Source organism: Malaclemys terrapin, chromosome 2 (genome assembly GCF_027887155.1).
Source record: "Malaclemys terrapin pileata isolate rMalTer1 chromosome 2, rMalTer1.hap1, whole genome shotgun sequence".
Classification (NCBI taxonomy): domain Eukaryota; kingdom Metazoa; phylum Chordata; order Testudines; family Emydidae; genus Malaclemys; species Malaclemys terrapin.
In genome coordinates, this window is record NC_071506.1 from 85,208,684 (window position 1) to 85,261,325 (window position 52,642).

The 52,642-nt window shown below is 44.3% G+C and overlaps 1 protein-coding gene across 1 annotated transcript; it reads right to left on the reverse strand.

The window, feature by feature from the left end:
• Positions 1-4,290: 4,290 nt before the first annotated feature.
• Positions 4,291-37,990, reverse strand: AKAIN1 (A-kinase anchor inhibitor 1). Its single transcript, XM_054019183.1, has 2 exons — positions 37,763-37,990; positions 4,291-5,183 (listed from the first exon to the last, which is right to left on the reverse strand). The coding sequence occupies exons 1-2, from the start codon at positions 37,776-37,778 to the stop codon at positions 4,993-4,995; spliced, it is 207 nt and encodes a 68-aa protein (XP_053875158.1). The 5' UTR covers positions 37,779-37,990; the 3' UTR covers positions 4,291-4,992.
• Between the last annotated feature and the right edge of the window lie 14,652 nt (positions 37,991-52,642).

Below are 52,642 nucleotides of genomic sequence, written 5' to 3' on the forward strand. Positions count from 1 at the left end.
GGAAATTGACATGGCCATAGACCTCTCACAAGGCACAGGCCCCAGCAATGTGGAAATCATGGTGTCACTGGGGCAGGTTGATACCGTGGAACGCCGATTCTGGGCCCGGGAAACAAGCACAGACTGGTGGGACCGCATCGTGCTGCAGGTATGGGACGATTCCCAGTGGCTGCGAAACTTTCGCATGCGTAAGGGCACTTTCATGGAACTTTGTGACTTGCTTTCCCCTGCCCTGAAACGCCAGGATACCAAGATGAGAGCAGCCCTCACAGTTGAGAAGCGAGTGGCGATAGCCCTGTGGAAGCTTGCAACGCCAGACAGCTACCGGTCAGTCGGGAATCAATTTGGAGTGGGCAAATCTACTGTGGGGGCTGCTGTGATCCAATTTGCCAGGGCAATGAAAGACCTGGTGATAGCAAGGGTAGTGACTCTGGGCAACGTGCAGTCAATAGTGGATGGTTTTGCTGAAATGGGATTCCCAAACTGTGGCGGGGCCATAGACGGAACCCATATCCCTATCTTGTCACCGGAGCACCAAGCCACCGACTACGTAAACCGCAAGGGGTACTTTTCAATGCTGCTGCAAGCCCTGGTGGATCACAAGGGACGTTTCACCAACATCAACGTGGGATGGCCGGGAAAGGTACATGATGCTCGCGTCTTCAGGAACTCTGCTCTGTTTCGAAAGCTGGAGGAAGGGACTTTCTTCCCGGACCAGAAAGTGACCATTGGGGATGTTGAAATGCCTATCGTGATCCTTGGGGACCCAGCCTACCCCTTAATGCCATGGCTCATGAAGCCGTACACAGGCAGCCTGGACAGGAGTCAGGACCTGTTCAACTACAGGCTGAGCAAGTGCCGAATGGTGGTGGAATGTGCATTTGGACGTTTAAAAGCGCGCTGGTGCAGCTTACTGACTCGCTCAGACCTCAGCGAAAAGAATATCCCCATTGTTATTGCTGCTTGCTGTGCACTCCACAATATCTGTGAGAGTAAGGGGGAGACCTTTATGGCGGGGTGGGAGGTTGAGGCAACTCGCCTGGCCGCTGATTACGCGCAGCCAGACACCAGGGCGGTTAGAGGAGCACAGCAGGGCGCGGTGCGCATCAGAGAAGCTTTGAAAACGAGTTTTGTGACTGGCCAGGCTACTGTGTGAAACTTCTGTTTGTTTCTCCTTGATGAACCCTCCAACCCCCCCCCCCGACCCGGTTCACTCTACTTCCCTGTAAACCAACCACCCCACCCCACCCTCACCTCCCCCTTGCAGAGGCAATAAAGTCATTGTTTTTTCACATTCATGCATTCTTTATTAGTTCCTTACAGAGGTAGGGGGATAATTGCCAAGGTAGCTGGGATGGGTGGGGGAGGAGGGATGGAAAAGGACACACTGCATTTTAAAACTTTAACTCTTATTGAAGCCCAGCCTTCTGATGCTTGGGCGATCATCTGGGGTGGAGTGACTGGGTGGACGGAGGCCCCCCCACCGTGTTCTTGGGCGTCTGGGTGAGGAGGCTATGGAACTTGGGGAGGAGGGCTGTTGGTTACACAGGGGCTGTAGCGGCGGTCTCTGCTCCTGCTGCCTTTCCTGCAACTCAACCATACGCTCGAGCATATCACTTTGATGCTCCAGCAGACGGAGCATTGCCTCTTGCCGTCTGTCTGCAAGCTGACGCCACCTATCGTCTTCAGCCCGCCACCTCTCCTCTCGTTCATGTTGGGCTTTTCTCATCTCCGACATTGACTGCCTCCACGCATTCTGCTGTGCTCTATCAGCCTGGGCGGACATCTGCAGCTCCGTGAACATCTCGTCCCTCGTCTTACGTTTTCTCTTTCTAATGTTCACGAGCCTCTGCGAAGGAGAAACATTTGCAGCTGGTGGAGGAGAAGGGAGAGGTGGTTAAAAAAGACACATTTTAGGGAACAATGGGTACACTCTTTCATTACAAGGTCGCATATTTCGGCTTGCAGGCAGCCATCGTAGGCCACAGTGTTTTGGCTTTTTTAACCTTCTTAACATGCGGGAAAGGTTGCAAACAGCAGCACATTTCCCATATCAAGGATGAATTGGGTTGTCCATTTAAAATGGGGTTTCAATGTAAAAGGAGGGGGCTGCGGTTTCCCGGTTAACATGCGGCACAAACACAAGTAAACCACCCCCCCCCCACACACACACACACGATTCTCTGGGATGATCACTTCACCCCTCCCCCCCACCACGTGGTTAACAGCGGGGAACATTTCTGGTCAGAAGAGCAGGAACGGGCGCCTCTGAATGTCCCCCTTAATAAAATCACCCCATTTCAACCAGGAGAGCTTTCTGGAGATGTCCCTGGAGGATTTCCGCTCCATCCCCATACACGTTAACAGACTTGCTTGCTTTTTTTTGTAATGTTTACAAATATTTACAAAGTTACACTCACCAGAGGTCTCCTGTGTGCCCTGAGGGTCTTGGGTGAGTTCGGGGGTTACTGGTTCCAGGTCCAGTGTCACAAACATATCCTGGCTGTTGGGGAAACCGGTTTCTCCGCTTCCTTGCTGCTGTGAGCTACCTACAGTACCTCCATCGTCATCTTCCTCGTTCCCCGAACCGTCTTCCCTGTGTGTTTCTCCAGTGAGAGAGTCATAGCACACGGTTGGGGTAGTGGTGGCTGCACCCCCTAGGATCGCATGCAGCTCCGCGTAGTAGCGGCAAGTTTGCGGCTCTGCCCCGGACCTTCCGTTTGCTTCTCTGGCTTTGTGGTAGGCTTGCCGTAGCTCCTTAATTTTCACGCGGCACTGCTGTGTGTCCCTGTTATGGCCTCGGTCCTTCATGGCCTTGGAGATCTTTTCTAATACTTTTCCATTTCTTTTACTGCTACGGAGTTCAGCTATCACTGCTTCATCTCCCCATATGGCGAGCAGATCTCGTACCTCCCGTTCGGTCCATGCTGGAGCTCTTTTGCGATCCTGGGAGGACTCCATGACGGTTACCTGTGCTGATGAGCTCTGCGTGGTCACCTGTGCTCTCCACGCTGGGCAAACAGGAAATGAAATTCAAACCTTCGCGGGTCTTTTCCTGTCTACCTGGTCAGTGCATCTGAGTTGAGAGCGCTGTCCAGAGCGGTCACAATGAAGCACTGTGGGATAGCTCCCGGAGGCCAATAACATCGAATTCCGTCCACACTACCCCAATTCCGACCCGCAAAGGCCGGTTTTATCGCTAATCCCCTCGTCGGAGGTGGTGTAAAGAAACCGGTTTAAAGGGCCCTTTAAGTCGAAAGAAAGGGCCTCGTTGTGTGGACGTGTCCAGGCTTAATTCGGTTTAATGCTGCTAAAGTCGACCTAAACCCGTAGTGTAGACCAGGCCTTAGTTTTTGTCTGTCCTTGATTTATTTAATGAATTTCACTAAAACTAAGAACTATGTGAGTAAACGGAGGATGTTTCATTGCAGTTCAGCTTTCCATCATTTAAGGGTTAAGAAAAACTGGTTTTATTATTTGGATTTGGACTGGGCCAAATCATTATCTGGTGTAAATCAGCATTGATCAATGGGAGCTAATAGAACAAAGCAGAACATTAGAGGATGGGTAGTTATTACAGAGTTTAACCTCAGCCCATGAGAAAGAACCCTGAAGTTTAGCACTGGCGGTAGTTTAGTACTAGCAATAGGATGCACCAAGTAATAGCCAATTAATCTATAAACCAAAAGAATACTCTGAGAAATGTCTCATTGAGAAGCAAATGCATTTAGGAAAGTTTGTCTCCCTCTTCACAGACTCCTGATGCTGCATCTGCTTTCCCCTAGTGAAATATTTCTAGATGTGCTACAGCTTGTGCTCATTGTGGCCAGTATTACAGAAATTCATTTGAGGCAAAGGCAAGATCATTTCTTGCCTGGTGTACATGGATCTTCACTCCACTGGTATTAGAATGTAACCTACAATTCAACTGCTGAACATAAAGTGAAAAAGTTCACATTGAATTAGTTTGGCTTTCATGTAGACATCATGCACCTTCTATTATTAGCATTTAAGGGCATTTTTAAGTGTTACTTTAGTGTACATGTATATAATGTCAATCTATATTAGAATTGCAAATAGTTGAAGTAATTTTAGACCCAGCAATTGGGAAACAAATGTCTTCTATCCCAAAATTAATTCATAGTGTATTTTCAACCTCCTGAATTTTCATAAATTCAAAAGCTTTACATATTTTAGCTATTTGAATTCTATTAGTTATTATAAATCTAAGCATACATGAATTTGCAGAACTGGAGGAAGAATTAGGCAGCAGTATAATACCCTGGGTTCTTTTCTTTTATTATTGGCAAAATTAAAGGAATCTTTGAGGCTCACAAATAATTTTTGTGCAAAAGATTAGAAATGTACCGGACATTTACATCATCTGCAGCATAAGGAGTGAACTATATAGTCATAGATAATGTACTTTGTAAAGAGACTGTAAAAGAATGAAAAGAGATTTGTGCATGAAACTTTCCAAATCCATTTTACAGCTGCTATTTTGTACATCCCACATTCTATCCAAATAAAACACAAACTCGTGTTTCAAGGAGCCTGAAAGCGCATCTCCTACACGCTACAATATATTGTTTCATTGACATAGCCAATCCCTAGTAAAATCTGTAACTCAGTGGAGATATCTGCCAATTGAACAGACACAAATGATGCACATAACATTCATACAGAAGTGCACTAGCAATAAGCTTTTGCATATAAAACCATCCCTTAAGAAGAGATTGTGCTTGAAACTATTTTATAGCTATAGTATTTTTGTTCATTATGTTTAAGAGGCACTGCATAAATATGAAGTTAGTCACCTAATGCACTTAATATTTCTCAATTGAGGACTATTGCAGCTTTACTCTATGTCTAGGTGCTGATTATACTTTGGTTTGCTTTACAGTAGTAACATTGCACTGGCAACACAGCTGATACTAAGAGGAAAGCTGGAGATACTGCCAACTGGAGGACCAAAACAAGTAGTTCACTCTTTTACTTCTTTTCATGCTTCTTGGTTAATTCCCCTCTTTCTAACTGCAGACTCACACTGCTGTTTACTCTCTTCTCCTTTTGTTGGCTCTCCTGAGAGACTTGCTGAACGGCCTGCAGGATGGCAGTTTGCACAATCTGTTTGCTGGCATTCTGCAGCGCAACTTCTTCTTGTTCATTTCCAGATTTCTCACCTACAAAAAAAAAAGTTTGTAAAAAAGGAATTTAAGTATTTTTGCTACTTAAAATACATTAAATGTAATACAGAAAAATTCTGTTAGTAAATTGTAAAGGTAAAGATTAAATAAGACACATGCTATAACAGGAGGTGATCTAGAAAGGTGGATCTGTCTACAACATTATCAGAGTCAACACAGCCTTCGGCAAGAATGAAGAGGGATGGCTTGTTCCTGCATAGATCCACCACCTGAATGGAGGAGGGGGTGTGGGTCAGATAGAAGCGCTACTCAGATGTGGAATGGCTACCTGTTTACTTGGTAGGTTGAGAGGAGAGAAGCCTTCCACCAACCCTCCTGGGCAACAATTTACTTGGGCTATGCTCTTGGATGAGGATATATAGCATATCTGACACTTTCTCCTTTACTGCTATATAAAGAAAGACTATGCGTCTAACAGTTTGTTTACCTTTAATAATAATAATAAAAAGCATCAAACCCAAGTCCTGCTGACATCTGTGTCAAAATTTCCATTGGCTTCAGAATCTGAATTATTTTAAGTGTAAATTGATTAATCTGTAACACTCTACACCTGCAAATATATTTGCATAAAAAAGTTACTTACCTGTTCTGTAAGTGCTGCTCATGAGGGTGCAGATGTGTATTCCACTCAGGTGTGTTTGTGGCCAGTGCACCAAGAGTTGGAGACTTTTTTCCCCTGCAGCAGTACCTGTCACTGTCGGGACAGTGTATACACCCTGGGTCTCCACGTGGCCCCTTCTGAGTCTATGTAAGGGTGCTGCTACCCTAATCCCCACTCCAGGGAACAGGGGATGGAGGGTGGGTCATGGAATACACATCTGCACCCACATCTAAAAAGAACAACAGTTACAGAATGGGCAAGTAATTATTTTTTCTTCGAATGTTTGCAGATGTTCATTCCACTCAGGTGACTCCCCCCCCCCCCCAGTACACGCTTGGAGTCTAGTTAAACAATGACTATAATATTAATTTGCCAAAATTTTCATCTGGTCCTGATGCAGCTATGACAGCATAGTGATGCATGAATGTGTATAGTGAGGACCACATGGTAGTCCTACAAATGTCCAATATAGGAACAGCTCTTAGGAAATCAACTGATGAAGGTGGAGCCCCTGTAGAATGGGCTGAGAGTTTGGAGAAGGAGTGTCAGCTATCCAATATGCTGTCATGATCCAAGAGGTGATCTATCTTGAAATCATCTGCATTGAGACTACTTGCCCTTTCATACAATCTGGAGAGGACACAAAAAGACAAGGTGATTGTCTGAAAGTTTTGGTCCTGTCCAATTAGAAGGCAAACACTCACCTAACATCTAAGATATTTGGAAATTCCTCATCATTATTAGAATGTGGCTTAGGAAAGAAAACCAGAAGTTCTAATGTCTGATTTAAATAAAAAATGGACATGAGTTTGGTTAAAAACTTTGGATGTGGCCTCAAGACTATCTTGTCCTTGAAAAATATTGTGTAAGCATGGCTCATTGTCAAAGCTTGCAGTTCAGATACTCATTTGGCTGATGTAATGGCTATGAGGAATATGGTCTTCTGTTTGGGCCAAAAGTAAGCAAATACTCAAAAGCAGGCTCCTAAGAGCTGCCAACACAAAGTTAAGGTCCCAGGTCAGCAACACACTCCTAATAGGTGGAAAAAGGCACATCACTCCCTTGTGAAATCTAGTCCTGGCAACCTGGAGAATACCAAGCCCCTGGGACAGGGGGATAGATAGCTAAGATTGCTGCAAGGTGAACTCTCAGGGAATTCATGGAAAGGGCTGAAGATTTCAAATTAAGATGGTACTCTAAGATGTTCTGGATCCTTGCCTCTGAAGGTTGTAGCTCATAACTAGGGGCCATATGGAAGACCTTTTCTACTTAGCCATGTAAGTTGTCCTTGTTGACTGCTTTCTGCTGTTAAGCAGGACCTCTTGAACTGCCAAGGAACATGACTTCTCCTCTTTGTCTAGTCACTCACAAGCCATGCAGTGAGGTGAAGGCTCTTGAGGTCTGGATGCAGTTTGTGATCGTATTGCTGTGGCACTAGGTCCTGGAAGAGAGGCCGAGGGTGAGGAAATTAAATGGAGAGACCGAAGTCTGAGAATCAGCATGGCCTGAGCCATGCCAAGTCTATGAGGATTAACCTGACTTGTTTCTTTGTGAATGACTGGAGGATCAGGGAAAAGTATACATTAGATCCAGTTTCCATACCAACAAGAAGGCTTCGGTGAGAAAGTCTGGACTGTGGCCCACTTGAGAACAAAATGGATGATTCTTCCTATTGTCTTTTGCAGTGAACAGATTGACTAAGGGAACACCCCATGTTCAGAAGATGGACTTCAGCATGCTGTTCTTGAGAGACTACTTGTAGTTGTGGGAGAATAGTCTGTGGAGGAAATCAGCCAACTGATTCTGAATGTCAGGTAAATATGCCACTACAGGAGTGATGTCCTCTGTGTTGCAAAACTCCCAAAAGACTTCTTGACAAAGCTGAGTGGAGCAAGCCCTACCCCCTCTTGTTCAGATAGTACAATGCAAAGGTATTGTTGGTCCAAGTTTGGCCCAACAAGCCCCCTGATATGAGAAAGGCAGACTCAAGATGCTCTGCGAATAACTCAGAGCCCAAGGACAATCTGATATGCAGATTGGACTCTTCCTCCAACCAAAGCACTTGAGTTTGTGAGCACCCCAGCCTATTAGAGAGGTATTGATTACAGTTGTCACATCTGAAGTTGGGTGAGAAAAGGGAATGCCTACACATGCATTGTCTGGGGTCATTCACCACTCCAGGGAACATATTAACACAGGCGGGAGCTTTTTAAGCCAGAAGAACATATTATTTAAGACAGAAGGCGGCACAGGAAGTAGTCTGAGCAACTAGGTAAATCCATGGCTGACTGCTATGTTGGATTCTCTCACTTCACTCCTGAGTCCTACCTTATTCCTGATTTCTGCCTTCCTGTCCTATTCCCCTGGTTCCTGCCTTGTTCCAGATCCCTACTTCTCTGCCCTACCTATTGACTTTGGCTCTGACCCTTGGCTTGATTCCTGACTCCAGCTCTGACCCTTGGTTTGACCTCTGGCTCTGACCCACACCTCTGATTCCTGGCTCCTGACTCTTGCAGCAATCATTAGGCCTGACCACCACTGGTCTGACCACCTACATCCCAGCCTATGACACCGACCTGTTCAGGTTGTGTCTGGGTAATAGCCTCATGGTTGAAATCTGTCTACGTGGCCAAGCAATCTCAGGCAAGTCCGAGCTGTGGTGGACAGATGAGATCTGAGGGACTTGCACAAGTCATGAATCATTTAAAACCTGTGAGGAAGAAAAGTAGTCAAATTCATAGAATTCAGTAGGGTCCCAATGAACTTGAGCCTCTGAGTTGGAATAAATATAGACTTTTCCTTGTTCAGAAGGAGTCCTAGATGACTGAAAAAAGCAGATGATTAACCTGATGTGGCCCCAAACCTGATCCTGTGAAGAACCTTGTACCAGCCAATCATCCAGGTAAGGGAAGATGTGCATACCGTTCTTCCTTAAGAAGGCCACCACTACCACCGAACATGTGGTGAATACACGAGAAACCGAAGACAGGCAAAATGGAATTACCATGTCCTGGCAATGGCGGTTCCCCCAACCCCTCACCAGAAAGCTGAGAAATCTCCAATGATTGGGTAAGACCACCACAGAGAAAATATGTATTTCAAAGATCAAAAGCAGCAAACCAACTGTTGCTATCTAGCGAGGGGAGTATAAAAGCAAGGGTAAACATGTGGTATCTCAGTTGCTTGAGGAACTTGTTGAGAATCTTAAGGTCCAAAATAGGTCTCAGTCCTCTTTTGGACTTGGCAATAAGGAAATAATGGGAATAGAAGCCCTGTCCTTGAAACTGCAGGGAAACTTTCTCTATAGCCCTTAGAGTGAGTGGAGACTGAACTTCTTGAAGGAGCACAGACTTGTGAAATTGGTCCCTGAAAGGGGATTGGGGAAGGGGGATGAATAAGAACTGGATCAAATATCCCAGTCCCTTAGTACTTAGGATCCACTTGTCCAAGATTATGGTCTCCAAAGTGAGGAAAATCTGTTCCAAATGGGTGGTTGGGGGCAGGGGGAAGGGATGGGTAGATCACTGGTGGTTGCATTGCTGGTCTTGAAGAATTCATGAAAAAAGTTGTTTCCCTACAGCAGGTTGAGGGCAATATGATTGGTTAGACTGGAACTTGATGTTCTCCTCTTCTGAGGCGTCTGTCTCTTCCTAGGAGAGTCATAATGCCTTGGGGGATAAAAGGGTTGCCTCTGATATCATTGAGAATATTATTGAGGAGGCTTATACTGGCATTTCTTGGTGGCCAGGTGTAGGACACACACTGCTTCCCACCCCCAGAATGTGTGAGTCTTAAGAGTGCAACACCTCATTTGTGTTGTCTGAAAACAAATATTGACAGTCAAAATGTAAGCCCTCAATAGACTGCTGAATGTCCAGCACTATCCAGGATTTACATAACCTTTCTCATTATAATTGCAGAGGCCACAGCCCTGGAGGAAGCATCTGAAATGTCTAGGGCAGACTAGAGTGAAGTCTTTGCCATCATTAAGACGGCCCTGAACTCTTCCTTTGTATTGTCAAAGTTCCTGGACAAATTGCTGGACATCACCTGCTAATTAGAAAATCATGTTTCACCAGGAGGGCTTGCTGGTTTACTATTCTCATCTGGAGGGAGGCAGTAGTATAAATCTCTCCTCCTAATGCATATAGTCTCTTAGACTCTTTATTTGGGCAGGAGGAGAGGGGGGCAATTGCAATTTCCCCTGCAGCGATCTCTTATTAACAACTGTGACAACTAGGGAGTTCAATGCTGGGTGGGAGTAAAAACACAAGAACCCCTGAGAAGGGACATCACTGTCAGAGTTAGAGATGCTGATGTGAGTCACAAGGTTTTTTCCAGATGCAGAAGGGCATCATTAATCAGGAGAACTACCTTTCCAGTGTAAATGCTTGGAGGATGTCCAATAACTTGTGGGTATTTTTCCTATATCAGTTCAGGTTCAATGCCTAGGGCTATAGCTATTCTCCTAAGTAAGTCTTGGTAGAATTTAAAATTCTCTGGGACTGGAGAAGAGGAAGTCAGTACCACTGAGTCATTCAGAGAGGGCAAAGCCAGAATTGCGGGGGTCAATGTTGCCTCTTGAGGCAAAGGTTGATCATCTGGCAAGGGCTCACCCACAAGAAGTGGATCAGGAGGATGGGTATCCTTCTGTATCTGCATCAAAGGTGGCTCAGGAGATTGGTCTGCCTCACAACTGGACGGGAGGGGGAAATCTATCCTTGGACAAGTGCTGAGGTCCTGATCTGAGGTAGAGAGTCCACCCCATCAGTCCCCTGAAGGCCACTGTGGGAAGGGCTATAGCACAGTAGGCCCGTACATATTGGACCAGGATGGTCTGTCCTTGCTATAAGAGTGGCTGTGCTCTCGGTACCAATTTTTGTCCCCTACCTGGTGCTTGGATGATTTGCCTGACCCCTTTCATTGAGACTGAGATGAATGAGAGCTGGACTCTGACTCAGAATTTGATGAGTCCTCAGAGTAGTTCATGGGCATTGGTGGAGCCCGCCTCAGTGGGACCACTGGATATCCCAATTTGTGTATTGACCAATGAAGGGGAGGTACCATCAGTTACTGTAAGGGTGTCCTGGGATGGCTGTATGAATGGGTCCAGGACCAGGAAGGAGCATACTGCTGGTACTGATGAGCCTGATGGAGCCAGTCCCCACTCCAAAAAGCAACTAGGTACCAAGCAAGTAAGCAAATAGGTATCAAGGTCAGAAGTGTAGCAGGCACCGAGGACAGAGGGGGCAATTGTACCAGCTCCACAGGCACAAAGACCATGGATAGTGCCTGTTTCTTCATCAGTACTGGGGCCATAAGCATTTGTAAACTAGGTCCCGAAGTCAAAGGATGTGATGGACATAGAATCACTGTGGGTACCAGTGTAGAACTCACCTCTTGTGTAAACAGAGATGCAGGCACAGAGAGACATAGCAGATCTGCTGCTGCCATAAAGGATTGCAGGGCAAAAGGTTACTGAAAGGGATGGCACTGCCACAGTGTTCCTAGGTACCGAACTCAATGGCTGTCTCTCGGATGGTTCTGGAGTCAGTAGTATAGTACCAGGATCCTCCAGCCTCACTACCGGGGAGACACAAGTTGATGGCCCTGGGTACCTGGGTCTTGATGTCGCATAGTGCCTGTTATGGATGAAAAGGATGATGAATTTCTCTTCAAGGTCTACTGACTCTGATCTATTTTATGGGTCCTCTTATGGGGAACCCCAGGAGAAGGTGAACGACCCCTTTCCCTTCTAGGGGTCTTCCAGAATTACCGCAGAGGTAGAGGATGCCTGAGGATGGCTGGCCAAATGATCTGACAAAGGCCCTGGTGCTGAGGCAGGCCTCATAGTTAGGGCCCTACCAAATTCACAGCTGAAAAATGTGTCACGGACCTGTGAAATCTGGTCTCCCACTGTAAAATCTGGTCTTTTGTGTGCTTTTACCCTATACCAGGGATCGGCAACCTTTGGCGGGCCGGGCTGGCTTGTTTACCTTCCACGTCGGCAGGTTTGGCCGATCACAGCTCCCACTGGCCACGGTTCGCCGCTTCAGGCCAATGGGGGCTGCGGGAAGCAGCGCGAGACGAGGGATGTGTTCCCTCTAATTTTTCCCACACATGTGTGGAATGAATTTTGTTATGTGCACCAATATTGGTGCATATAAAAAAATTCATGTGGCGGGGGTGGGGCCAAGGGGTTCGGAGTGTGGTTGGGGGCTCAGGGCTGGGGCAGAGGGTTGGGTTGTGAAGACTCTGGCTGGGGGTGAGGGCTCGGGGGTGGGGCTGGGGATGAGGGGTTTGGGGTGCAGGAGGGTGCTCCAGGGCTACAGTGGGGAGAGAGGACTCCCCCCCCCCCCAGCTCTCGCTCCCCACAGCAGCACCTGGGCTGGGGGGAAAGAGGCACCTCTCCCACTGTGTCAGCTCTGGGGCTGGGGCTGCGGGATAGGCGCCCCTCCCCTGGCCGTGGCAGGTCTGGGCTGGGGCTGGGTTCGAGCCAGGCGAGGGGTGCCCTGGCCGCAGCAGGTCCATGGCTGAGTTGTGGCCAGGGGCCAGGCGCCACGGCCACAGCAGGTCCAGCCATGACTGCGTTTGGGCCACCCCTCCCCCAGCTGCGCAGCTTACAGGAACTTAGGTCATGGTATTGCCACCCTTACTTCTGCACTGACTTGGGAGCTGGGTGGCCAGAGAGCAGCGGCTGTTGGCCGGGCATCCGGCTCTGAAGGCAGCACTGCACCAGCAGTAGCACAGTAGTAAGGGTGGGAATACCATACCATGCCACTCTTATTTCTGCGCAGCTGCCTTCAGAGCAGGGTGGCCGGAGAGCGGTGGCTGCTGACTGAGGGCCCTGCCCTTATATGCCCTTGGGAAAGTTCATGGAGAGGAACAGGGTGTGCGCCATGCCCCGACGAGTAATGCTGTGGGGGGAAAGTCTCTGGCTCTCAGTGCACCAGGCATGAACACATCTGAGTGGAATACCACTTGAAGAACTACCCAGATACTGAAAAAACAACAACTAGAGGTGCATATTGCTTACTTAAGAAAAGTTGTCTTATTGATTCTTGTTTCAACAGTGTTACAATCAAGAGAAGAATTGGAGTAATGTAGCAACAGAGGGTCAGGATCCTCAACTGGTGTAAACTTGGTGCAGCTCCACTGAAGTCAATGGAACTACAAGGATTTACATGAGCAGAGAAGCTGGCCAAAAGTTTGCAGTGAAGTAAATGTAGATGGGCTACAGTCAGGAATAATCATTCAACAGGAAAAACATTGTATTATGTTAAGGATTTGTCTTGATCCAAGGAAAGAAATTTCAGAGTTAAGGACACAGGGCCAGATATTTTTAGGCATGTAGAAATGCAGATGGGGTTTTCAACAGCAAGAGATAGATGCTTGGACCCAGATACTTGATTTCAATGGGAGTTAGGTGCCTAAATACCTTTTGAGGATTGGGGCCCTAGGCAATTTTGAAAATCCCATTAGCCACCTATCTGCACCTTTAGGCACCTAAATGCTTTTGAAAATCTGTCTGAGAGTGCTCATAAGGCTGAGAGTTTGCCACGGAAGTCACAGATTCCATGACCTCCGTGACTTCTGCAGCGGTCATCGCCCCTCCCCCCAGCAGCTGCAGGAGCTTGGGTGGGGCGCTGGTGGTTGGGGTGCGGGAGGGGGTGAGGGCTCTGGGCGGCGCTAACCTTGGGGGGGAGGCTCCCCAGAAGCAGCAACATCCCTCGTCTCCTCGGGGAAGATGTGACCGGGGACCTTCCACGCTGCCTCTGCCTGCAGGCACCGCCCTCGCAGCTCCCATTGGCCACAGTTCCTGGCCAATGGGAGCTGCGGAGCCAGCGCTCAGGGAGGCGGTGCACAGAGCTGCATGGCCACACCTCTGCCTAGGAATGTTGCCACTTCCAGGGAGGCACAGAGCTGGGTAAGGAGCCTGCCAGCCCAACCAATGCCCACCCCTCAAGTACCAGTGCAAGTTCCGGGCCACGTCCCTCCCATCCCCAGCACCTGCAGCACCCCCCCCCCCCCGGGCCACCCCTCTCCCCAAGATGTAGTCAGGAGTATATAGTACAAGTCATGGACAGGTCACGGGCTATGAATGTTTGTTTACTGCCGTGACCTGTCCATGACTTTTACTAAAAATACCTGGGACTAAAACGTAGCCTTACTCATAATGCAAACTCTGCATAATGAGTGAGCTCATTTCATTCTTAATTGGCCCTGTTGTGCCTCGGTATCAGGATATGTAATTGGCTTTCTGTTCTGAAGCCACATGAGAGGAGCTCTTTACAAAATAACTAGGGTAAATCAGAGTCCATTGAAGATTAAGTTCTGTGTGAAGCATTCTGAGCTGTGAGAAATTCCCAGTCTTTACTTTACAAATCTTTCAAGATAAAATTTAAGATTCTTATGACAGGGTAAATAGCAAAATGTTGTTCTCACCTGATGGAAAACAATGCAAAGTCTGGGTGTTATATGTCCAAATCAAAAGCACGACACCACCCAAACTACTAACCTTATGAGAAAGAGGGAATTTGTGAACTCTAATACTTTGTAAGGACAGATGTTGTTTAGTTTTAGCAAGGTCATTTTGAAATGTAATGATTAACTTAATGTAATTTTATTTTTAAATTACCATACTTTAAGATAGATTTTAGCCAAAATATAAAATAGGAATGTGGTTTACAGTTTTGAAAGAATTTATACCTAGTATCGGAGCTGACAACATTTGGTCCCATGTTAAAGAAGCTAAATCAAACTCCTAGAAAGCCAGATTTTAGATGAAAACATTGACACAATGGAACCACTTAAATTCTTGGCACTATCCGTTCCCTTCTATTCAGTTTCTTCCATTCCCAAGCATTTGAAACAGTGTTTTCTGGATGCAGTTCAATGTCATTTAACAATAAAATGCAAAATATTTCTCTATTATCCAAGAACTAATGTATCACAGAGCGAATTTGTTCTCCTGTAAGGCAGTCAGAGGTCATCCAACTTCAGCTGGTGTCCTAAAGGTGATATTTTATCAAGAAGAATGAATAAATATAAGATTGAAAACAAAGCAACATGTATTAAAGTAGGGTTTATGCAATCTCATATAAATTTCTAGAAGCTTGATGTATGTCCAAAAACTTCGCTTCATCCACCAAATCAGTTTTTATTCCTAACAAAACATACTGTTACCATGCATGATGCTGTTGACTGTTGTTCCTGCCCCCTCCCCCCTTTATCTAGGGGTACTTCCATGTTTATTTCACAAGTTCTTTCTGATTTTCTGCATTTAGATTATATTATATAAATCTAAACTTGAATTTATTTCTGAAGATGATGCATCAGGGTCTCGTCCACAATAATACCAGAGCTTCACAGACATTTTTCACACTGTGAATAGCCACATGTGAATTAATTTTCTTCCTGTGAAGTTTGTTCTCCCCACCCCCATGAACAATGGGCAAACAATTAAGTGTGGTATGTCTCCCACATCCATGAAAATGTGACTTTTTTTTTTTTTGCCTGTGATGATAGAATTTTTGCAGAACTCCGGACTGCAGCATGAATAATGCAACGTGATTAATTTGCTGTTTAGTGTTTTTAAAGTGTCCAGTAAATCACTGATTTACTATGCTGACATTACATAATGGATCAGCCTATGAAGTTTGGAAATGTGTAACAGTAAGCAGTTGACTAAAACCCCACACGCTATTGCTGTGTGAGTATTTGCATGAATGTTTGATCTAATTATTTTACAAAGGGAAAATCCTGTCCCCTGCCACGTGTGTGTAGGGGGGCTGGGGGGAAGGCTACATTCTTAGAGTGAAAAGAAGAACAGGAGTACTTGTGGCACCTTAGAGACTAACAAATTTATTAGAGCATAAGCTTTCGTGGACTACAGCCCACTTCTTCGGATGCATATAGAATGGAACATATATTGAGGAGATATATATACACACATACAGAGAGCATAAACAGGTGGGAGTTGTCTTACCAACTCTGAGAGGCCAATTAATTAAGAGAAAAAAAACTTTTGAAGTGATAATCAAGCTAGCCCAGTACAGACAGTTAAGAAGTGTGAGAATACTTACAAGGGGAGATAGATTCAATGTTTGTAATGGCTCAGCCATTCCCAGTCCTTATTCAAACCGGAGTTGATTGTGTCTAGTTTGCATATCAATTCTAGCTCAGCAGTCTCTCGTTGGAGTCTGTTTTTGAAGTTTTTCTGTTGTAATATAGCCACCCGCAGGTCTGTCACTGAATGACCAGACAGGTTAAAGTGTTCTCCCACTGGTTTTTGAGTATTTTGATTCCTGATGTCAGATTTGTGTCCATTAATTCTTTTGCGTAGAGACTGTCCGGTTTGGCCAATGTACATGGCAGAGGGGCATTGCTGGCACATGATGGCATATATCACATTGGTAGATGTGCAGGTGAACGAGCCCCCTCCCCTTGTAAGTATTCTCACACTTCTTAACTGTCTGTACTGGGCTAGCTTGATTATCACTTCAAAAGTTTTTTTTCTCTTAATTAATTGGCCTCTCAGAGTTGGTAAGACAACTCCCACCTGTTTATGCTCTCTGTATGTGTGTATATATATATCTCCTCAATATATGTTCCATTCTATATGCATCCGAAGAAGTGGGCTGTAGTCCACGAAAGCTTATGCTCTAATAAATTTGTTAGTCTCTAAGGTGCCACAAGTACTCCTGTTCTTCTTTTTGCGGATACAGACTAACACGGCTGCTACTCTGAAACCATTCTTAGAGTGGTGCTTTTTAAAGCTTGGTTCATGGCACCAGGCAGGGTGCTTTGAGGGCAGGAAAAGGCTGTGGCTGTGTGACATTATTAACATAATCGGGGACCATATAGAACATGGTTGCCACCAAAGTCCTATAGTGGCACCAAATCTTGTATAAAGGGGGTCAAATGAGGTGTCCGAGACAAGGTTATGGTTTGCTGGTTATGATTATGCTGTCTATATGTGTGTATCAATTTTGTAGTTGAAGTTATGAATATTGGCTCTATACTGTCTGTATTTCAAACTTATGCTATGCTTCTGGGAGACATCCCAGACAAGTTGGTGTTAGCTCTGCCTAGCCTGCTTGATGGCCCATTAAGGACCATCAGCTATACAACTGACCCACTGAGAGAAGGCAAATACGCCTTGCAACTCAGCAAAGTATGCAGGGGCTGGCCCATGTGACCCCAGACTCCATTTTGCTGTAATTTTCCACAGTAAGGACAAAGAGGTGTTCTTACACCTGGAAAAGACTATTAGGGTACGTCTACACTTACCTCCGGGTCCGGCAGCAGGCAATCGATGTTCTGGGATCGATTTATCGCGTCTGGTTTAGACGCAATAAATTGATCCCGGATCGATCCTGGAAGTGCTTGCCGTCGACGCCGGTACTCCAGCTCGGCGAGAGGAGTACGCGGCATCGACGGGGGAGCCTCCCTGCCGCGTCTGGACCCGCGGTAAGTTCGGACTAAGGTACTTCGAATTCAGCTACGTTATTAACGTAGCTGAATTTGCGTACCTTAGTCCAAAGTGGGGGGGTTAGTGTGAACCAGGCCTAAAAGGCTGATGCCTTTCCTCCATCTGGTCTTAAATCCTGCTTCATACCTCTGGAGGAACTTTGCTACAAACTGAAGCTCAGAACAAAGGACTGATGACCCATCCCAGCTGGGGACGTATTCCAGAGACTTGATTTTGAACCTGCAGTTTATTTCATCACTGCTACAAGCCTGAACCAAGAACTTTGCCATTACTGTATGTAATTGATTCCATTTAACCAATTCTAGCTCTCATCTATATCTTTTTCCTTTTATGAATAAACCTTTAGATTTTAGATTCTAAAGGATTGGCAACAGCATGATTTGTGGGTAAGATCTGATTTGTATATTGACCTGAGTCTGGGGCTTGATCCTTTGGGATCAGGAGAACCTTTTTTTAATCTTTTAATGGGGTATTGGTTTTCATAACCATTTGTCCCCATAACGAGTGGTGCTGGTGGTGATACTGAGAAACTGGAGTGTCTAAGGGAATTGCCTGTGTGACTTGTGGTTAGCCAGTGGGGTGAGACCAAAGTCCTCTTTGGCTGGCTGGCTTGGTTTGCCTTAGAGGTGGAAAAACCCCAGCCTTGGGCTGTAACTGCCCTGTTTTAAGCGATTTGTCCTGAATTGGCACTCTCAGTTGGGTCCCGCCAGAACCACATCGTTATAGGCTGGTGCTGAGTTTTGTTTTGCAGCAGGTCCACTTCCAAAAAACTAACTCTAATGCATTTTTCAGCAGAGGGACTATAGTAAGGTAACAGCATTGTGTCCAGAAACTAGCCTTGTTTAATTACTAAGATCCTGATCTGGGTATCAAAGAGTAGGAAGGGATGATTTGGTATCCATACATTTTAATCTAGGTTCTTATACTGGCACCCATCACTATAGTTCCTCTATCTGCGTAATAGAAATTTCTAAGTTATCTGACTATTAAGTAAAAAAAACAACAAAAAAACTTAGTGTTTGCAGAGCAGGGAGTGGTTATATTATCACTAATAAATAGCACAGGCTTCCCTTTAGCTAGTTGTTCAATTCCTGATACTGCATTTAACTTAACTTTTACTCCAGCAAACACAATACTTTGAAAATGGTTTGCAGAGTGAGTAGTTTTGTACCCCACCCCCCCAAAATAATTTGAGAGGTTCACAAAACCTCAAACTCTAAGGGTACATCTACATTGCTGCTGGGACCGTGCTTCCCATCTGAAATAGACATATGCTAGCTCCATTTGAGTAGTGTGGCTCAGGCTAGCCACCTGAGTACAGACACAGGGGGTCTGGATGGGTTTGTAGTCAGACAGCTGGCCAAGCTGCCAGTTGTTCTATCCCTGCTACACTGCTATTTTTAGCACACTATCTCAAGCAGACCTAGCCTGTCTTTCTACACAAGCTGTGAAGCATGTTTCCAACTGCAGTGCAAACGTACCCAAAGAGTCACCAATCTCAAACTTAGAGTTCCAGTTTCACCGAAAACTGGCACCGCACACCAGCAGCTAAGCTTTTGAAGTACTCTTGGCTGGGATCAAAGCTGCTCTCCATGAAAGAAAAACTATTAATAATTTTGGGAAAATATAGTATTATAAATAGATTCCACGGCTTTTTTTCCACAAATCAATGGAATGGCTGTTATTTAAAATCAAGAACCTCTTGTGTGGAAGATCTCACATGCTCTGTGGTGTTTCCTGGCTTCAGAGTACACATAGGAACTGCTTTCAGAGAAACTGAGTTATAAACTAGGATTATAAAAACAGATTAAGATTTGCAGAAAGGTGTCAACCCAGTGTGCATATAGTCACCTTCACACACACACTCCTCTGCACCTGCTCCACCCCCTCACAAGCATCATGAGTCTTCTTGCATGACTGTAGCGAGGCGGTGGGATACCCCACAGCCCTTCTGAGGGCCGAACCTCCGCTAATACCAACGTGGGCGGAGCCACCGGGTCCAGCGCCCGCCCCTCCGAAGTCACGGCCCCGACCCGGAAGTATAAAAGCCCGCCTGCAGAGCTCAGTGGAGCCCAGGCTGGCGGAGAGAGCAGATGTCCGTGGCCGAGCTCCCGCTTGGGAAACAGCCGCAGGCTGCGACCGACCTGCTGACTCACCGGGCTGGTCGAGCCTACCTCTCGCCCGGAACCCTGAGGAGGATTGGCCAAGCCTGCCCCATGCCGGTTACCCCGAGGAGGAGCCAAGCCTACCCCGTGCCAGCTACCCCAAGGAGGAACCGAGCCTGCCCTTCGCTACCTACCCAGAGGAGCCAATGCTGGTGGACAGCACCGACGACACTAAGATGGCCCAGGTACCATATGAGGGGGAGTGTGGAAGTAGCCTGGGGGCAGCCGACCCCAGTCTGGCTGCTGCACTGCCAGAGCCGATGTCAGTGTGTTGCGGCCAAGATCCCCACTGACAGCAGCGAGTTTCTGCCGCTGCTAGGGCCCCGGGCTGGGACGCAGAGGAGTGGGAGGGCCTGCGTCCCCCCTGCCACCCACTCCTTGGGTGGCAAACTCCCCCATTTTCCCCTGGCCTAGAGAGGCTGGGTACCTGCTTGACTATTGGCTTGCTGCCCCACCCTGACCTAGGGCCTGGGCTGCTATAGACTTTGCCTCAGCCCTTGCTTAAGGGCCTGGGTTCCGACCTCTTGGCTCAGCCCCTGCTTACGGGCCTGAGCCCTAACTGTGTGTCTGTTGTCCCAGACTACCGCCGGACCCGGACGGACGGCGGATTGTAGCGAGGCGATGGGATAACCCACAGCCCCGCTGAGGGCCGAACCTCGGCCAACACTACTACAATGAACTTGAAATCCAATCCCTCTTCCACCCCCTATACTGTGGGCCTGCATTCAGACTTTCTGCCTTCAGCTTGCTACAGACCAGCTTTAATAATGTGTGTATGCCACAGGAAGTGAGTTTGCAACAGACAGTCATGCTACAGTAAGTCTCTGAATCACTCATTTCCTCTCCACATATCCATGCGCAAAGTTGTGGGATATTATTGTGAAGTTAACCCATTAAAGACACGAGCCTGCTATTACTCGGGGTAAATCAGAAGTAGCTCCATTAAGGTCAATGAAATTTCAAAGTTATAAAATTGGTTTAAGTGGCAGCCGAATCAGGTATTTAGCAGGAAACAGAAGCAGCATTTCTGGTGAATTAAAAGAGAGCAGTGGCAGGATGGTAAATGAGGAGTGATTGTGAGGGATCTTAGACTAGGAAAAATTGAGTAGACATCACTCCTCACTGCCAAGCAATGGGGTGTGTATTCACCCCATCATATCTTCTTACAGTATAGGGCTGCACTGAAGGCTCATAAAATGAATGGCACCTTTTCCTTTTCACCAAAACAGTTGTGACTGCTCACTAACTTTGAGGATCCCTAAAAGCAGCTGTAATAAGTAGAGCCAGGGGCTTCATCTTTAGTAGCACATATTATGCATGAACACACATGCATGTGAGGAGAATGGCTGAGCACATATAGCAGGTTACATAAATCCCAAGCGTTCAAAGAAGAAAGGAAGTTGGAGGCAAAAGCTTAAGTTCTGCTTTGTAGCAGCGATGAGTGTAGTTTCATTTCAGCAAACATATACACTAGAAACTGTTCTTTATTCAAGATTCTTTTTGTGTAAACAGCTTTCAAGTTACCCATATTTAAAGCTAAAAATCACATTCTTTTTGGCAACTTTCTTGGTAGTAGTTTAGAACTGTTAATTGAAGGAATGGGGATTAATTTCTCTGACTTGGCTACAATTGTAATTTATGTAAATACGTCTAAGTCTGAGTGAATCTTGATCCAGATCTGCATTTTGAAACCGCCTATGAGTAGTACTTGCGTATATTCACCATCCTTAAAAATGTACCATTTAATTTATAACTATGCAGTTCTGGATTGGAAGACTAATGATTTACATAAACCTGTTTACGCATCTCCATTTTCATTGGTGTTATATAATGTATTGTGCTATTTATTTGCAATATAGCAACACATTTTATTTACACAATTACTCCGATAAAGTCTGGATACAGCAAATTGATTTTCTAGATAGCAATATTTTTCCAATCTCAATCATATATTAAGTTACTAAAATTAGATTTATAAGTTCACAACTAAAAAGCCCTAATGAAATTTCAAATTAGGATGGAAGTGTGAGAAAAGGAGACTATGATTAGCTAAGAACTACGACAACCTCTTTTTAGGCATACTTTTAATTGAGGCAGAGAGGAGAGAATACAGTTGAAGATAGATATAAGTGGAGTAGATGTATTTCTTCTCTATGGAAGAAGTTACAGGATGTTGCTTCTAATATAAAGTAATTGTTAACAGTCACAATAGTAATTTAAGCTGTGTGCAGGTGGATCCCTGCATCTATATGGAGTTCACTGCAGAATTAGGACCTTAGTTTACAACTCATACATTTTCCTCTTGGTTTGTGCCAGTGGAAAAATTCTTCAGGGACATATTGTCTTCATTTTTGCTATATTAACACACTGTAGGCAGCTGGCGTTCTGAGACCACTGCCTATCATGCTGACCAATATTATTTTATTGTTTCCTTATACTCCTCTGTCCATCCGCTGTCTCTTGTCTTATACTCAGGCTATATCTACACTGTGAACTAGGAGTGTAATTCCCCTGCTTCCATACATGGAGCTCACACACAACTATAAATAGCAGTGTAGCCATAGTAGCATGGGAAGTGGCAGCAGAGGCACAGCTTAGAGGTGCCAAGTACATCTGAAACTCCCCGGTTTCAGGCAGGTTTGTACTTGGCCTGGCTATCCAGGCCTCCACTGCCACTGTCTGTGCTACTACAGTGGCACTGGTATTTATAGTTGTGCTAGCTCAACGAGAACTAGCACAAGTATGTGTACTTGAGCAGGGGGATGACATCCTAACTCGTAAAATGAGAATGTAAAGTCTCTAGGGCAGGAACAGTCTTTTTGTTCTTTGTAGTGCCTAGCACAATGGGGCTTGGTCCATGAATGGGGTTATGACAGGGTAGCTGGTCTCTAGGGATAGACTGAGCCCAGCACTCCTGGACTGGAGTAGGTGAGCCTAATCCAGCTAATTAGAGAGGTCAGGGCTACCCCTGGGCCTATAAAGGGTTGCTAGTAGGCAACTGGGGATGAAAGACTGAGACAGGCTGAATTCTGGGCAGCAAAGGCCATACTAGAGTAGTGCTAACTTGTGTGGTGAGTCCCTGGAACAAGGTGGATCCAGAGTATCAGGGAAGCAAGCCTGTGGCTGCTGCTCCAAGCTGAAAGCAGATCTGGCTGAGGATAGGAAGCTGCTAGGAGGTGGAGTGGTAGAGATCCCTGGGGGGGGGGGTGTGGCCCTGAAGCCTGAGGGCTAGGTATTGACTTAAGATTGTGTTCTGTTTGTTTAACCTTTGTTATAAAAGAATAAATGTCCTTGACTGGGAGTGGCAGCGCATGCTTGGAGATGGGGTGCAGCAGCAATGGCACCCCAGGACAGGGTTTCTGAGCACTATAATAATACAAATAATTAGAGTGGGTGGTATGTGGCAGTATAGTATATCAAAGTGGGAAGCTGAGGTCAGTTCCTCATGCTTAGGTTGGCAGTAGGAGTTGGGTGAGAGATCTTCTTCCATCTGATGATTCTTCTTTGGTTACATATTTTTGTGTATGTAATGTGTGTAGCATGATTTGTTTTTAGCATATAATTTAATATAAGATGATAAGCTTATTTTCTAATTACTTTTATAAACTGGTTGAAGAGTTTCAGCCCTGGAAGCCCAACCAAAATAAGGAGGATTTCACAGAGAGATTTAAAGGGAGAGGTTGTTTGGTGTCCAAGATCAGGGAGTTAATTGGTCACATTGCTTGTATATTAAGAATGAATGAGGCAGTCACCAGGACCCCAACCCTGCAAACACTTATGCAAATACTTAACTTTATGCATGAATAGTTCCACTGAACTGTGTGCTGGATTAGGGGCCTGCTTTGGACACATTGGAATCTAGATGTATAACAAGAAACCTTGGCTGTACATTATAGGATTAAGTTGTAACCTTAACAAAAGTATATGTTTAAGTGACTGAAATGTCTCTTTCATGGTATTGGAGTTAGTGGTGTCTAATATTGCCTCTTATTCTTTATTCTGGAGTTATATGGAGACATGACTGACTAGTGTGAAAAGTCTAAGGCCAATACCCTGCTGATTCTACAGCAGAAAGAGATGGGAATAAAAAATGCTTAAACAGTTGCACAATCAGATTCTTGTGTATTTCAGCCTCTAAAGCTGTGAATGAATAAGGTTCATTCATTGGTTCCATATACTCCTGGGGGAATTCTGCTCTACTGCACAGGTGCAGAATTTATGTCTGACACGCCAATATTCACCACTTTCATGTAATTAGGATATGCTTTGTACAGAGCATGTCTTGTGAGGTATCATTCTAAAAGTTTTGATCTGCTAGACATTAATATCTCACTGGATTGTACATGTTATCTTTGTATATGAAGTTTCAGTATGCATGTTACACTGAAACATGTTAGGAGGTTGAAGACACCCACAAGCAGCCTTTCAGGTACAACAGTAAAAAGGACAAACAATGTTAATGGCTTATTGAGGAAATGAACACAAGCAGAAGGATTACCTCAGGAACTGTGTATAATAGAAACCTCTCAGAGATAGCACTACACAATGGGAACGGTTTGACCCAGGTCACAGCAAAAGATCTTTCAAGCAAGTGGGAAGAGGATATAAAAGGGGGACAATGACATCGGGGGGACAATGACCTCAGTCTCCCTGCAACACCACACCTGGAAACTCCTGATGGGCAAGGACTGAACTGTGGGAAGTGATGGTCCCAGGCTGGAAGGCTCATTAGCGTGTGTATGAAAACCGGGGAAAGTCAAGGCAATGTGTGCCTTAGGAGTCAGCCAGCCAGTTTATCAGTGTTCTAATTTATAAAGTTATTATAAGTTATAATTTGCTAACTTATAACCTACCTAGTGTGTTAAAACTGCAAATTGAGCTTATTTACTAAGGCAGTCTGCTTTGATCTGTTGGCTACCCCTTAAAATTAGGGTGACCAGACAGCAAGTGTGAAAAATTGGGATGGGGGAGGGGGGTAATAGGAGCCTATATAAGAAAAAGACCCAAAAATCAGGACTGTCCCTATAAAATCAGGACATCTGGTCACCCTACTTAAAATCTACCTCTTGTACTTAATAAACTTTTTTGTTTTTAAACCAGTTTGTGTAATTCATAACGGGGGGGAGCAAAAAGCTGTGCGTATCTCTGTCCACAGTGAAGGAGAGGGCAAATTTAAATTAGCTTACACTGTACAGTTGTCGGTGCAGCAGAAGACAATACAATTTTGGGTTTACTCTCCAGAAGAGGAGTGCACTTGAGTGCTGGGCAATTCCTTAGGTGAAAGCCTTCCCACGAAATACTGATTTTGGTGTCTGTCTTTCTGCAGGTGGGTGTGTCCCTACCTGTGTGTGTGCGCGCTAGAGGAGGCTTGAGGGCCTGGCTTGGCAAGGGAGCCCAGGCTGCTGGAACAGGCAGGCTCAGTGTTACCCCAATACATCAGGTGGCATCCCTGAAGTGGGGAGGGGGAAAACCAGTCACAATGTCCTCTGCAGATTTCTTTGCTTCCCAGCAGAAAAAGGACTTTCTGATGGGGAAGCAAAGGGAAGCCACAAGAGCAGTCATGCGACCCTCCCCAGCAGTATGTTTCGCTCGTCCAGGGCAGCTGGCAGAGAGGTAAATCACTGTGGGGCAGGAGGCAGAGCTGGGGAAGACCCAGCTGGTGGCTCCTACCCTGTGCTGGGCTCTGCTGTTAGTCCTGGCTGGGCTGATGAGGGTGGGACTTCCTCTTCCCTGCATGGCATCCGGGGGATGGGTCAAACCCACCTCCAGATTTCTCCCCTGGCTACAGGAAGCTCTGCAAAGTCCCTCCTCCCCCTGCTTCCTGCACCCATTGCTCCTCAGCTGCAGGCGGAGGGATCCCTTTACAGGGAGCTGCTCCCCCATCCACCCAACCCCTCTGCGTACAGAAGCCTTCATACCCAGACCCTCCCACCAAGCCACACACCCAGAACCCACCTGATAATCCCCAGTCCCCCTGGACCTGCACCACCCCAACAAACCATCCAGACCCCCCTGCCAAGCTCTATCCCCCCCCCCCCCAGCCCCAACCATCTTCACTGGACCCTGCAGAGTCCCATTACCATTGCACCCAGAACCCCCCCCCCCCCCAACAAGCACCTGTGTGTCCAGTTTCCCCTCCATACCCAGATCCCCCACTGAGCTGTCTACACCCAGATTGTCCCACACAGAACCCTCTGAACCCACTCCTGGATCCCTCCACACTAAGCCCCTCTACACTTGGATTTTGCCTTGCTGAGCCTACCTGCCCACTCCTGGTGCCCCTGGCATGAAGGGGCAGGGCCCCTCCTAGCACTGTGTCATGGTTTGGCTCGGCCTCACCTCTGAGGCTGTGTCCCCGGGGGAGGGAGGGAAGCTAGACCGGGATCTCCCACCTCAGTGCAGCCAGTGGCCTGTGCTCCTCAATACCATGCTGGAGTCTCCACATTTGACAAATAAAATTTGCAGAATTTCTTATTTTTTGGTACAGATTGCCCTCCGGAGTAGTTCCATATTAGTCTAACTTAGTTTTAGGGGATATTTTAGCATTCTCTTACTAGAACACTTAGGGCTCAGTCATTTTTTTTAAAAGATATGCTCTACTTAAAACAATTTATGGACGTCCTAAGGCTTGTATTATACAGGAGATCAGTGCTCTATTCTGGCTTTATAATAATCTATGAACCTAGCATAGCTCCTAGCACAACCTCCAGTCCCTCCAATACACCACCCAGGACACTGGAACCAGCACTGAGCTAGTACAGATCACTTTGTCAGCAACAATCAGGAGCCAATGGATCACACTGAGTCACAATCTAATTCAGAAAGAACAGGGAGAGGAGTATAACCTGTCCCATAAGCTCTGATTTAATGCTTAATTCATTGTTCACATCTTTAAGAAGTATCTAGATATAGTATCCAAGCAAGAATCTCGAAGCAGAGCTTTCATGACTTCTGTCTGGTGGTTTTTTGCTACTTTACAAGAAGCAGAGGAAAAAATCCCCAGGAATTTCAGTGGCTATGTTAGTTGTATCAACACTATACACCGCTACCTTGATATAACACCAATTTTGATATCATGCGGTAAAGCAGTGCTCCAGGGCGGTGGGGCTGCACACTCTGGTGGATCAAAGCAAGTTCAATAAAACACAGTTTCACCTATAATGCAGTAAGATTTTTTGGCTCCTGAGGACAGCATTATATCGAGGTAGAGGTATATTAAAGAGACTGAATTTTCTTGTTCTGTTTGAAATATGCTCACTATAAATGAAGCATCAAACTAGCATTAGGGATTCACAAGTTCAAACAATATTTTTAAGCCAGTCTATTTGTTGCTATTCTTAAACTTGTCCCCACAACTATTTCAATAAGATTAACTAGAAGCAAATTAAGTTTTAGTTTAATACATTCTAGAAGAACGTTCAAGTTCTAAATAGGCCAACTATACAATTTACCAAAAATAAAGATTCAGAATTCTGTCATTATGGACTTTTCAAATTAATCATCTATAATAAATATGTTCTGCAAGGAGCTATATTTATTCTTCACCTGCAGGGGCTGGATGCTGTTTTAGTTCTTTACTTTAAACAATTTTAACCATTAGAAAGCTTGTAGTACACAGACTATTCATATTTGTGCTATACATTTTATTGGAGATAATACATCAGGATAAAATATTTTGTTACGACTTCAGAATATGGCTGATACACAAGTCTGGTAAGCAGACTCAGCTCCAAGAGAAAGCTTTATAGAACTAAATTTGAAGGCTAGTCTAAACAAAGGCTTCTTGCAGCCAGAGTTCAGAGAGAAGGGAAAAAAAGCTGATTCTTACAGAACATCTGAGCCCCGTTTTTCTAAAGCTAAAGGGAGATTTTAATTTCCATTTTTACAGTTATTTCCTTTAATGGATAAATTAAAGCTGCAGGTGAACCTCTCTCTCAAAGAGCACAATCTCTGCAGCAAATTCAGAAATCTGCTGAAGGGAAGACCTGAGCAGAGTATACAGCTTCTCTAGAGTGGAAAACCACTGTGGGCCCAATCCAATTCCTACTGAAAGACTGCTGACTTCACTGTGATTGGATCAGGTCTTATATAATTTAAATTTACAATGGTGCATAAATGAATGGAAGGTCTCCAACAAAGAGCATAGTGGATAATATTAGATTTTGCCATTTGATATAATGTGTTATACTCTTATAGTGATTTGCATCTGAAGATCTCTAAGAACTTTACAAACACTAATTAAGATTTATAACAACGACATCTGTGTTGGGTAGGAATTATCCTATCTTTATTTAGATGGAAAAAGAATCAGTGAGGTTAACTGACTTAACCAAAGCCAGTGACAGAACAGGAATAGAACCAAGATCTCCTGGTTCCCACTCCCCAATCTCTTACAAACTATATAGGTGGCTCCCTGTCCAGTTAAAGATACCTGGCATCCAAATTACCAACATGATAACCGCAAACAGCAATTGCTTCTCATTTGAATACAGAGATATGGGTGGATTAATGTGAAAATATTCTTGACTGGCCTAGACCTCCCCTGGTCATCTTGCTTAGTGAACACAAACATGAGCTTTTTCTAAATGTGAATGGAAATGCTCTTATATATAAACTGCTTAATATCCCTAATTATTAAAGGGCAGTTCTACTCTGAAAATAGCATGTGTGTCTGTCAAATTGTGTATCAGATGTGCTCAGTCTAAAAGTGAAGAGACTTTTCTTTTCTCCTCTCAGCTGCCCGCACTGCAAGCTGCACCCTTAGGCTCCTTACTAATGTTTACTCGGACCCACTAACACACATTAAAACTACAAATTGTCTCATTTTACTTTACCACTTGGTAACTAACATGCTAAAAAACACATTTTTCCTAGTGCAGATTTACCTGGGGTCATTTTCCCTTATTGTATAACAAGGTAAATTCATATCTTATTTGTTGTCCATTATTCCGTTTAGGGGTCTTTCAAGCTGGGTCACTTTCAGAGGATATATGCATAGTCTAATGAAAATTGCACAGTTGAATCCTGACTATAGGAGAGTTCTTCCCTCCCCCCAACCCCCAATCCATCCAGTAAAAGGAGGTTACCCTTTTGGCACACAAGGAAAAAAAACAAACCACTGCACACTTTTGGGAAAGAGGCCTGGTTATTTTAGAAAGCCCACAGAAAATTAAGCCTCTTCAGGAGGTCTCTCAGTAATTCAGACTGATTATTTACAAGCAAGGTCACAACTGACAATAAAGCAAACAAGATTATGTACATGTGGAGTACTCCTTCAATCAGTGAAGAGTACCTCTCTGAACAACAGCAGCTCCCCTTTAGGAGACTGTCCTCTTTACAAGTGCTGTTGGAAATTGGGTGCAGCTGTCCTGCTTCCTTTCTGTGAACTCCTTTGGGTCCTACTTGTCACTCTCCAGACAAAGGCAGGAAACCTCAGTTTTCAGGGCATTGGGGGACGAAATCATAGCCCAAAAAAAGGCTTCCTGGTTAACAGATGCATACCCCCTTCACACTGACAAGTTGTGAATGGATGCAATAATCAATAGCAACCATTTCATGTTTTCAGCAGCTACTCTGAATTAGAAAAGCAAGGTAGAGTTTGTTGTATTGCTATGTTAAAGATGCATCTCACAAAGAGCACCACTGTAAGTAGCTTACAGTGCACCACTTTCTGCCTCACACATTTGTGCATCCCTAGAAAAGAAATATGGGCTCATCTTATTCCTTCAGGCAGAAGACTCCAAGATCTCTTGTAGACAGAGGTAGGAAAAAAAATCTTCTGATAATGCTACTTCACAGATTAATGAGGTTGGATGGGAGCAATACAAAGCTCACCTGCCTGGACTTCATAGACTGAAGAAACCTGAAGCAGTGTACTGTTAAGGTCAAACTAGTCATTTCTGCCAGCACTGACACAGATACTGCTCCAATGACAATCTTTTTAAAACGTAATGCATGCTATTCTGTACAAGTGTACAAACTACTAGAGTATGTTTATCAAGGCTGATTCCCCACTCTGGCATTTCGAATGCAGAAGGTGGGGGCCTGCAAGGATTCTAAAAGTTAATACTGGCCACACCAGGCTTGTATTAAACTCCCAAGATTACAGTTTTTCTCTGACCTTGGATGGGTAGATCCTGCCACCACCCAAGTGCAAAACCCCCCTTTTTGGAACCCAGGAAGGTGCACTTTGGAATTTCTTCCTGTGGGGTACCCTCAAGCCCTTTTACACACATACACTCCTCCAGGGAAGAGCTGAGAAAGAAAACAAAGGAAATTAGCTGTTGCCCACAGCTAATTAAACAACCTATATACAAACCTCTTAAGACACAAAAATCCAACCCTGTTCTTTAATAAAATTTACTTTTTTTTTTTTTTTAAACAAAAAGGAAAAAACACATCTGAAACTTGGGCTTTTTGCTGGGTCTTAAAAAAACTAAAATTAAGCATCAAGCTAGCTCTCTTGAGGTTCATCTTAAAAGTTTCAAACAAAACCAAAGCATTTGGGGGTTAGCACAAGCCAATAAGAAAAATAAAAGATAAATCTAATCACATCTTTCAAGACATTCCCTGATCTACTTACATATTTGGAGGTTTCAAATAAGTAGTCTCTAGGTATTGTGACAAAGTTCCTCCTCTATCTTGGTAGGTCCTGCACTTATTGGCAGATTTTCTTGCTCCAGAAATTCACCATGTGGGTTGGGGAATAGCCCAGAGACCTTCCCCTCTGGAAGAACCCACAGTCTAGATCAAATAGGAGGTTTGGGGGGAACCCAGGCCTGCCCTTTACTCCAGGTTCCAGCCCAGGGCCCTGTGGACTGCAGATGTCTATAGTGCCTCCTGTAACAGCTGCATGACAGCTACAACTCCCTGGGCTACTTCCCCATGGCCTCCTTCAAACACCTTCCTTATTCTCACCACAGAACCTTCCTCCTGGTGTCTGATAACACTTGTGCTCCTCAGTCCTCCAGCAGCAAGCAAGCACACCCACCCCTCCTTGTGCCTCTTGCTTCCCAGCTCCTCCCACTCACACCACAAACTGAAGTGAGCTGCTTTTAAAACCCAGGTGCCCTGATTAGCCTGCCTTAATTGATTCTAGCAGCTTCTTAATTGGCTCCAGGTATCCTAATTAGCCTGCCTGCCTTAACTGGTTCTAGCAGGTTCCTGATTACTCTACTGCAGCCCCTGCTCTGGTCACTGAGGGAACAGAAAACTACTCATCCAGTGACCAGTATATTTGCCTTCTACCAGATTCCTGTACCCCACTGGTCTGGGTCTGTCACAGTGTGATCTGATGTTTTTTCATACCTGGCTTAAAGCTTCCTTCAGCATAGTTCAGCCCCATTCCTGCTCTACATTTCCTCTCTCTGGAGAACAACAACAGCAGACAAAGGGGAAGTTTTTTCCCAATTTTAAAAAGTTCTAGCCCTCCCATTGGCTCTTTTGGTCAGGTGCCTACTCCCTTCTTTTTACCTTTGGGCTTTTTTTTTTTAAACCCTTTAGAGGTAAAGCAAGTAGAGAACAGCTATTAAGAAGGGTTTTATAGCTAACTGGCTGGCTGGATGTCCATAAAAGGGAGCTAGTCTCCGCTTCATTTATCACAGAGTGTGTACCCTGATCATAGACTGGCCACTTTGAGGCAACTTATTTCAGCCAGTCAATATATAGATAAATAAAAGTTCTTTTCAAACTAAAAATTAAACTTCTTATTTGTACCCTTAATACAAGGGAGCCCAGGTCAACAAGAGTATATGAATAAATCCAGCTTTCACTATAGTTGATAGTACATTTAGATGACTTTATTTCCCATTAATGTTGTTAGACTGAAAGCACTGGAAAACAAGGTATCATTTATCCATAGAGCAAGTACAGCAGACATTAGCAGAGCAATTTTCTCTAGAAGAAGAATTCTCATTCCTGACCTGGAGGGACAAACTGTAGAGGTAAGAGTAACTCATTCTTTTTTTCCCCATTTACTGCTTTACTTGTCTGCTTAGTAGATGCAGATTATTCCCAAGGCCAGTAGTTGATATATCTGGAACAAAAAAACCCACCAAAACCAACACTAAGACCATCTCATTTAACATGACCACTGCACAGAAACCTAATTTCCATTATTTCTGGTGGTCACTAATGATCTACTTTGGATTCAACCCATTTATCTGGAAGTGAAATGTGCCTTCAACTATTTATCTGAAGTTGTCTTAACATATGATCAGGATAATAAATAAATTGTATTTCAACTCTCACTATATTAACACATTTAAGATTTTTTTTTTGACAAATTAGATCCAGATCTTAAATTAATACTAGAGCTAATTCTGACCACACCTTAATCTTTTTGATTTCATTGTTTATTTTAAGTACCTGCATAATTCATGCGTAACTTAACCACTCAGCCACACCAAACTCATTGCAATTCAACCTTTATATCATACTGTGCCAAGCTCGTAGGGTTTGCAAAACCTTATCTTATGATCAGTAGAAATGTTGCTATACAATGAGTTCTGTCAGTCCCGAGCTAAGGAGCAATAATCCTACACTGTGCATGCTTTTAAATCTTACATTGATCTTCATGAATTGGCTTCTCTTTCTACTTTTGTAAGAACAGACTAGAATACTGGAGGGCAACATTTACAGCCATAAGGGATATTGCATGATCACCAGTAGGCACCTAGCCCATGCTCTACTCTGCTACTGCTATTTTCAAGGGTCAAACTTCCTTTGGAGGTAAGGCAGGTCATGCTAAGGAACTCTGAGACCCTTACAATAGGGTATCTTCAGAGAAGCAAAGTTACTGGTATGTAATTCTCTCTTCGTTTCTTACTCCCCTAAGGGCTTGGGTGGTGCACTGGAGACAGAGTTTAGGATTGAGAGCAGCCACTGCAATCATAAGTAACAAGCAAAAAATATGATGTAGTATCATGTGGTCACATCAGACTAAACACCAGACCCCAACCTCTGCAGCTTTTAACTTTGACAGGATTATGACTAATCAGACCAGTAAAAACATCTGTTTAAGTATGCAGCTGCTATCCCTTCAATTGCATTTTAATGTGACTTCTAAAATTCCTTTGGTACAGGATGCACTCACAATCTGCAGTGTCGTTGTGCAAGTTGGCAATACCATTAGCTTTAAACATTTTATGAACAGCTGTGCCAGTGACAGAGTTATTGTTGCAGGAAAATGGTGCTGAGCAGTGAATACCCTGAAGTAAAAGTCCAAGCTAGTTAGAAGTTATAGAAACGTGTTTGCTCAATGATCCTCATATATAAATACTGCCAGGTTTAACTAACCCCTACCTTTTCTTCCCTCTTTCATGACTGTAAGCACCTTTACAGGTAGAAGATACTAGGTATTAAAGGGCTATAATCTAGCAGAGAAAGGTGTAACAAGAACCAATGGCTGGAAGCTGAAGCCCAATAAATTCAAATTAGAAATTAGGCACAATTTTTTTTAACGGTGAGGATGATTAACCCCACTGGAATAAGCTACCAAGGGGAGCGGTGGATTCTCTAGCTCTTGAGGTCTTCAGCTCAAGATTGGATGCCTTTCTGGAATATATGCTTTAGCCAAACGCAATTTCTGGTTTACTGAGATAAATTATTGGGCTCAATACAAGGGTAACTGGGTGAAATTTAATGACCTGGGATTACAGGAGGTTAGACTAGATGATCTAATGGTCCCTTCTTGCTTTAAACTCTAGGAAACTACCATTCTTGGCAGCTAATAAAGATGGAATAAAATTTATGCAAACTTACTATTATCCCAACATTAGATCATTAGCAAAATAAATACATTTTTATGTGTTTAACATTTTCAGACTCACTTCTGAAAACAAAAGCATTCCTTATGCAGGAATATAGGTTTAAAACAAAATGGATCTGAGTGTAAAAGAATGTCAGAAAATTGCCTTAAAGTATGAAAGACACATTCTTTTTGCTCATGCCCAGACAAATCAAAATGACTGGTTTTGATTCAATATCTCCACATGCGGGGGGAGGTGGGGGGAATCACATTTGGGTTGAGAATAAGCATATATAGCTACAACTTGAAAGATACATTTTGATAAGTTACTAAAAATACAATATTGGAAAGTAATTCTTAGTGATACTGTAATGTACTTTCTAAATTGTTATAGAATGTGTTAGAAACATTTGTAAGAGATGTAATTAAATGTTACCTTTATTTTGAAATATGCCTATATAAAATTAATGTTTATAGATGAACATTTTATAGGGACAGTCCCAATTTTTGGGTCTTTTTCTTATATAGGCTCCTATTACCCCGCACCTCCTGTCCCGATTTTTCACATTTGCTGTCTGGTCACCCTACTTTATAGAATCATCTTTTCCTAGTTTGTGCCAACTATTGAATGCTTTAATAATTTGGTGTTCATTACACTATGAAAACAAAGTGGTAGGTAGTGGAATTATTTATAATAATTGGCTTTATATGGCATATAGTTTTGCAAGCTTTTTTTTTTTTAATATCTGGAATTCATTGTAAGACAGACTGCAGTTTGGGCAGTGCAGAGTTCATTTTCTTGTGATCTGACCCTGATCCATTGCAGTCAGGGTCTAGGCAGCAGGTTTAAATTAATAGGCAGCAGGTTTAAAACAAGGAAGTTCTTCTTCACGCAGTGAACAGTCAACTTGCAGAACTCCTTACCTGAGGAGGTTGTGAAGGCTAGGATTATAACCGCGTTTAAAAGAGAACTGGATAAATTCATAGTGGTTAAGTCCATTAATGGCTATTAGCCAGGATGGGTAAGGAATGCTGTCCCTAGCCTCTGTTTGTCAGAGGATGGAGATGGATGGCAGGAGAGAGATTACTTGATCATTGCCTGTTGGTCCACTCCCTCTGGGGCACCTGGCATTGGCCACTGTCGGTAGACAGGATACTGGGCTAGATGGACCTTTGGTCTGACCCGGTACAGCCGTTCTTATGTTCAGTCTCCCATCCACCCAATGACACAAAGAAGTGTGTGTGTGTAGGGCGGGGGGAGGAACTAGTCCACTCTGTAGGCTGCCTGAAATACTGTTGCTGAATTCAGCAAGCAGACAAAACTTCAAGGCATAGACCCCAAGGTTTGGTTCTGGCTTAACTGAACTGTACTGCAACCATGGCTTCGGGGGGGGGGGGGGGGGGGGGAGATGATGCAAAAAGGATTTCACACCTCTTCTACAGCCTTCTAATTTGGGCCTACAAAAGGCCAATTCACTCATTGGCATGTGTTAAAGCAGTCACAACTGGGGTTAGCCAGAACACAAGGGTACTTTTGTCCATGCCACCTATCTCATAGAGCACACACCTGCCACTGTGAGGAGAAGGGCATAGAGGAGCTACATTACCAAAGGATGTCCTCTACAACGTAGGACTTCCAGGTACTTGTCTAAAATGGCTTTACAGTCCCTGTATATTGGCAAAGAGCCTGGCCCATAGTGTCTAAGTCCATAGATTTTTTTGCCCCATCTCTAAATGGCCCTCTCAAGGATTGAGCTCACAACCCTGGGTTTAGGAGGCCAATGCTCAAACCACTGAGCTATCCCTCCAGTCCTGATGAGCAACTCAACCAATACAGTGAACCATAGTTAACCCCCCAAAAAAAACCTCTTCTCTTTGGATTAGCTTCTCCATTCCTTGACACCTATCTTCAGTGAATTAAAAGTGGGTGTAAAACATGATCACATCAAAGCGGTAGCATCTTATGCCCTTTTGCACACGTGTAAACAAGACCCATTTTCTTTTGAACACTGAAAGATGCCCCTCATTTACTGGCTTTGGTCCATCAGGTCCAATGATTTAGAGTTACCTGTATATTGGTAGCAATGGGTGTGAGAATTTAAGGAAATAGGTATAGGTAGCAGGAATTTAAAGGAAAATATCTATTTTGTCAAGAGTCAGTTGGGTTAGTCTTTTAAAAGTTCTATTTAAGTCAGAAGGTTTACTTCTATTTCACAATTTATAATCTAGTATAAATTAGTGCTGTGGAGTATTTTATTCATTATTATTTCAGGAGTTGATAGATTTTTGAATATGAACAAAATGAAGCTATAGCTGCCTACAGCTAAATAAGATGCATTATCCTAAATCCTATTTATTTTCTGGAACCAATGGCTACTGGATGTTTATCACTGTAGACACTAAGCTTAAGGAAATCACTGTATAACCATTTCCAGTTATACAAACAATCTTTATGTGCTGTGAAAGGCACATAAATGAAACAGAGTACCAGCTCATACATCATAATAAGATAAGAGCAGAAAATTTAAGACAGAATGAAACTCCTATTCCAAAGCAAACATGGAAATTGTTTTGTAGCACAGCTACTATAAGAAAGATAAAGGTTTACCCCAAAATATTTCCCCAAACTTCTTATATAATTATAAACTTCTTGTATCTAAAAGTAGAAATAATACCCAGTCTGATTTGTAATAAGAAAACTGACTAAAAATGCAATCCATTCAAGCTTTTTCCTCTCATTTTAGGATAATGTCAGACTCCCATGATTGATTTCTAACCGCCCAGATATCCCTGTTCATTACCTTATCTATGATATGGCACCAATTGTTGTAAGGGAACATGAGCAAGGGAATTACTGACTTTTCTTAATGACTGAAACAGAATTGTTGCATAAAACATTTTCCTATTTATGGATTAGGCATGTGAAAAGAAAGTTCTGTGTAGCACAAGATATCAATGGAAGATTTGTTGTCAGTTTATTGCCATCCTTGGGGGGGTGGAATTGTTTTCATTATTTTATCTCTTGCTGCAGTACTCCAGTCCCATGGTGCTCTTTTACAATGCTATGCTTAATGGTGAGAGACATCTGGACTGTCAGATAAAAGGTGTATGAAGGGATGCTACAATAAACAGAATCTGGTTCAGCTAAGACAAACAACTTGTTTCCTTGGTTTTCTTTCCAATCCAAAACAGTCTGTGGGGGGAAATGTATCTAATTAGCAAGCAACTGGGCAACTTGAAATACAAGACTAATATTTTGATTGTTGAAAACAGCTAATTTCTCAAAATGCTGTGTCTTTCAATTGTCAGGCTGACCGATTCAATCCAAACAGGCTTTTTGAGGCTATTATATCCTTCCAGCATTTCAGACTCCTATCTCTTTAACTGACAGGATACAGACTCTCAAAGCAAAAGAAACTTGAAATTAGGAAAATGAAAACTTTAAAAATTAAACCCTCTCAAGTCCCTCTTATCTCTCTTCTGCTACACTGGTCAGGACCAGTTATACTAGTACCCTAAGTTTTAGGGAAGAAGAGAGTTCCCCCTTACAAATGCCATCTTACACAAGTTACATTTACGCACACCAGCCTGATTTTCTTCAGTTTCTCCCCACCCCACCAAACTACACTGAGTCCAATGCAACTCCGGTGATGATCTTTTCAGCAATGATTCTGCATCTTAAGCCTCTAGAGCCAGATCCTACAAGGCGCCCAGTGGAGTTTGAGTAAGGATTGCAGGAGGGCCCTGAGTGAACTCTCCCATTCAGATACTAGATCTCTTTAGTCAGCAAGTAACATTTTCAAAAGGACCTGAGTGACTTAGAAGCCTAACCCTGAGGGAAAGCCTGTGGAACTTCCCTTTTGAAAAGGAGAGGTAGGCTCCCCCTCACTGGGGCACCATGCTGTGGCCTCTGCTCTCTTGCTTGCCCCCAAAGATCTTTCTCCTGACAGCAGCCACCTGGGTGACCTTTTGTTTCCAACTTACCCAAGTTTAGCCCTAGGCAGCCTCCCCTCCTCTGTCTGGAGACCACCAACCCAGCTAGCAAGACTGTGCGTTTTCCTTCTCTTTCTCTCTCCCCACCCACCCCAAAAGAGCCTTTCCAGCCTCCCTCCCTCAGCCCCCGGGCTGGAGGCTGATCTGTCTCGCTGCCCCACAAGCAGCAATAACCAGGCGCACTCGGCAGCAGAGCCTGAGCCCCAGCCCCACCGCCAACAGAGCATCCCATGCCCCTGCCAAACTTAGCCCTGCCACGGCGGCGGCACGGGGTGCCAGGTGGCCCCGAGAGCTGCGGCTCCTGGGGGCGGAGGGTCTGGGGCTCCAAGGGGACCGTAGCCTCCGCGAAGCCAGGCGCGCTCCGCCCCCTTCCCCCCCCCCCAGCCAGTCCAGCCTGCAGGGGCCGGGCGCGGGGAGCCGCTGGCGGGCGCGTGGCGCTCCCAGGTGAGTAGCGAGGGATGCTCAGCCCCTTCCCCAGCCCAGGAGAGCAGGGCCCGGCCCGCCTGCACCCCTCACTCGCCGGCCAATGGGCGCGGAAGAAGGGGAGCGCGTTACCTGGAGCAAACACCATGCTCGTCTCCGGCCGGGCGCCGCGGACAGGGCGGGAGGAGGCGAGAGGGCCGGGGCGCAGGAGCGGGCGGGGGTGTCGCAGGGGCCCCGGCACCTTGGACAGCTCCCAGCCGAGGCGCTTCCCGAGGGCAGGAGGCTTCCTCAGCGGCGGCGGGACGCGGGCTCCCTCCACAATGCACCGCTCCAGCGGCAAGGGGAGGAGGGGGACCGGGACTCGGCGCATTCCTCGGTCCTTTGCCTGCTGCACACGCCAGTCCTGCGCAAGGAGCCAGCACAAGCCACCCCTTAGCCTGGCGCAGCAGCGGGAGGAAGGGGAAGGCGGGAGAGGGAATAGCAGCGCTTCCCAGCGGGGACAAGCTAATTGCTCCTAATTAACTCCTGTCAGCGGCCCCACTGGAAGCTGCCTGACATTTAGGGGTTTGCCTTTCAACCGTCGTCTGCAACCCTGGCTAATGGGCTCAGGCTTCGTGAGGCTGGGTTTAGTTTCCCAGGGTTAAGATTTGAAAGACTTCACAAGTTGATCTCCTGGGCTGGCCGCCGTCTACCTAGGTGCTGAGGCGTTTAGGCCACGCGAATAAGGAGAGAAGAAATGTGAAAGCTGGAAAGAGGATGGGAGAAATAAAGAAGAGGTTGCTGATGCCCCAAAGAGCAAATAAAGGGTAGAAGGAGACACTGGTGGAGGAGAAAACAGCTCACTAACTTTTGGACCCCCTAATCTCTGTGGTTGTTATGAGGGATAAAATTTAGCACCCACATTTCTCACAGAGCAATTTCTTCACCTCCACGGTGGAATTTTAGAACAACCCCTGATCAGACAGAGATCGAACACAAATGTAGGGGAGCTACTTGTACACTGACCTCTACTTGTACACTGACCCCTAGTCCTGCCTGGCATGTTCCCATGCACGCTGTTCAAGCAATACAAATTAAGCAAAGTAGAAAGCAGGTGGCAAAAGTGCATTTCTACAGTGCACAATACATTTTTGCACTCAGTCTTCATAATTCACACAGACTCCTACAACCCCACCTTCAAGTCCTCCTTTTCTACTCAAGGATCTTTCTCCCTAACCTACTCCCCTCCGTCTCCAAAAAGAATAAATATGGTGAAATTCAGGACTCTGCCTGAGAGTTATGGAAATCAAATCAACTTCTAGTTCTTAACATTTTTTTTAATAAGTCATTCACACCTAATAGTAAATTATCTCAAATGTGGCATCACCAAACTCAAGATACTGCTCTTTTAGTGATAACTCCCACTACTTCTTACTGCTCTTTTTCAGAAACTACATTTCCTCTGGTTATGGAGCTATCATTACTGCCCTCCAGGCTCCTTTTCATCCACCGTCTCAGATTTTGCCTCCTGGCTGCCCTCATCCTCAGCAACTTCAATTTTCCTATGGCCATCCTGTTCATCCCATTAGCCATCTGCCTCCTTGATCTTACGTCTTTGCCTGCGCTTCAACTCTGGATCACCTCTCCCAAAGAGCCACTCACTTGACATAGTCTTCTCTAAACCCTGTCCCATTTGATCTCTCCATAGCTGAGCTCCCTCTCTTGGACCACAACCTCTTCACCTTCAGCATAACCAACCTTCCATTGGTTCATATTCACCCCAGTTCTGAAAATTGTTATGGAAGTGAGTTAGTCTTAGTTCAATTCCTAGTAGATAGGGCCTGGATCCACAATGGTACTTAAGTGATTAAGTATCAGGTTTAGGCACTCTGATCCACAAAACTCCCACTTGGGCTGGTGCCTAACCATATAGGCACTTAAACTCACTCAGCACCTAAGCACTCAGCAATAGAAGTTCTGTAGGCAGAAACATAGGTGCCTCTGGGCATGTGCACTGCTGCCCCACTCTAGGTGTCTGGACACCTATCTCTGGCCTAAGCCCCAAAGCAATCCATTAACCAGGGGAAGCTAGATGCTCAGTGTCATAATGCCTAAATTTCTTTGTGGATCTGGGCCTAAAGTGGCTATGTCATACATAGAAAGCATGATGTTAGCACCTGTATTGGTAGTCTTAGCAGGAAGGTCAGGGATTGAGTAGGTATGCTATCATTTCTGAGAAGTTCAGTGGTCTAGGTCAAGGCTGGGACACAGTTTTAAGATAGCATAGGAAAATTTGCAAAACTGCTTTAGTTTATGATGTACACTTATGTGGACTCTTCGAGTTTCAAGTATTTAGTGGAGATTTGACTTCAGCAGGAAGAAATGAATTCAAAATCTGCTTATTCTAAAATAAAATCTATTAATTTCCATTGCTATTAACTAGCCTATTGATGGGGTTACTGATTTGTCATAAGATAATGGGTTCCTGGGAGGAGAGCAAGAGGTGGTTGGGAGCGGTGGCAAGGGACGGAAGACAAATATCTCTTGCTTAATTAAGCCTGTTTCCAAAAAAAGACTTCCAAAAAATTGTGTATTATCTTGTGACATGAACTTCCATAGTGCCCCATTGTAACTCTGGGTAGATGTTTTGGATTTATTGAGAAACTGAAGTGTTTTGTTGTTGTTGAAGGACAGATGATTGCTATCCACTGTTTATATATGAAGTTGTTTAATCATTTATTTGATTATTGGAATTCTATATTTAACCTCAAATTATCCAATGAGTAAGGCACAGTGGACATTTTATTTCAGAATCTTAGCATTTCTGGCTCATGTTTAATGCCAACACAAATCAATGCTTTCTAGACTACGATAAATATAAAAGGCATCTTATGGGTTTTTTTCCTATCTAATGGAAAAATTTTAAATACAAGATTGTGTCACAGCCTTGAATATTTTAAAAAAATGAGAAAAATGAGCTGTAATACAATTCAGGACACATCATCATAGACGTGGAATCAATACGTACTTACTGAAATAATTGGAAAGGGCATAGTTCTGTACTGAATGGTTATACTCAAGAACTGAAGTATTAACGGAGAGAAGATTTTCTTCCACGTAGGCAGCTTTTTAGCTGCTGATAGACACAGTAGGCAAGAATTATAATTAATACAGTACACTCTTATCCAGAGAAAATGCTGTAATAATGATTGATCTCTCATTCAACTGCAAGTCAATGAAAAAAAATATCATGTATGGTCAGGTTACTGAAAAAGGTCCTTAACATTTTAGGGCCATATATTATGCCAGATATACTGTTATGTAGCAAGATATTTGTACTTGCTCATTTAAAGGGTATTATCAATGGGGGAAGGGAAAGGGACACCATATATTTGTGTGAAAGTTTTGTACCTGCTACTGTTGCAACACCTAAGATTACTAAAACTGACCCATAAATTAGTAAATTTTTGTTTAGTCAGTTTCATTGTTTCCCTTGTATATCAGTCAGGTTCTCCCTGGCTGAAGAGACCCTTATAAACATCAATAAGAGAGCTGAAAATCCCTTATCAAATATTGTAAAGGATTGTTTTAAAAAGTTTTGACCTATTTAAAGGGTGCTCCATCAGGAACTGTATTTTTGTAAAACGAGTCAGTAAAAAAAAAACAAAAAAAAAAACAAGTTGATAGTGTCCCTTTAAATCACATAAATATTTCATTAGATCTGCTGTTATTTAAGCTTCTTGTCTGTCCATTGTAATGCTATGGATTTACTTCTAATCCCTTCATTTTAACCCTGATAAATGCCATTATTTGGTCATACAAATTCATAAGCTTAACAATAAAAATCTGATTCCCCCCCAGCACAAATAGGCACAAGTTTATTATTAATACATTTTTGACCAAGAAAACCATTTTAGATTAAGAAACTCAAGATAACTTAAGTTATGTATGATAGCTCTTTAAATGCTATTTTTTCCAATTGGAATTTTGATTCCCAGCTTTCGGGAAGGATGAAACTCTTTCCTATCAGTCTCACTAGAAACTCTTGAATGCTTGCATCTCAATTGCTACTAGCTCTAAATTCCAGTTAGCATGATCTAGCAAAGATGTTCAAATATATTTTTACTTTTTTAAGAGTTTCCATTCCTTTCTCCTTCTGTATTAAGTGTCCTCCAGAGTTGCTTGTCTGATACCAAGCACAGCAAACCATATGTAAGAGGTTGATGGAATCAGTCAGACAGCAAATGAAAACATTTTATGCTATCAGAAAGGTAGACCAGATATTTTACATTATTTTATAAAAGCTTCCATCCCAACACTGAGAATGAAGCAGACTGGTAGACATTGTCTTGTGTAGGCGAATGCCCCTTTTTACCCCAACCCACCAAAAACCCGAAGCATAATCAGATTGCTAATCTAATCAGTAAATTAGTTGAACTATTTTAGATACTTTATAGTGTTGGATATTATTGTTATAATAAACTTTAACCTCTTTTTGGAATTTAGTGAATGACTGTCAGAATGAAAGCCCTAATCAATCAACGCATAGTTCATAGCATGTGAAACTAAAAGGAGGCTGTTGTGAAGATGTCATTGGAACTCAGTGTAGGTTTGAAAGATCAGATCAATTAACAACATGTTAATGAAGTGATTTACATTAATGGTATAAGTAGTCATTTTAGTACTGGCCTAGATTAATGTCTCAGTAATTAACAATAAGCACAGAAATATACAGAGGTGGGGGAAAAGAACAAAGGAGAAAATGAAATCCAGAAACAACTTTAAAATAAAATAATAGAAGAATGGCCATACTGGTGAGACCAAAAGTCCATCTAGTCCAGTATTCTATCTTCCAGCAGTGGCTGGTATCAGATGCTTCAGTGGGAATGAATAGAGCAGGGCAGACCCTGTCATCAGGCTCAACTTCTAGCAGTCAGAAGTTTAGGGTCACCCAGAGTATAGGATTGTGTCCCTGACCATCTTGGCTAAGAACCTTTGATTGACCTATTTTCCATGAACGTATCTAATTCTTTTTTTAACTCAGCCTTCACAACATTCCCAGGCAACCAGTTTCATAGGTTGATTAAGCATTGTGGGAAGAAGTACTTCCTTATATTTGTTTTAAGCTTACTGCCTATTAATTTCATTGGGTGATCCCTAGTTCTTGTGTTATGTGAGCGGGTAAATAATACCTTCTTAGTCATTTTCTCCACACTATTCATGATTTTATAGATCTCTATCTTATCCCTCTTTAGCTGTCTCTTTTCTAAGCAGAACAGTCCCAGTCTTTTTAATCTCTCCTCATATGGAAGTTGTTCCATACCTCTAACCATTTTTGTTGCCCTTCTCTGTACTTTTTCCAACTCTAGTATACGTTTTTTGAGATGGGGAGACCAGAACTGCATGCAGTATTCAAGGTGTGGTGCAGCATGGTTTTATATACTGGCAATATGATATTTTGTCTTATTATCTATTCCTGTCCTTATGGTTCCTAACATGGTTAGCTTTTTTGACTGCTACTGCACCTTGAGCAGCTGTTTTCAGAGAACTATCCACAATGACTCAGGTACATTCTTGATGTAATCTTGTTTATTTGCAAAAAAAAGTACACAAAGTCCTGTTTCCATGAACACCATGGAAAATGAATAACAGCAGACAGTTTCCTTGCTCAGAAATCCCCAAATGTGTCACTGCTGTGAGTTCTGTGTCTAAGCCGTGTCTCTTTGCTTCCTTTCAGGGTCACACTCAGAACTCTCTCTTCTGTCTTGCTCCTTCTAACACACAACCTGTAACCAATATCTTAGCCCCTGATTTGCAAACAGGGGAACCTCTTCTGATTTAGCTCTGCCCTGGCAATGAGCCACATGTGTCTGTAGTTATTTTTACTACATAAAGGGTCTTGATTGATCCTTGTGTTGAGCCTATAAAGGAGCACTTGACACATCCATTGGCATTAATGAGGTCTGTTGATTGTCTTTGGATCCAAGACACACATCCTGCCAATGATAGCTATTTGCACCCATCTAAACACATATTGAATTATAACTTTTTTGAGACCCACTAGTCAGGGAGTGAAGAGTTGTTTCCAGTGCTCAAAGTGGTCTGAAAAGAGTGTGTGTGTGCGAGAGCGGGTGTCTATCATCACTCCCACATCTGCCCTTCTTCCTGCCCAGCAATCAATTATGTTCCCCAACCCCCAAATCAATTCTTCCCCCTTGTCAGTTCTGTCCTTCTCCCTACCCTCACCTCTGCTCCTCCTGGGGTACTTCAAACCTCTCTCCCAGGCCTGGGGGCTGCAGCAGAGATCCCTCTCCCTCTTCTCAGGCTGGGTGTTGCAATGAGACAGGGAAGGAGTGGAGTCATACTGAGCATTGGGCTATTTATCTTCTTCCGCCCCACTCCCTCCTGTAAGAAGGGAGGGTGAGGGTAGAGCTCTGCAGAAACCCTGATTGACCTCTCTTCCCCAGGAGGTAGGCAAGTGGGGAAAGCAGCCAATCAGAGAAGGTCTCCCCTATATGATACTAAAGTTGTGCACCCCTCAGTGACCCAGCTCACTGCTTAGAAATTTTATTTCCCAGGTCTGTGATCTAGTTCCACCTGGCGCACTTTAAGCACTACAGCAGCAGCCACACACCCACTTTGCTGCCTCATATTTGCACCTATTAATTGGATCCGGTTTCCCCAGCCTCTGCTCCCTGGAGCACGAGTAAAATATTCCTCTGGGTCCCAGGGCCAAAGATTAGCGGTTTCATAAGAGAAACTGGGAAATGGGGGAATCATAAGGAACATGTTTTGGGACCCAAAGGTCCTGTACTGCCCAGAACAGAAGTTGTTAATGGGAAACAGTCATATATTTCTATGATGCAGTCAAAATATAGGAATATAGACTGGATGTAGATTTAAGATACAGATTAGATTAAATTTAGCATTTAGATTTAGGATATAGTTTACAGCAGTTGTCTTCAAACTTTTTTTCTGGTGACCCAGTTGAAAATTGTTGATGCCCATGACCCAAAGGAGCTGGGGATGAGGGGTTTGGGAGGGTCTCAGGGCTGGGGCAGAGGGTTGGGATGCAGAGGTGAGGGCCAGGAATGAGGGGTTCAGGGTGTGGAAGGGGGCTGTGGGCTAAGGCAGGGGGTTAGGGTGCGGGAGGGGGTCAGGGCTCTGCGGTTGGGGGGTAGGTTCTGGGCTGGGGCCAGGGTTGAGGGGTTTAGGGTGCAGGAAGGGGCTCCAGGTTTGGAGAGGGGGGCGCAGGCCTGGGGCTGGGGATTGGGGTGCAGGCTTCTCAGGCGGCTCCCAGTCAGTGGCGCAGCGGGGGTGCTAAGACAGGCTTCTTGGCTGTCTTGGCACTGCGGACCGCGCTGCGCCCCGGAAGCAGCCAGCAGCAGGTCCAGCTCCTAGGTGGAGGCGCGCAAGCGGCTTCTTGCGGCTCTCGCCTGCAGGCACCATCCCCCCCCAGCTCTCATTGGCTGGGAACCGGCCAATGGGAGTGCGGAGCTGTGCTTGGGGCGGGGGCAGTGTGCAGAGCCCCATGCCCCCCCCTTAAATATAATAAATAACAAACATGATTTGTTATTATACAAAATGAACCAAACAAGGTCCATATAAACAATAGCATAATGGGCTAGATTTTCAAGTCTTCATATCAAACTTATACTGTAAGCAGTGCTCCATAGCCTTAAATCAACAGGAAATAGTGGAGAATTTCCCTGGTGCCGGGAACTTTCTGCCACAGGAAAGTTAGTGCAGGTGCTCCACCAGGCCTGTGCCAGCTTCCCCATCAACTTGGGGCATAGAGAAAAGGAGAGCACATTGGGGAGCTGGCATGTTGGAGCAGAGCTCTGCTATAACCAGACCTTTATGGGGAATAAGGTCCCTGAGGGACCTTACAGCAGTGGTGTAAGTCAGGGCTGTCCCCGTGAAGCCCTATCTTGTCTTAGGGCAAAAGGGGTCTTAAAAGTAGAAGCTGCAACTGGCCCCCTATGCCCGCCCCACTCTACTTGCTTTGACAGTGGAGAATGAAAGCCATTGTGCTTCTCATAATGCTTCTTCCTTTGCATTTACCATCCCTTGTTAACCTCTGTTTTATTTAAGGCCCAATTATATAAATTGTTGTTCATGTGAGTAAATGTTACTCAAAAGAATAATCCCACTGATTCTGAGAATACAAATAAATGCTATAAATGTTGACCTTGTACACCTCTACCCTGATATAACACTATCGTTGGGAGCCAAAAAATCTTACCGTGTTATAGGTGAAACCGCGTTATATTGAACTTGCTGTGATCCGCCGGAGTGCGCAGCCCTGCCCCCCGGAGTGCTGTTTTACTGCATTGTATCTGAATTCGTGTTATATCGGGTCGTGTTATATCAGGGTAGAAGTGTATTTCAACCAGCTGCTTTCAACCTATGCACAGATTACCCATATTAAACTTATGAATGAGCCAAGGAGGAAGGATTCATAGTAGTAATCAAATTGGAAGGTTGGCGATATAATATGTAGCCTGTATTACTTACTAGAGGTGGTTAAGTTTTTTCAATGGGAAAAAGACTAAATGAATAATTTAATCTTTCTCGTTTCATTTTGTCAAAGTAAAAATGTTTCATTTCAACTTTATTTTTTCAATTAATATAATTGACTTTTACATTAAAATATTTATTAATTATATTTAATATATTTTATATTATTTTGACATGAAACAAAATGTTTTTACCTTACCAAAATGAAATGTTTTGCATTATCAATAAAAATTTGCATGAGAAAGTTTGACTTTTGGTTCTGATTTGGAACAAAAACAAGTTTTGAACTGTCAAAGTTTCCCATGGAATGGAAATTCTGTTTTCTGACTAGCTCTACTATTGACCTGTGAGCATCACTCTGAAATTCTCGCTGAGGTTCTATCTGGAGAGGCCACACAGCATCAACTCCATGTTTTTGAAGGGAGGGCAGGACAGGGGCATAACAGTTGCATTGTGGTGCTAATCTTAGCTGTACCTTTTCAGGCACATGCATAGCACAACACCAGAATTTGGTCCACATAATTATTTCTTATGCCCTAAAATTTTCAAACATCAGTGCAAATTAGATACCCAAATACATATATAGGCACCTAAGCAAGGTGGCCTAATTTTCAGAGGTAAAAATCTCCCTGATTGAAATCAATATGAGGTTTTGGAAGGACAGCACCTCCAAAAATCAGACTTATTTTGATGCCTAAATATGAATGTAGATGCCCTTCTTTAAGCATTTGAAGATAAGCACCATTTCTATTCTTATAGAGTCCACCATGTGCTAGGCACTGTTCACACAGGAAGTAGCAGTCTGTGTTCTTAAACGTCTACAATCTAAAGTCCTACGTGCATGTTTAGCTTTATGCACCTGAAGAGCACCACTGAAGTCAATAGGATTACTCACATACAAAAAGTTACATGGTTGCGTAAATATTTGATGGATTAAGGCCTAAAAAGCACAACTAATTAAAAAAGGTCAGAGGAGAAGAATGCATTGAAAATATCTAAAATTACTGTATACACCATCTATCTCCAACTGTTCCATAACCTATCCATTGTTAAATGATTTCTTGTAGGCATCACATTAAGAAGAGACAAATGACAGATCAGATGGTGTAATGGATTTTTAAACACAAGTTATGCACTATATTGTACATATTACTGCAAGATATAGAACTGTTAGAAAAAGATAAACTTAGTTCTTTAGTTTCCTTTTTTGCAGAATCATTCTATCCCATATAGGTTTTTAAAATGTACACTTTGACTGGATTATAAAGTGTTGTAAATTAGACAACCCATTCACTGATATACACCCTCCCACAAGTCAGTAGAGTGTATAAGTTGATATGAGAACATTTAGGGGCAGATGGTCAGCTAGCTCAGGGGTGGGCAAACTTTTTGGCCCAAGGGCCACATCTGGGTGGGGCAATTGTATGCAGGGCCATGAATGTAGGGCTGGGGCAGGGAGTTGGAGTGCGGGAGGGAGTGTGAGGTGTGGGAGGGGGTGCAGTGTGCAAGAAGGGGCTCAGGGCAAGGGGCTGGGGCAGAGGAGGGGTGCAAGGTGTACAAGAGGGCTCAGGGAAGGGGGTTGGGGTGCAGGAGGGGGTGCTGAGTGTGGGAGGGGGCTCAGGGCAGGGGTGCAGGGAGGAGTGCGGGAGGGGGCTCAGGGCAGGGCGTTGGGGTGCAGGTGGGGTGCGGGCTCTGGCCCAGCGCTGCTTACCTGCAGCGGCTCTGGGATGGCAGCGGTGCGCACCGGGGCCAGGGCAGGCTCCGTGCCTGCCCTAGCCCAGTGCCACTGCCGGAAGTGGCCAGCACCACAGTCCTGCGGCCCCTGCGGGATGGGGAGCAGAGGGCTCCGTGCACTGCCCTCACCTGTGGGTATCTCCCCCAAAGCTCCCATTGGCCGCGGTTCCCTGTTCCCGGCCAATGGGAGCTGCAGGGGGTGGTGCCCGCAGGCGAGGGCAGCACACAGAGCCCTCTGCCCTCCCACCCCCAGGGGCCACAGGGATGTGGTGCCAGCCGCTTCTGGAAGCGGCGTGGGATCCGCGGCACCACAGGGGTGGCAATCCCGCGGGCCGTAGTTTGTCCACCCCTGTCCTAGCTTCATTGAAGTCAATGGAGGTAGGACAATTTACACCAGTTGCCCTCTGCCCCTTAAGGGGTAAACTAAGATACAGGCAGGTTTACTTTCATTTACACCTTCCTTCAGATCCTACCCATGTATATCAATTTAAAGTCCCCTACCCACTGCTAGAGTAAACAGAAGTAGGTCTAACAGAGTCTAAATGTAAAAAACACAGGGCACATTTTCAAAACAGCCCCAATATGGGTACCTAAAAAAGTAGCCAGATTTTCACCTGTGCTCAGCACCCAGTATCTCCCATGTGCAATTGGGAGCTGTTCTTTTGAAAACCTGGCATTTGACATCAGTATAAGGTGCTCTTCTTTACACATTACAAATCAGTCCTGAATTTGGCCCACTGTCTCTATATCTCAAATCTTTAACAAAGTTAACATTTAAAACTGAAAAAAATACAATACTCACCCAAAAATATCTGACTGAACATGGAATGACTCAATATTTTCAAAAGATTGTTTACAATCTGTGGACTTTTTGTGGGAATGTGAGAATCCTTTTGTTCCCCATCTATATGTGTTTTATTTTCAAAGAAACAAGTACAAAATTCTAAACACCAGAAAATAAGGCAAATATTCTTAAATGCCCTTAGAAAGAGCAGAATGATTTAACTTGAAAATGAATTACATTAATCCTGTTAAATCACCATCAGGCTAACATCTCTTAACATAACTTGGATCAGAGACAGAGCAGATTCCGAAATTCAATCCAGAATTTATAGTTTGGTTTTTTGTTTTTCCAATGTAGACTATATAATGTACCTTTTAATAGCAGAAGTAGTTAATAGTTTAGAATACTGAACAAGTAAGGCTCTAATATTCAAATATTTTTTTATTCTAGCCTCTTCAATCTAAATTGTTTAAAATTAACCAAGTCTTTTAATTAAATACCTGTTTTTCCTTAATAGGACTAGATGACATCTCAACTTCCCCTTCTAGCCTTACATTTCTATGATTCTATATTCTTTTATCGAGAAGCCTTTAGGCTAGAGCCTCAGCTGATGTAAATCAGCATAGTTCCTTTGAAGCAACTTTGAAAATGTAGTCATTTTACAGGACCTGAGGATCTGGCTCATTATGTACAAAAGCCTTGATCCTTCAAATATCTATGCAGATGTTCAACCTTACACATGTGGGTAGTTGCAATAAAACCACAGACCTACTCCCATATGTTTTTAGGATATAGGCCAAAAGCTTTCAGGTTTAGCTATCCTGCATACATAACAGACAGGCTTTGATCCCCAAAACACTTATGTGGTGGAGTAATTTTACACATAGGACTAAATGTGAGAAAGTTATTCATCTTGTGCAGTAATGTAGGTTCTTTGAGATGTGTCCCCCTGTAGGTGTTCGTGCACCCCTGCGCTTGTACTCGGAGACTTTTGGCAGCAGTGCTCAGTTGGGTCGCACATGTGTGGTCCCTGTCTCGTGTGCTTCAGGCAGTTAACTGATGCTGTGCGACCAAACCCCACTCTGTTCCTTCTCTACTGCACAGACTGAGTAAGAAACTCTGAAGTAGAGGGGCGGAGGGAGGGTAGTGGAGCACCCACAGGGACACATCTCTAAGAACCTACGTTACTGCACAGGGTCAGTAACTTTCTCTTCTTCTTCCAGTGCTGTCCCTGTGGTGCTCCACTTTAGATGACTTCCGGTGGAAGGAAGGGGCTTCAGAGTTGAAGTCGTGACAGATGACGAATGAGGTATCAGATGTTGACTGTTGCTCTAATGCGTAATGCTGTGTAAAGATATGGGCTGAGGCCAAGGTAGCACCTCTTTAAATGTCCGTGATGGGTACATTGTTCAGGAAAGCAGTGGAGGCCAATAGGGCTCTGGTGTAATCTGTGCAAAGCCCCTTGGGGGTTGGCGGTTGAACTGATTATAGCATAGTTTTATGCAATTGGAGATCGACTTGGAGAGTCTTTGTTTAGATATGATACTCCCTTTGGAACGTTCGGTGATGGATACGAACAGTTTGAGTGATTTACAAAATGGCCGTGTTCTGTCTATGTAAAAAGCCAATGCCCTCCGTACATCGAGAGTGTGAAGCGTGGACTATGCGTTCCATCTGTGTGGGGCTTGGGATAGAATGTCGATAGGTATATGGGTTGGTTAAGGTGGAAAACTGAGACAACTTCCGGTAAAAACTTGGGGTGTGGTCTCAGGGATACTTTATCTTTAAAGAAGGCCGTGTATAGGGGATCTGCCATGAGTGCCCCCAGTTCTCCTACACATCTGGCAGATGTAATTGCCATAAGGAATGCCACTTTCGTGGAAAGGTGTAGTAATGAGCACATCGCCATGGGTTCAAATGGGGAACGGGTGAGGGCCTGAAGGACCAGATTGAGGTCCCATGGTGTAATAGGCTCGCACAGTTCTGGGTAAACATTGTTGAGTCCTTTGAGGAAACGTTTGGTTAGCAGGCAAGCAAAGACAGACTGTTGATTCACCTTAGGGTGAAAGGCTGTGATGGCAGGTGAACTTTTATTGAACTCATGGAAAGGCCTGACCTTTTAAGCGCTAATAGATAGCTTAATATTCAGGGTAATGAGACTGAGATGGATGTCATCTGTTTTTGTTGGCACCATGCTTCAAATCGCCACCACTTGAGCATATACGTGTGACGGGTAGTTGCTCTATGACTATTTAATATGTTTTGTACTTCTTCCGAGCAGGTCATCTAAGATCCCGTGAGCCATGGAGGAGCCATGCTTTGAGATGGAGTTTTTGTGGGTCCGGATGCAGTACACGACCTGAGTCCTGGGACAGCAGATGAGGCTGAAGTGGGAGTGTGATTGATGGACGCACAGCCATCCTGAGGATGTAAGGCTACCAGGATTGACAAGACCATGCAGGGGCTATTAGGATTACCGTGCCCCCTTCCTGCCTGATCTTGTGGATCACTCGGGTCAGGAGAGGGATGGGAGAGAAGACATATAGGAGGGGAGTGTTCCACTTGAGGAGGAATGCGTCGCCTGCATGCCAAGACTGCTCTGGAGCAGAACCAGGGATATTTGGTATTTTGTGCGGTTGCAAAGAGGTATATTGTTTATGCTGTGTCTGTGTGGGACATAATTCATATGGAGCCATCCTTGTAGGCAATGCATATGTAATCTGGTGTGTCTGACAACAAAGGCTGGTGAGAGTGAGAAACTGTTGCCTTGGTAGAGAGGCTATGGCCTTGGTAGAATTGAGATGGGCCCCAATGAACTCCAACTCCTGCACTGGTGTTAGGGTGGACTTTTCAGTATTTATTTGGAGGCCCAATCTCACAGGTGGCCGTCTGTTCGATGGCTTGTATTGCTGCCTGCCATAATGACAGTTTTAGCAGGCAGTCGTCCAAGTATGGGAATATCATAATTGCGTTTCCGCACAGGTAAGCTGCAACCATGGCCAGTACCTTCAAAAACACTCAAGGGGCAGTAGATAGGCCGAAGGGAAGGACCTTGTATTGGAAGTAGTCCTGTCCAATAGTAAAACGGAGAAATCTGCTATGAGAGGGATGTATTGTTACATGAAAATATGCATCCAGGAGGTCGAGGGCTGAAAACAAATCCCCTTTCTAGAGCTGGGATTATGGTGCCTAGTATGACCATCTTGAATCACTGTGTTTTGACAAACTTGTTGAATCATCGTATTGGTCTCCATCCACTGGACTTTTTCTTCATGATAAAATAGTGGGAATAAAATCCTCTCCCTCTGTGTTCTGTTGGAATGGGTTCTACTGCGAATACATGGTCTGGCAGTAGCACTGGGGTACATAATAATTCCTCTGTTTTTTCTTGGGTTTGGGTGCATAGATTCCCAAGGATCAGAGTGTCGCTCGTGAATCCTTGAGTGAGTGGAGAGAGTCATCTGTCTTCTCAGTGAAGAGTTTGGGACCCTCGAATGGCAAATCCTCAACTGTGGATTACACCTCCTTAGGGAAGCCAGAGAGATGGAGCCATTAGGCCCATCTCATCACAACAGCCATCGCCACTGATCTTGCAGCTGTGTCCACAGAATCAAGTGCGGCTTGCAGAGCTGTTCTGGAGATGAGTTATCCCTCTGATACAAGTGCTGTGAATTGTTCTCTCTTGTCCTCAGAAATAAAATAAAATCAGACATTTTTGTGTAGTTAATATAGTCATATTTCGCCAGTAATGCCTCGTAGTTGGCTATGCGGAGGTGTAATGTAGCCAAGGAATAAGCCTTGTGGCCGAACAAATCAAGTCTTTTCCACTCTTTGTCGTGAGGTGTATTTTGGGCTGTTGTTGCCTACCACGTTCCTGGACTGTGTCCACCACTAGGGAATTGGGTGCTGGATGTGAAAAGAGGAACTCCGTGTCCTTGGCTGGTACATAATATTTTTTGTCAGACCTCTTGCAGGTTGGAGGACTAGTTGCAGGG